Consider the following 71,643-nt stretch of genomic DNA (forward strand, 5'->3'; position numbering starts at 1 on the left):
TGTTCCTGCTGAGTCCAACATAAACATTTTGAAATCAAGTGATTCGGTAGGTTCAAAGATGACAAAATATTTCAGTCTTGAATTTGGCAGTCCAGATGGAGGAGTTTAGAGGTTTAACGAGAGTATTTCTATTGAGACACGATTTAAAAATAAGGTAAGTAACAGTTTCATCAGAATTTTATCTTCTTTGTAACAAGGACAGTACTAACAATCGAGTCAGCAGGCCACGTGAAGCAAGCGGGGCGACTTGCAAGAATGAAACAAAGGCCAAAGTTCACAGACCAGCACAAACCTTTCCAATTAAAACACTGCTAGAAGCATAAACCTCGCCATTTTACAGGGCTCCACTCTGTCCTGCTGTTAAAACTTCCATCGTTATCTTTATCAAAGCGCCATGTTGAGATTTACACTTGAGATGTTAAAGAAAGCTGCTACATTAGTGAAGGACACCAAGTTCCGGTTCAAAAGCAGAAACACATAGCCAAGTACTGAGGGAAAGACGACGTGTCTTCAGAAAATAAGATGTCTGCCTTCCTCCTGTAACGAGCCTGTGATCTGAAGAGTAATGAGAATAAAGTGTGCGTAATTCATCTTTAAACTGGTCTTTAAACTGTCTGGATGACACTACAAACGTCTTTCTCAAAAATTAAGAATTGTCAACAGGTATTAGCTGTATAACGTTTTTATTTTACTATATTGACATTTTATGCACAAATATTTTATCAGAGTAAAAATAGAAAATAATTGTTTCATGTAAAATTACCAAAAAAAAAGCAAAAAAACCCAAAAGAAATACATAATTATTAGCAGAGTAGAAGTGTCTTTATTTAAAAAGTATGCAAAAAACCCTCCGTTTTACAAAAAATTGGGAATATTCTATGTTTTCCTTCTGGCAGCAACAGAACAGCCTTTGACAATATATTCTACATCTTTTATTTTACTGAAGACATCAAGTTAGTCACAGATTTCTCCCTCAACTACAGGGAATGTGACAGTGATTTTACACCGATTGAAAGATTCCTCCTTTATTCCTTCTTTACTAATTAGGACACGGCGGAAAAGCAGGTGACCCCACAACAAAGAACCCAAAGGACTATCACGCCTACTGAAAAGCTGCAAAATAACCACCGGACCTATTTACAGAGCAAGTGTGGTACCAGAGGCCTCCCCTGGAGGGCTTACCACGTAACGAGAACATTCAGGGGACTAAAGTACTGATACTACATTTCCATTTTGCTGTTAGTTTATCCTCCCACAGCCCAGTTCGATCCAGAAAGCTGTTATTTCAAGCTTCTCCTCTTTTTATACGGTGTTTCAACTTAAAAGGCCTCTCACAAACTCTCTGAAACAGAACGAGTGACTTGAGTTGGGCTTCTGTTTAGCGACGGGGCACCGCTGCGTACGTAGGTGCTGCCACTGAAGAACTACCGGCTTCACCTTACTCTTAGTAAGCGAACATGCATCTATTTGCGTAAGTTACCTCAACCGTTTGCCAACCGGTGGCCTCAGACTACTGTCACAGCGATAAACGGATCGACGGTTGACCTCTCGTGACAGACGCATTTACATATTTTTGCTCAGGGCTTGAGACTTTTTTAAAAACCAAAACTAAACCAGCATGCTCAGCAGAGGGAGTGCTTTAAGAGCTCAAGAATGAAAACAGTACTAAGAGTGACTGAAAGAATCTGGCAAAAAAAAAAATAATTAATGACTGTGGTGATGACGAAAAAAAGCAGGCTGCAACTACACGCAAGATTTCTTGTTAAGCAAAAACTATCTGCAGATGGACATCCGTCTGCAAACAAAAAAAGCTCTGTCCTCAGTGCAACCTTACCACGAGTCTCCTGTGCTCTCTGCCTGCAGGCATGACCGCTCCTTTTTGAGCGAGAACAACAGACCAGCGCTCTCGCTACCCAGTACAAACACATTTTATGTTCAAAACCTCGCTGTACAAGCGCTTTTGATTTAAGAGTAGCTCGATCCCTCCCAGAAGTAAAGCTTTCCCTCTTGCATTTTCATTGTTAAGTGTTACCAGAGGGGGTTGCACCTACAGAGAGCTGGAAGAGATGCATGGTGACATAATTATTTATGCTGTTTAATAACATGAAGGGGCAAAAGTAAACCCCCAAATTGCACCCTCCTCAGCCGTCAAAAGAAATAGTCTGATAGGCAGAAGCTCAAAAGTTGCAACCTACTTTTCACTGCATGTGTACGTTTGCATGAAGTACTCCCCGTAGCCCAGAGTTCAGGATACGTTCCGAGTTATTTCTAGTCACCATCCAGGCTGCAAATCGCACCCAGCTCTGGAGCATGCACGTAGCTTATGAAGCTTCAAAAACGTCACTCGAAGTTCAGAATGAAATTAATTTTAAATAAAAAATACATCTTTGTATTTTAATATATGTCAGACTGTACAATAATTTGGAAATCAAACTTTCATTCTCTGCAAGACTATTTTCAGCTTGCATTTCATTTCTAAACGGAGACTGCTGACTGTGATTAACTTAAGTCTTCAGTTAGGAAGGTTGGCTACCGTGCAGATCAGAGCATTAAACCCCCCCACCAAAACAAACTACTCTTTGGGCGAGGGCTGTTTTTTCAAGTTTTCCAATCACCTGATGGGGGGTGGTTGTGGGGGAAGAAGCCTTGTCTTCTCTTTTTTGCTAAATGGCTAGCGTTAGCAATGTCTTTCAAAACAGGTAAGCACTTGCCCTCACATATGCATATTATGTACATGTTACAGTGAAACTCTCATAACTGGCTTTTCACCCAAGCCAGATCTAAACCTGGATCTCCTTCTTCAGCACTGATCTTCAGTTCGGTCTAGTCCTAGTTTCCTTTGCTTATCAACACAGAAGCTATTTTAAGAACCTGATGCTTTGTAATATTTAATGTGTCTTTCAGCTCTGCTCCATTAAATGAGAGTAACGAACATGTTTAACTTGGAAAGCATCGACCGCCGTTTGGTGGTTCAGCAGAGAACAAACGACTGGAAAGGACTGAGTTCAGACAACTGATCAGCCAGCCCCGCTTGCTGTAGGTACTTCATTGTTGTCAAAAGCGCTGCAAAAGTTACCTGTGCAGCTGTGGACACCCGAGCGCTGACCAGTTCAACCTTTCTCACCTATTTCAAACTGCATACCACGGAGGCCCTGACTCAAAGTTGCAGAAATTGTGGCTATCCCTTAACTTATATTGAAATAAATGCTGCTAAAAGATCCAAATTTATGCCAGTCCCAGTTCTTTATAGAAAATCATGCTCTATACTGTACTGTCAAGAAACAAAAGAAGTTTCCAATTCTGATAAAGGTAAGAGCAGCAACTGCTCTGGATATATAGGAAAGGCCTCAGGCTCCCGCTTTCAGGTCCTAGAGCTCAGTTATCTTTCTCTGTTTGCAGGGATGCAGTAGCTAGCGCCACTGCTGTAACTGGCTGGGCAATGCCATGGAGCTGTATCTTGGCCAGCTTCTTCTGCTCACATTCCGTGACCAACCGATTCAGCTCTGCTGCGCTGTATCCAATGAGAGTTTTCAAGTCGCAGACAAACTTGTACACAAACCTCTTGCCTTGCACTTTGCAAATCATGTCTCCATCATAGTAGTATCTATAAAAAAAAAAAAAGAAAAAAAAAAGAAAAACAGTCGTAAAAGCTGAGCATCTGTAACTTCCACACACATCGGTTTTTACTTAAAGTCACTTGGAGGCCAAAATACGAATCTTTTTCTCATCAAGATTCTCATATAACTTCACATACTAAGATACTGTTTAGGATTTCTGTCATATGAGAAAAGGGAAGAGGGTTGAAAATTGTCCTTGTGTCTTGATATGTTAAGGAGAAACAAAACAGCTGGAAGCACCAGTTCAGAAATGAAGGTCTCTAAAAACAGCTAGGTCGGGGGGGGGGGGAATATATGTCAGTTTCATACAGTGCTTAATAGATACCGCCTTAATAAGCAAATGCTGTCTCCCCTCCCATTACTGTCCCCTGCTTTTTTTACTCTTGTCTCTGCTTTTCTGAGGGGGAAAAAAAAAAAAAAAAATCACGTTGGAAAGTTTGAAAGTTAGCCCTGTAGTTTCTACGATACTAAAGCAGCCATTCTCTCCCTCTTGTTTTCAAAGATAGAAGTAAAACTGTAAAAGCAAGTTTGTTTGTTTTATAGCTCATACGCTGGCAAAAGTACATCCTTTTGCCTTTATTTACAACTAAAAGAGACTTCTATAACTCTGAATACTTTTCACACTGTGTCACAAAAGAATCATCAGACTGGGCAGCAATGCAGTACAGATAACAAAGTCTGCATGACCCACTGTACTCCGGAGACATTATAAAACTTCAGGTGATACCAATAAAACAGAACTTAGAATTTTACAGTTCTGTTGCTGTTCTTGTCTCACTGCAGGCACTAATAGAAGACATGTCACGTTTCTCATGAAGAAAACCTGAGTGGCGGGGATATAACTTGGACTTGATGAACATAACAAGCTTGTCATAAATTTGGAAAAAAACAAAATCAAAACCAACCAATCAAAATTACACAATTTAATTTCCTCAAAACCATCACCCAGAAGTAGTACAAATGAGCCCAGATTTCTTGACTGTCTAAAACTCATTGCTGTGAGAGATGCGCTTATAAAGCAACAATGATTCTCGTTCAACAGCAAAATTAAGTCAATTCTGTCTCCCAGCTCTAGTGGAAAAGAGGTCAGTTACTAAGAATCTAGCCAAATTTTTTCAGGCACCTCAAATTTTGAAAAAAAAAAAAAAAAAAAAAAAGGCCTTTTCATTTCTTACCTTTGAGGGCCAGGACCTAAGTAACAGGACAAAAGCAAAGACAGGATGAGAGATAAACTACGTAGAAAAAAATGCTGGCAAGCCTGCTGGTTACTGGTATCGTGCAAAAAGCCACAGAGGTCTGTTACAGAGCACAAGGACTGTCCGAAGAGCTTGCGGTTGCTCTGTGGGTGAAGGAAGTCTGGTCTTTGCCGAAGCTCTCCTTCGCCTTTCTCCAGAACAGCTTCCTCCTCAGTCCTTCTCACTCCAGCCCCCAAAACTACACCTGCGCCTCCCTCAACTCCCGTTGTCTTCCCTGCATCGTTACGCTTTAGAATAGAGTTAGAATTAGTTAGAATTGAGGCAATGGGGCGAGCGCATTTTTTCAGTATTATGTTGAATGCATTTCTGATTACAGGATTTGCTTATTCAAAAATACAGAAAGCTAAAAATAAACAAAAATAAATACCCATGCAAGTTTACAGAGCCTTAGTTACCGGAATGTTCTGAGTCACATGAAAACTGTGTTTCAGAATAATACAGGAGCTGAACTATTTTTCAAGTCTCACTTCCCTACTGGGTAACTAAACAGATGATGATTTTAGAAAATTTATCAACGTGTACGTAACAAATAAAAGGCACTCCTCTGTTTTTCACTCTGCCCTGGTTTCTGTACTGCCTGGTTTTCCTACTGCTGGGCAGAAGAGCTAGCGCGTTTCTCAATAATACCAACATCATTTTCCGTGTTAATCAGCAATTGACACAGTAACTTCAGTACATCAGTAAACAAAACATATCACCAGTTAATAAAACTTTAGCTCGGCAACAGTGTTTACCATGGGAGTAGCAAGAGGCATTAAACATCCCTTCAGACATTCAAGTGTTAGAAAACACGTCAATACTGCTGCAGCTGCCAAAACGGCAACATTGAGAAATGTGATTTCTGCAATTCTGTGACTAAAATACAAATGCAAAACTTCTCCAATAGTGATTTATGCAAATTACTGTGCAGACACCTGTTTAATATCCCAGTGACAAGAACGTTATTCTAAAAGTTCTTCAGCTGCTTTTGCGATCTTCTGCTAGCTTGGGGACAAACCCCAAATTGTCATCGTTTTTACGTTCCAGAAAGTTTTCACATACACCTTCAGTACACAAACGCCTAGATTCACAAAACCAGGTTGGAAGTATGGGAATGGTATGGCAACAGTGCAGGCTGGGAAGCAGCTCTACTGGCAACGCCCTGCATTGGGCCAGAGGTTGGGTCAGAGACCTCCTGAAGCCCTTCCCACCCAAGGGATTCCGTGATCCTAAGAAAAAAATAACATTCTAATTTAATATATAAATAATGCAAGAACAGCCATACAAGACCAGATTAAAGATCTCTCTAGAAGAGGATATAGACTCCAACAGACATCCAACAGAGGATGCCGAAAGAACAGCATGAAAGAGTCAGGATATATCAATACTCCTCCTTGCTTTCAATGATCTGGGGCTCAGGAACTTCTAGAAATTGCATCTTTCTGTACCTAATACCCTTCAAAATATTGTTTTTTCATCAATTCGTGCACTTTACACTCAAACTCGTAAAATAATTCTGGCATCCACAATGCCGTGCGTAAAGAAGTCACAAGACAAGCGAAAGGGTACAGTTAAGCTGCCTGTCTGGTGCCTGCCAGTTTCTTTGGATGCCTCCTGTCTGTGTACACGAGATACCGAGCAGCCCTTCTTTACTGACTCCGTGCCATTCACGGTCTTCTAGACTTCGAGCTCCCCTAACGAAAGAACTCATTCAGCATTACGCTGAATCCCTAAAAGACTAAAGAAAGCCAGAATATAGTAACTTCACCATAATTTCTCATAGAGGTATTTTTAAATAGAAGTTGATTTTTCTTTTCTTACAACAATGCTAGGTGTGTTTACGTCCTTTTAGAAAAATAATGTAGCCAAAAGTGGAAATGCTGAAAAGTAAACCAGACTTCAACCAACTTGCAACTTCACTCATATAAAAAGAGTTCCTAAAACTGCTTAGATAATTTGCAGGATTAGGCATTAAATACTGTTCTTGAAAACCAACCAAGAGAAATAGATTTAACCATACCAGAATAAGAAATTAAAAGTTCAATCCTAACGATTTCAGAGAATTTGGATGAATCTTCAAATTATTCCAGAGGCCCAAATAATCAGGGAATAGAAGTCATAAATTCAGATAATTGCATCGTTCCCCCTCCTCAAGCACATCACCTACAGCGATCTGGTAACACAAGTCCCTTTTACCATCATCAAACTACAAAACCACTATGGAATGAAGACAGCCTGAAACGCTTCCATTTCTTCAGATGATAGAAGTTCACCAAGTTGCAATCACAACAACTGCTGAAACTTACCTGTCAACTGTATTTTTCAGTTTAACTCCCCTAACATAAGAACAATGGAATGGATCAATGAACAGCTGAACTTAGAAACTAAGTTTTGTTACATACAGGGAAAAACTGTTACATACAGAAAATTACTAATGATTACATAACTGCAGGGCAGTATCCACTTTATACCGTAACAAGAGCAAGAGGAACATGAACAAGTAAACTGTAAAACACAAAAAGCACACTAATTCAGAGTATTCACATATTTCTGTATCTTTCACCAATAATCAATATTGTCTGGCACACTAATGAGAGAATAAATGCTGAAGATGCATCAAAAAGAAACAATTCCAAAGTGAGCTACCCAAACTAACTACCATGTCAGTGTTCAATAATCTTGAAAAAAGATGATAAGCTTTCAAGAAGTTATGGTACTAGTTTCTTTAAAAAAAAACTCCAACAAATACCTTGCCCCTAGGACAGGAAGGAGTAGCTTCAGAGGATCTGTTTATCCCTTTACTAAAAAAAGCAGCAAGTCTTGCATTACGATAGTTAAAAATAAAGTAGCCAAGTGGAAGCAAATCGCTTCATATCTCATCAGTTCCTAAAGTTTCTTACCTCAAAGCCCGACTAAGCTTCTCGTAGTTCATCGTGGGTTTGTTTTTGCGCTGTCCCCATTTTTGCGCAACCAGTTCAGGCTGATTCAATTTAAACTCTCCTTCATCACCAACCCAAGAAATACAGTCCCGAGCATCTTTGTCAGTGAGAAGTTCTAATAAAAACTGCCACAGCTGGATCTGGCCATTGTTTCCTGTTGAAATAGGAATAACAAGATCCACTTCAGTTAGCCCTGTCTATGGTTTCCTCGCAGCAAAAAATTTTCAACCACTATATTAAAGCAGACCAACAAAGAATATATGATGGAAGGAAAATTAATTAATTTCTTCTAATTATTCTTTTGTACATGTTTTCCTGCAAAGCGTTCAGTATTAATCTATTACAAGGAAACTGATGAATACAGAAAAAAAAAAAAAAAAAAATCAAAGAGTTCTCATAAACTTAAGGAAAAAAAAAAATTACATAACGTTACACATAGTCGTTTAGACACACATCTATCCCTAAAATAGAACAGATTTAGCAAGAGCTGCTTATTCCTCTTCAGGCATACACACTCACACATACACACGTATCAGAGAAGCTGTTTGTTTTGTTTTGTTTTTTGTTTTTTGTTTTTTTAAAAAAAAAAGCTTAGTCCCCAGTTTTTAACATGGAATGTTAGAAATACAAAATAAACACCCAAACTTCAGCTTAGGCCAATCTGACATCTTTCATGTCCAATCATTAAGATTTCTTTTTAACTCAAGTATCTGCATTTACATTTGTAATTTCTCAGTGAGATACAGACAGCAGACCTAATGTCTAAAGGGAGAAACACAGAGTATCCCCCACTGATGTCAGCTGATAAAATCTTGGCCTAGGAATCCTGAATGACATCATTATAGACCTTTGTGGAGAGCTTAAAACAAAGATTCAAGGGGAAGAAGAGGAAAGAATTTAAGAGAAAAAAATCACAATAGTGGAGACAATCAAAGCAAAAATGACAGCAAGAAAAAATAAGATAAAGACACTTAGATGAGCTATTAATTATCAAAGAGTATGTAGGAATAACAGTAATTCCAAAAATAACCTGAAGATTCAGCGTGCGGTTTTCCAGAAGATGCATTCATTTAACAAAACAAGAAATCTGAAACTTGATAAATTCTGAAGTCACAAAACCACAGGGGGCGGGTGGAGGGGACAAGCAGAGCAAGTATTAGTCAGGCCAGGATTCTACAACAGACAGTTTATTTTCTCCCCTTTCTGCAAATGGAAGGTGGAAAGAAGTTAAAAGCTTGAATAAATGCTACGCAGTGGTTTGAGAGGGCAGACCGTTAAGTGACAGAAACAATTTAATATGTTTTATTTACTGCAGGACTCAAAAGCTGCAGCACCACGTTAACATAGTGCCTGCGTGAGCCAACCAACCTGCCAGGCCTGCACGTGCTCGTGACACACTTTGCAGCTACAGTCCCCTCCGTACCACGTGGACTTCCGCAAACCTCACACTTAGAGTGACAAAGATGCGTTCTACAAAACTGTAATCCAAACTAATAAGTGTTTACCGTGCCTGCATTTGAAAATAATGGAGACAGTACCTGTTCGGTTCCCAGGGGAGCTTCTATCTTCCCCAGAGATCCTTGGAGCTCTCTGTACTTTAGCTGCCTTTGCACTGCTGTTTATTACTTTAATGGTGGTTGGGGTAGCAGGCTGTACAGATGCTGGAATAATCTGCACAGCTGTAAAGCAGAAAACATGGCAGAACATCAATTATAAATGGCTGGCACAGAAACAGGCATATATTATTTATTACCTGTATTATCATAACACCCTGGAGTTAGTTTTTTCCTTTGCTAAAGAGACACACCGTACAAGTCACAATGCTAAGAATAATTTAAAGACTTTTTACCTCTTACAGTGGAAAATGTGGTTTTTAGACTCGTAGTAGACATGCCGCATTACAGTTAAAACATCAGCTTTAGGTTATTATCATGTGTATTACATGTTTCCACAAAAAAACCCAACACCCTCTCACACCTTTGTTTTCATCTTTATGCTGCTCTCCTATGATCTACCCTAATGCACTTTCCTCTACAGTCACTGAACAACCCTCCCTACCTGCTATTCAAACAGCAATTAAATACCCTTCTATTGCAATGCCCCACTCCAGATGGCTTTAACTAGACACAAACCCAGGATAAATAGATAGACTGTGTATTGCATTAACACATAAGCTGCTTACAAGTCTTCTGAAAATTAATTCATTTTAATAATTGATGACACTGACTCAGTTGGAAGAATGAGTTTCATATAACTGGAAAATCTCTTTAATATATTTTTTTCTAGAATTGGTTTCTAAGCAAGTGCTCTGTTCCACACTTCCTTTCGGTTTCTGGAAATGCTTTCTTTTGAAATAATAACATTTTAATATACCTTTTCATTAATGCACTGCATAACCTAAAAAATCAGACCAACCGAAGACCTCAAACATGCATCCTAGACACCTTATTTCCAGAGAGCAGAAAACCTACCATCCAAAACGAAAGTTAGAAACTTTCATAGTTCAGGTCACACACCACTCTTCAGCCAGTAACAAAATATTGAGAAACCAAACACTTTGTTTTGAAGTTTAAAATACACCCTCCTCCCCTCACCAAGGAAAACTGCTCTCTTGAGTGAATTTCTAAATGTTGTAACATCATAGTGCTGAACCAAAATACAGTGTAAACAGTCAACTGTGCAAATTAACTGCTGGCAGAAGTACTTACGCTGATCAATAGTAACAGTTGCTATTTCTCCAGAGTGTTCTTGGCTAGCCAACACATCTGCAAATTAGAAAAAAAAACACAATAGTAAGCTTTTATTTAACCCAGAGATTTCAAGTCACCTGAAGATCAAAAACTTCCATATTTCACAGAGAAAAATGTCAAAATTTGGTATCAGTTTGCAAGAGACACGCATAGTTCATGGTCTTATGAGTACAGACACTTCAACTTTTAGAAGTAAGGATGTAGGCGGTGAATTTCAAGGTATCTTATGCATTCTCCATCCCCTGAAACCTTTAGCTATATCATGTAAATGAAGATGGAAATAGCTTTAAGTCTGCCAAGTTACATCCAAGCATGGTAAATCTGAAATGCACATATACATGATGGTATTATGCACACAGAACACATCACTTGTCAGTTGTGTGGTGTACAATCTAAGGAGTTCGTTGCCTATGCTTAATAATCTTCACTTCTATATGACAGTACATTATGAAGTACATTAAATAACTCACAATCAATATTTAATTATAAAACTATCAAATTCAGGAGATGCACAAACTAAGAATCTTTATTAAAAACAAAGCAGGAATCATCAGTCACTACTTCCTCCCTATTAGTTATGAAGTTTGATGAACGACGGGCAAACAGTGTTTATATGCAGACAAGTTTCATAACAGCAGACATTCCCACTAATACCTCCTGTTATCTCATATTGATGCCCTCATTTGCACTGCCAATACTAAGTAGAGGAAAAACAACTGCTCACAACAGGTTTCATCATTAAAGAAAGAAACAAACAAAAAAAAAAAAAAAAAAGAGAAGGGGGAGAGGGAGGAATAAGTAAAAGCAATTACAAAAAATCTCCCATACACTTTCGAAGAAGCTCCAAATGGCTCCAGAGGATCTCTCCCCGTGGGACGCGCTGGAAGAAGTCTTCTTGGCTGAGGCTGCAGAGCTCCCGCCCGGGAATGCCGAGCGCGTTGAGGTCGATGTCAGTCATGCTGAACTCCTTCATCACCCACACCACCCAGTGGAGCACCTGGTCTGTCGACCACTGCACTGGGTCTGGGAAAAGAGAGACAAAACTGCAAATCACCCCTCTGCACACTGCACACAGTATAGTCAGAGCTAGTCCTCCCTGTAACAGGCAACAAGAATGAAACACAAGGGGCTACTGACCCACAGCGCTCACACAAGTCTAAATGGAATTTTTTTTTTTTTTGTATGACCTTTTCTGAAGGCCTTTTAAAAAATTTTATTTAAGGAGTTCTTGATATCTTTTTTTTTTTTTTTAAAGGGTCTGCTTCTAGGCCAGTCAGTGCTGCTACTCAGTTGAAGTCCAACAATGGTACGTTTTCAATTATATAATAACTCCCATAAAAGAAAATACACAACATCAAGAAGTGTAGTTATCATGGCCAAATCTGACTGGATGGAAAGTTGACTCCTCTGAAAATGCCGATGGAGCGGTGTTGTTTGGCGGGGAGATGGAAAGGGCAACAAAGGGATTTTCTTTAGCTTTTACATCTGAACTACACCTGACAATTCTCAAACACAGAACATAATTATTTTTCTTTTTGCATAGGTCTTTACTTTCAAAAGAGAGTAGTCTCTCTAACACCAGGATGCTCTCCCTCAAATACGTTGAGCAGCACGTGATTACGATGAAATACTACAATCTAAACTCATTCACATTATCCCAGTTTCTAAACTATTTTAAATCACCATTGCACTGGGTGTGGCTGGGATGGAGTTAATTTTCTTTACAGCAGCCCATACGGTCCCATGTTTTAGGCTGGTGACCAAAACAGTGTAGGTAACACTCTGCTGTTTCAGCTACCGCTGAGCAGTGTTCGCACAGAGTCAAGGTGTGACTGACTAAGGCCCAAGGGCTAGAATGCAACTCCCCCACAGCAGAAGATGGCTCAGAGGAGATGGGCAAGGGTGAAGCGCCCACACAGCTCAGAGAATAATGCAAAGAAGCTGACTTCATCTCAACCAAAAGGTGGCCTTTCTTTTAGATAAACAGCTATCAACAGCTGAGTGGATCAATGGTGGTGTAAACATCTCCCTGAGTCAGCCAGACCAGTATGGGGGGAGTGAATACGTGGCTCAGCCCAACACAAACTGCACGAACTAGACAACCAGCAAAAGAATTTCGGAGAGCAACGGGCTTGGGCTGGTTTCAACCCACATATTCTTTCCCAGCAACTGGGGACACCTAACATCATGCCGGTGAGCATATTATGTAATATTATGTAGAGACCAGCAGTGGGAATCACACCGGTATTGCGACTGCACAGTGTGCTGCAATTAACTTACCTTTGTACTGCATTTTTAGTGTAACTTTTATCACCCTGCTAAATCAGAAATCCCATGTAATGCCAACCATCTTCAAGCATATTTGATACTAAGCATTACACATTCCACGCATGGAATATCTAAAAGAACCTGGTCAGAGAACTTTGGAGTCCTGACACAGCATCTTCTCTGTTTCTCACTCACCTCAGCAAGTAGGCTGGAGGTGCACAAGAAACTGGGAGGTGACGCAGCCAGGACAGCTTATCGAATTGTCTTTATCTTGACCCATGGGGGTTTTTTTAACTCACTTTGGCCCTTTTTGATTCTTTCCCCCATGCCTCTGAAGCAGTGAGCAAGTGACTGGGTGGAGGCTCACCTGCCAGCTGGGGTCAGCCCACCACACGGGTGGGCTAATAAACATGCACTATATACACAGATAAAAATAAAAACCAGGAAGTGTAATACACCTCATCTAGAAAGACTACACTAACCGAAGCATTAAACCAAGATTTGATACAATAAGACCCAACACACGCCCCTATTTGAATCAAACAAGCCACGGCATCAAGCTTTGGGGCACCTGTTTGACACTTCCACAGAACATAACAACATGCACATCACTTAACTGCCAGCACCAACTACACAATAGTACAGACAACTCACAGGGCAAAGGAACATATAGAAATGGTAATAAAAAAATCAACTCAAGACATGTGCAATACATGATTTGTTGACCCAAGGCATTTTAACAGAAAAAGTCTGTTGTTTCAAGCAGTACTAGTGTGAACAAGCTAGAAAGAGCATGGGTAAGTCTAAGCACCATCTTTGTTAAGATTGTATGCAATATATTAACACGTGTCAGTGAGCACAAACTGGAAATGGAAATTAAAGCAGGGATATTTACCTTCACTGTCTCAAGTGCAAAAAACAGGAGCAGAACAACTACATATTTTTAAATCACGATATCCCGAACAGATGTCACCTTGACAAGTTTTTATTTTAAGAATTAAAGAAAGCAAAGCTTTGTAGGCCTACAAAACATTATTGAAGAGCCACAAAGTCCACTTTGCTTAATAAAGGGCAGTAACATTGCATCACTTTTCACTGATGCTACCTAAACCCAAGCAACATAACCCTTTGGGAAAAGCCACACCAAAAGGGTTCTGGTCTTCAAAAGGTTATCAGCAGTGAATTTTCATCAAAATGCTGCTAATTTGTTCTCATTGACAGAACATAATCTGCAAGGTAACATGAATCATTACTTTCTCTAACTAGTTCCATGGTTTCCAAGCTTTCTGCTGCTCCTTTTTCTGGCTGTATTTCTCATACCAATTCGCATTTTCCTTCTTCCTAGGGACCTTTGCAATGGTATCAGTTTTTTGGGTTGTATTAGCAGAAACAGCTTTTAAAGCTAAGAATTTGTTATCTCTAGTAAAACTCACCAAAACATAACATAAAGAGAAAGTCACAACATTTTAAAGACCTGCTAAAAGCTAATTTTCCATTTGCAGTAAATTAGAGAAACCTGTAAGGATGAAGCTACTATATGACTACCTTTCTGAGTGATGATTATTTACTGACTGGACTTTACTTTCAATATTCACATATCCTGTCTTTTGAAAAGATTCAAGGAATCATTTCAGATGAGTAACTTCCAATAACTTCACAGAACCAAGTCTCGTAACTATTTGAAGGAAACTGGACTCTCTCTATTTTTTAAGATGTACATTTACAAATGTTAAAAAGAAAGGCTTTTTGGGGGGACTACGTAAGAACCTTAAGAATATTATTTATTCTCAGAAACTTGACCGTATCACAATGCAGAACTTAGTGGTGCCTTATTTCAACTCAAGTCCCTGCAACGTCAACTCAGATAACATTTAAAATTTTACTCATTCAAGGAAGGCAGTTTAGCACATTTTGCTGATATCAGGAGAACACTATTATTAATAGAGAGCTCTCTGCCACAATGAACTAGTATGATTTACCTGGAAAATCTGCACTCCCATGACACAAAAGACACTAAACTTCTAAAGTCACAGTTGTGGGTTACAGGGTTTTCTTAAAGCAGCAACGTTATTAAAAAGTCTATTAACAACATTATTCAACACAACGACACGGTTTTAAGTAATCTTCTTACATTAGTGGGAGAGCATGCTGAAAAATATCAGTCTGCTCCTGACAACGCCTCACATTTTTTTCCCCAGATGTTCTGTGTCAAATCCCTGATTACCAACAGACATAGCATGATAAAAACTATTTTGGAAGTGCTTGTCAATGAGAACAATAAAAAGGCAAGAAAAAGCTATTGCTTTAGTTATCAAAAATACATTCAAAATATTGGCAAGCTACGTGTCCTGCAAAGACCCGTGACTTCACTGGAATTCTTAAACACTTCCAAATATCCCACTTGCCAAATATATCCCAGTTTTGCAGGTCTGCTTAGATACTACAGCTTCATGTGCACTGAATATGCCTTGACAGTACCCTTCTGCAAGTCGCTACAAGCAACTCAGCTGGATAATCTCCTGAACGTGATGCGGGTCTAAAACCCCCAGTTCCAGTTCAATCCTAAGCAGGCATTCACAGATGCTTTTTCTAAGCTAACATTAAATTAGCAGCCTGCTAAGTAACAAGATTAATTCAAAAGAGATGATGATCTATCAGAATACTTGCATTCAGTTCTGAATCCTCTTTTTTCAGTATGTTGAAGTATGGCTTGCTGAAATCTGATTTAACACTACACTCGGCATCCTACAACCTATGATGTTTCAGTGTCTTCAGAGGCAACCCCCACCAAGTAAAGTCTACTTCAAATTCAGACATATATGAAAAAGAGCTTTATCACTAACATACACATTTTTAAGGAGGGAAGGAAGAAGAAAACAGCTTTCTAAAAACTGCAATGACAAGAAGGTTATGGAGCAAAAAGCACTATTTTAATAAAATCTTTACAAGCCTTGAATCTACTTCTCTTTAGCTTTCTCTTATGCAGATATTTGCACTGTACTTACCCATATCACAAGAAGCCTTTTCTGAGGTACTGCAGTACTTTAATTATATAACCAAAATTAATTTATCATTTATGAAAAAACACCAATCCCCGAAACGAACAACAGAACCCAGCCCCTGCCTGAACACACGTGCGCACACACACGCAGTCGAGCGTTATTACCATAGGGTATTCCAAGGCGCTCCTGCTCCTTTCGGTAGCCTTCCAACGCTGCAGCCCATCGTGTCACCTGCTCAGAGGTTTCATCTGAAATCGTTGTAATATGTTTTGTTCCATCCAAGGTTATCACTTGAGCTTCCTCAACCAGGTGAGCTTCAGCCTCTGCGTGATGAGCATCTGGATCAATCACTACCTCCACAGTCTCCACAGGCTTCACAATTTCAAGGATGTTTAACTTGGGGTCTATCCCTAAGTATAGAAAGAACAAACACAAAACTTAAAGACAGCAATGCAAATATGACAAAAATGTTGTTTTAAAGTTGATTAATAGGTGTTAGCATACTTAGGAAAGAAGAATGACACAAAAGCATCGTCAAATGTCCCAAATTAGAATGACATAGTCCATTATACAGTATATACTTTAGTAAGGTGAACACAAAGCTGTCCCTCTTTCCTCCCCCACTATTACAGCTTCCTGTTCTATTTAGGTGAACCATTTCACATATCTTGAACAGAACATTCAGCATGTGGGCATAAAGAACAAGTATTTTGGTCTGTAAGAAATATATCGAAGGGAAAAAAAAAACAAACCCTGAAAAAAACAGAACAAGCATCCACCTCTCTCCCCCAACCAAGAGGCATTTCTTTCAGCCTTTACAATATTTCTCTAGTATCTCTGGGGTCTACACACTGGAGTTAAGATTCTGTTACAGTATCCTGCAAGAGGCATTGTGTTCACCAGCAAGTTAAAAGAAAATTAGAAAAATCTTCATGTTTTAAGCTTCATCAGCTATTCATGTATTGGTTTTATGTCTGTCATTTAAGATATTAGACCACAGAGTTCGAAGATACACCCGTATCTATTCTGCAGCAATAAAGAACACATTCACTAATGCTCCTAACGCTCCATATCACCACCTTCTCTGTCATCTTCTGAGAAGGTATTTTGTCCAACTGGTGCCTCACCAAATTTCTGACACTGTATAGAAGATTTTCCTTGTCATAATATGCTAAACAGAAAAAAAAAAAAATCAATTTTTGTAACATATAATTTCCATTATAATAACAACCAACAACTGCACTTCTTTAAGAGATTTTTATCAAACATATTTGCACATTAAAAAAAAAAAAAATCTGTAAAATTCCATTTTATTGTGACTTGGAAAACCTTGACTAGGCTTACGCAGTTGACAGTAGGATTCACAGAACATCACGTGGCCAGAAAAACTTCATTATCTTGTGCCGTAAGGTATTACTTTGTGTCCCTCCCGTCTAACCTCTATTAAAAGCTCAATGGGAGACAGCAGGTTCTGTAGGCGACGGGTCTTCAAAGCTAAAGCCACAATCCAGCCACAGGTTATAAGCGAAAACAAATTCAGTACTTACCTGTACTGCAAGTAAGAACAAACCAAGTCTTTTTCAGACAAGTATTCCTCTAGACTTTAAAGGGAATTCAGCTTAAGAAAAATACTAAAAAGGGAACACTACAAAGACCGTAAGTACAATATGCAGCAATATGAAATTGCAGCAAAAAGAAAGTGAAAACAGATAGAGGCAACCAGTGAGTGGCTGATTAGATGAAGAAGCAAACATGAAGAAAAAGCGAAGAAGTACCGTACTAAGGAGAGTAAGTGTTCTATCTAGGCCACCCAAAATTAACGTGCAGCACAGGCTTGTTTCAAAGTCAGACAGAAATGGGTAAGGGAAAACACTAAGGGTTAAGGCTCTATTTTTGATCTTCAAAAAAAAAAGTAAATAAAAAAGATTCTAGAGAGGAATAGTTCACTACTGCCCAACAAAATAATTCACTATCAAATAACTACACGTCAAAAGACACAATGCAAACATGCAGATCAAAGCCATGAGTCTGTAGAAGAATCAACTTGTAAGTAAAAATGTTATTAAACATTCTGCCACCTAACCTACTGCAAAACTAGATCAACGTTACTTCACTGGGTTTGTCTGCATCTCTTCTCATAGTGATAAAGTCAAGTTTTCTACTTTTGTGTGAATTTTGGTTTTGCTAACATTTGAATTAGGGGTTGTGAAACTATGTGAAACTTTGGCTCCTGAAACTCTGCATAGCCTGTTTGCTGATGAAAGAGGAATGTACTGAAACTGCAGGAACCCAGGAACAGCAGGAGCTCCCTCAAAGCTACCAGATAGACATAAATGAGAAAAAGGTCCAGATTAAAGGAGTCATTAAGGAGACAAAGCTATCTGCACATGCCAGATGTTAAGGGGATGCCAAGGAGATGCCTAGCAAACCTCTACACAACTGATTGTTACCATTGCAGAACAAACAAGAGGCTGCATCAGAAAAGGGCCCTGGCTTGTGGTCAAGAATGAGGATTCAACTAGAGGACATTGTGAGGAAGGCTACGGACAACCACTAGAGATCCTCGAAAGACCACCGACCCCTTTAGTTCTGCTTGATAGAGCATGCGCAAGGGGGAAGGAACTTATGTAAAACATTTCTGGGAAATCATTGGAAAACCACCGCCTTTTTGGGGAAAGATAATGAATGTGTAATGAGGAAGGCCTACAAAGACTGTAACCGTGCGACCAAAAAGCGCGCTCGCCTTTGCGAAATGACTCGCGCGTGCACCCAGCGCTGCAATAAAGAATGCCTTGCTTGCTAATACCTACCCATTGGTCTTAGAGAGTTATTGATACGATACTTTGGTAACAATATCCCTTTACCTACTGCATGAGAAACCAGATGTCCTGTCTCCCTTGGACAGCGTAAGCTGTGGAACACAATGTGACAATGTCACGCAACTCAGAAGCATAAACTGGCACAGAAAGTACAAAACTTCAAGGACATCACTATCAAGACATGTCCAGATGTTGCCAGTACAAGACCCTCAACTGCTAATTGTCTGAAGCTAGAGAATACACAAGGGTTAAAACTGACCTGCAGGCAACCTGTTTTTTTTTTTTTCCTTGAAATGACTAGTATTAACCACAGCCAGAGACAGGACATTAGTCAAACTGCAGCGCCTTTAATCTAAATCAGTATGTTTCATTACACTTATGAATCATTCCTTTACATACTAAAAATATTAAAGGACTAGTTACTGCAAAAAACAGTTTAGAAACCACAGTCAAATGAGGAGTTACTCACACTTAAAACAGGACTTGGACTTCAGCTACCTAAATCCAAAGAACCTTTCCTGCTTAATCACCACTTAGACCCAAAATCTAAGTATCTGTAGTATGGCTACATAAACACGCTCAGAAATTCTCAAAGTAGCTGGACACTAACCTCTTATGTCAGTCAAGTGTTTAAAAAGTAGGTGGAATAGCTTTTGCTTGAGAAATTGTTAATCTTGCAGGTGTGCTTTGGGTATGCAGAACAGAGCTCAACAAAATCAGCAGCTACACACACGTTCACTCACAAACATGGTCCTGACTCATTTTAAGTTTATGTGGTATGTGAACAACTTGAATGGCAGGTTACCTGGAGTACCTGTTCATGTACTTTGCACACAACAAGAAATAGAAAGCAAAACTACATTGTCCACCTCCATAATACAAGTTTCTCTCCTCCTATTGCTTCAACCGATGACTGTCAGAGGTCACCGCCCTCACTCTAGCCCCTTCACTCTAGTGTCTCTGTCTCCCACAGTTCATCTGTATAAAGTGTGGCAAGTCCTTCCATTCAAGCTTGCCTCTACCGTGTCAAGGAAGTAGAAAAAAGCAAGAAAAGATTCCTTCAGGTGAAAGACTGCCAGCCAGATCCTCCACCTCTGAAGTTTTCCCAAAAAAGATTCCCATCTATGCACTGGAATTTACAACCTGAAAAGTTTATCTTCCTTCCCCCCTAGTCCATTTCTTTTGTTAAAAAAAGAAAAAGAAAAAAGAGTAAGCAACTAAAGAAACTAAAGATAGGGTCAGAATCCATTCTATCGTATCTCAAAAAAAAAACCCTTCATCAACCTTAACAGCTTAAGGACAGCAAAACGTTAAACTGATGTTAGCTCTAGTCAGACAGGCAGGAGAAACCCTTGATCAGATACAACTTGTGTCTGGATTGAAAAAAAAAAAACCAAAATATTTGCTATGAAGGTCTTCAAAATTAAAGCTTTTTTCAAATTCTTTGACACACGATGCAACACAGTTGCTCAGATCTCCACAGACTTGCAGGAGGCTTTGTTCAGAGCAGTACAGAGCAGGGCTGCACTCAAAATCGCTCTTCTCAGAATGGCAGGAAAACCATATTCGCCTCCATTCTTCAAACCAGAAGGAGCTATGGCAAGGTGGAGTGACAGAATGGTCTTTCTAGTCAAAAGAACAAACAAGACTGATATTTTACCTGCTGTAATGTCTATTAAGATACTTTTGTATGAAACGCTATAAAAGAACTACAATGGACTATACCTCAGCTGGTGTTTATTTGAATTTACAGATGGCTAATCAAAATTTGATAAAGCACTTGAACTGACGTAACAGCTTTTCTCTTCAGAAATAAGAGAGAGCAATCCATCACAAGGATTAGCATCATTGATTACTGCCAGCTGAATTATATATATTATACAAGTTGGGGAAAAATAAGAATAAGTAAACCAAGAATCTTTCAATACCTCATGCACACATGAAAAATATGCAGATGGCAAGAAGAAGCTGTTTTCCCCCCCCGGCTCAAAGGGACACTGCAGTCAGAGTAACAAGTGCACTTCCCCATTAGTGCTCCAAATATCTTCCATTCTGTTTGTCTTCTGATACTGTGTCCTGCCATATTTTACTTGCCTTTAATAGAAAGATTTCTTATAACTTGCTTAAGTGTCAAGTATCATGGTTTAAAAACTGACACTGCGGATCGTTCCAAAGTTATACAGCAGTACTTAATACTCAGGTGTTTCTTTTAAGGAGAGAGGAGGAGAGAAGAAAAAAAAAAAAAGGCAAAAACCCACCCCAGGCCAGCAGCTCCTTGTGCTATGCAGTTACGCACCTCAGTTATACATTTAAAAAGAAAAAATCCAAGCCACAGGGAGAAAATGTTAATAGTGAAGACATTTATCACCTGCACCCTTTCGAAAATGGAAGCCTGAGCACTGCATACGACAAGTTACTGGGCACAAATTAAGAGCAGTTATTCTAGCTCCCTAAAAGAGTTTTCTACTATTTTTAAAACCAGAAAGGGAGTTCAATCCCCATTACATACAGGGAACTGAGGATTCAATCTAGCACTAGTCACCTGACACTCAGCATTAAATGCAAATTGTCAGTCTTACTTAATCCTGTCAATACACACCAGAAAGGCTTTCTCCTGCGGCTTCACTGTAGATTAGACAAGGAAAAAAACCTGTGCTCCCCAAATTTTGCTAATCTGCTTTACTGGCATAACTCAAAACAGATCAAAGATACCCTACTCCAGCAGGAAATTGTTGTCACTGTTTGTTTGAAAACACAGCAACAAACATCTGTAGCTGTTCCCAGAGCCCAACATGAACGTTGCCTTCAGTGAGTGCTGGCAATCCTTCCACTCCAGACATATAAAGGGGGCACAGAAGAAGAACAGGACAAAAAGCAAAACAATGAACCTACCAATTCCTGAGGATGTGACAAGGGGAAATCCTGTCATAGCAGAAAATACAAACAAAAACTATGCATCAACAAATCCCTACCCACCTGGTTAACGCTCCTCTGTCACAATGGTTTACTCTGACTTCTCATCCAAAGAAAACAGACAACAGATAGTGATCCCAGCTCTTCCTACCAGTTTTCAGTTAGCTACATATACTGTCATCATCTAATCGCTCACGAAGCACAAAGCTCACTCACCGCACAAAGATGAAATTGCCACCTACCTAGACAAAAACCTTTTGCCTGCTTAGATACTCGGTCTGGTACGAGTAACTACTCACCCTTAATGAACACCTCATACTGTAACTGTCACTATTTGACCCAGGTTTGTTTGGGTTTTGTTTTGGGGTGGGGGGGCGGGGCGGCACAGTTTTGTGTGGGTTTTTTTTTTTTTCTCCATTTAGAAATTGATATGAACTTACTATAAAACCGATTTCAAATAGCATCAGTCCATATAATTTATTTTAATTACTACTACTTATAACCACAGTATGCAAAGAAAGACACATTCTGAAGCTATGTGACCATTCACTGATTTTCTCAATTTCTAGCTAAAAATAGTAGGGGATTAGTTTGTTAACAATCACTTCTACAATACTAATTCATCTGTACAACAGACAAATATAACTGCTTACCTTGCCTAGATATTACTTGCACACTGAGTTGCACTGTTCCATCTGTTTTTACTCCTTGATCAAAAAGGCTTCGATCTGGGTCCAGCTTGATAAAAGCAAAAAAAATTAAAAATATGTATTAGTTCCACAGTTAAGAAACTTACTCTCCTTTAAACTTTAGAAACACTTAATGTCTGCAGCAAATTTTCTGAAGAATCATGCAAATATTTTTAGTACTATACAGACATTATACACAACAAAGAATTTGATCGGAATTTGAAACTTGACACTCTGTTCTGTTTAAGGTAGTTTCACCTACAGAGACATTTTTTAACCTAAAAAAAAAAAAAAAAGCAATGCAATACCTGGAAGTATCTTCGCTTTGTGAAAAATACCTACAGTTCCTTTTCTCGGTTTTTAACACCTTCACAAAAATTATTGTCTTTAATGCAGTATTCTCCCTGTTGTTTCTGGAGAAGCCACGGATGTTCGATTAGAAATACAAATAAAACATGCAGCTAAACACAATGTAAAACAGTTACACCAAATGTGGTGATGCCTGCAGAAATAGTGGGGGAGGGATGTCTTGAGTGCTATCTATGCACCTGAACAGTATAAAACCTTCCTATTTTATTCAGATTCAAACCAAGATTTGATTCACGGAAGTTCAGGCAGCAATAAATGATGTAGGCTACCTCAAGAGTATTGTCATTGCCCTCATTCTTCTTTCACTTGCAAGGTGGACATTTTTTGCTTTCTTACCCTCACCTCAGGAACCCTAAAAGTACGTTGTTTTTATTCACACTGAATTCTTGTGTACATATTAAGTGTTCCGATGATAATGAACGTGATGTAAAATTAAACTCTTAATTGTAATTAACATACTAAATGAAGCATGAATTCCACAAACAATGGAAGAAAGGGACAAAGTATGCAAAATGCTTCTCCATTAACAGGTTACGCCTTTCATAGCCTTTCAATTTACCTGGATATCTTGCAAGCAAATTTCATGTGCATCCAAGGAACACTGCAGTCTGGGTTCCAGCAACTTCTTAAGATTGCCAATTGGTTCATTGATGTCAATAGCTTGACTTACAAATTCTGCTGTGGTGTAGGTTTGCTCAACGATGCTTAAATACCAAATAAATACAACAAATCATTACTTGCTTGTTAATACAATAGGTACAGGAAAGCTTAAGTACTACTGACTCTGAAATCTTAATACCATGCAAAAAACTCTTAGCTTGAGTAGAGAGTGAATTACTAAATTTGGTCCCTTTGATTTTACAGTTGTGTAACTTTTCTTTTACCCTCTCGCCACTAAAAAGTTAAGTTTTATATATCAAGACTATTTTCAGATCACCGTTTTCCCGAGATTAAGTCATGATCAACATATTGTAATTAACTTGCATGTAGAGTAAACTAATTCTATTTGCCTTGCCTAGCCTGTATTTAAAAGATATTCAAGTCAAAACCACAGAAACTTAACAGATAAGGGAAAACAAAGGAAAAAACATCCACTGTCATTCAGAGCAATTGTCACCGTCTTCTCACCACAAAGGTAATGCACACAAGAGACAACCAGAAGGAACTGTCATGGTTGTCCTGCAGTAAAATGATGACAGTATTGGCGTAGGCATTCAGAAACAACACTGTTACGGGACTAGTGCCTTAACAATGACCTTAGACAGTTGGTCTCTCTACATTTACACAGAAGGAAATCAGAAACTACATAGACGTAGTCAGTTTGTAAGCAGAAAAAATATACAAGGAGCTCAGAATAAGAAATTAATTAGTGGGTTTGAATCAGTTCTCAAAACAGGTTCTTAACGAGCAGGTCACCTACCAGCCTCAGCTATTTGTATCCAACACATGTAACTGCCTCTCGGTGCTTTCAAAGACAGTTGTAAAAGTTAGAGGAGGGAAGCATTAAGGAAAAAAACCAAACAGGTTGAGGTAATGAAGTCAAAGGACAGGAGACCTTTGCATGCAGGGATGCAACAAGGAAGGCTAAGGCACACTTGGAATTTCAGCTGGCAAGGGATGTCAAGGACAACAAGAAGGGTTTCTTCAAGCACATCAGCAGCAAAAGGAAGGCTAGGGAAAATGTGGGCCTGCTGCTGAATGATTTGGGTGCCCTGGTGATGGAGGATACGGAGAAGGCAGAGTTACTGAATGCTTTCTTTGCCTCAGTCTTTACTGCTGAGGCTGGTCCTCAGGAATCCCAGACCCTGGAGGTAAGAGAAGAAGTCTGGAGAAAGGAAGACCTTCCCTTGGTTGAGGAGAAACAGGTTAGAGATCATTTAGGCAAACTGGACACCCACAAATCCATGGCCCCCGACCTGGACAGGGTGGAGAGCTGGGCAGAGAGGAACCTAATGAGGTTTGACAAGGGCAAGTGTGGGGTTCTGCATCTGGGGAGGAATAACCCCACGCACCAGCACAGGTCAGAGGTCAACTTGCTGGAGAGCAGCTCTGTGGAGAAGGACCTGGGAGTCCTGGTGGACATCAAGTTGGCCATGTACCCTTGTGGCCAAGAAGGCCAATGGTGTCCTGGGGTGCATTTAGAAGAGTGTGGCCAGCAGGTCGAGGGAGGTTCTCCTCCTCCTCTACTCTGCCCTGGCAAGGCCACATCTGGAGTCCTGTGTCCAGTTCTGGGCCCCCCAGTTCAAGAGAGACAAGGAGCTACTGGAGAGTCCAGAAAAAGGCTGCAAAGATGATGAGGGGACTGGAGCATCTCTCTTATGAGGAAAGGCTGAGAGACCTGGGGCTCTTTAGCCTGGAGAAGAGAAGACTGAGAGGGGACCTTATCAACACTTATAAATATCCAAAGAGTGGGTGTCAAGAGGATGGGGCCAGGCTCTCCTCAGTGGTGCTCAGTGACAGGACACAAACTGGACCTCAGGAATTTCCACCTGAACATGAGGAAAAACTTCTTTGCTCTCAGGGTGACAGAGCACTGGAACAGGCTGCCCAGGGAGGTTGGGGAGTCTCCTTCCCTGGAGATACTCAAAACCCACCTGGATGCAGTCCTGAGGGACCTGCTCTGGGTGAACCTGCTGTAGCAGGTGGGTTGGACTAGACGATCTCCAGAGGTCCCTTCCAACCCCCACTGTTCTGTGATATCAGACTTCGGTATCTATGGTTTGAGTGGCTCTAACAACAATATAACAAGTACAGAACATCATTTCTGCTCTGTTAAAAAAAAATGACCCTGTATAACCATAAAGCAATGGATTGGAGAAACTGAGAAGTTCACAATTACAGAAGGATACACAGAAGCTGAAAGGTTTGCAGCATGTACGTGTAGATATATTCATACAGATATGAAAGTAGGGGAAGAGAACTACTAAGACTGTAGAGCAAGAGATAAAACAAAATGATTTGGGATTTGAGCAATTATGATTGAAGAACATGATAGCATGATACTGGCTTTCCATAGTGGCTATAGTTCCACTTCAAGAAAACCATCATTTAATTAGATAAGAAACAGAAAAACTGAAAAGACCACAAGCAAAACTAAGAACTTCATATCCAGCAAGAAAGCTGAAAGACTGTGGAAAAAAACAACTGCAGGATTATGGAGATCATACTGAGCCAGCTACTTCTGCCAGTTTAAAGTTACTTCCTTTGCCTAGCTAGAAAATGCTTGTACTTATTTCATAACCATGGCCATCTCTGAAGCATTACACAATACCCAATAATAAATCTGAAGAACCAAGCTTGGTGTGTGCAGCCACAAATCTGAAATCAATTAAAGAAAACAAATAAATGAATGAATTGCAGCCTAAGGACCCCAAAAAGCAAAGAAGTACATACCTTTCTTCAGTGCATTCCTGTTTCTCAGTTCCATCAATTTCTATTTCTATCAGCTCCTCTGCCTCTCTCTTCGTCATGGCTAAAATGTCTTAAGAACAGAGCTATGAACAGAAAAAAAAATTTTTTGTAAGTCACAGACCAACAAAACTATAAATGATGGGCTGTGTCCTAGCAAACTTTTTTTAATTTAAAATACCAGGATAGCTTTTTAAAGAGAAGAATTCACCTGAAAAATAAAGCCAAAAGCTAATACAGATTTTACAAAAGAGATTGCAGATTACAATACTCACTCCTCAAACAAACGTTCTAGGGGCAAATCCAGGACTATAAATGGACATTAGCACAGGGCCCAAAGCCTGATTTTCTTAGAGGCATCCAAATTTAGTGAACATTTTTGTTATCAGCCAGCTACAGCTTTTGGTGGCTGGTTGCAAAGAACTTCTGAAAGTTTGAAATATATAACTTTGAAAGTTATGCATATTTTGCCATCTGAATTCAGCTATATACTACCTTCCTAGCAAGGCTGAAAGATGCCGCTTATAAATTTAAGCAGCATTTTATATGAAATCCTGCAATAGAAAGCTAGACAGAGGAGCCACGATTTCCTCATAGGTAAATGAGGAAAATAGGTAAAACCCTTCTCACAGGCGATCACTTGACAGTATGCGCATAATGAACGCATCTTGTTAAGTTCCAAACTAATGCAGTATGTTAGCAATTAAAAGGAAAGCTATTCCATGACGATATTCTCATTGACACTGCAGATCTTCACACCCTGTAGAACACTGGAGTCTGTTGGAATGTAAGTGGGAAAGAAAGAATTACAGCATTTGGTCTGTAAAGACATAGTTTGTATAATATTCTCATGTTTCACTAACCATCCTACACATCATAAGTATGAAATACATACGATAAAGAACTGGGCCAAATTATATTAACAGTTTACAACAAATAACACCACCAACTCATAGCAAAAGGAGCAGGATGTAGGAGTACTGGGGAAAAAAAATCACAGCAGAAAAAGCAAAACATGCTACTATTTAAATACCCACAAGACAAGAGATTAGCAAGGAATCCTTCCTTCCCAGGGACTACTCTATCCCAAACCCAACTGTTAGTAAGAGAATTTAGTAAAGGCAAGTTAATAATGGAACTTATTAAACTTTAAGACTTCTCAAAAGGAACAGTAACAACTAAGTTCTACAGTTGTTACAGAAAACGTTTAAAGAAATTCAAATTACTGATCTTATTATCTCCCTCAAAAACTATCGTGTAAAATTAATCTTGAAGAAATCAAGTGCTGCATGTGATATCAACCTGGAAGAAGCTACCAGGGCTAGACAGGAAGCAAACAGCACCCCGTTAATATCTCACCACTGGAAGCAAAACCAGACTCTGTTCTGCTCAGACCTGACCCCATGAAAATCCCCTAACTGCCAGGGTAGTGCCCACTAAACAGAGTCCAATTTCCGCATCCCTTAATCATGTATACCATCTTCGTGATAAACGGGGAAGAACAAAACACCACTTCTGAAGTCCCTATGGGTTGGACTCCAGATTGGCAGCTGGACTAGTAACTGTTCACTCACTCTTCAAAGGCGGCCTGCAGTTGCATCTCGCAGGCTCTACTACATTTCTGGTTACCCTGGGGAGACAGGAGAGGGGAGCACAGGCCCGGAAAGCAGGCACAAAAAGAGGAAGAAAGATGGTTCCATTGAGCACAGGTGCAAGAAAGGGAGACAACAGGCACAAAGAGGAAGACTAACATTATGGAAACATGCAAAGTTGTCAACAGTTCAGAAAAACCTGATGGGGAAAATTATTCACTCTTTCCTATGCCAGAATAGAAAGACTCCTGATGAGATAAAACATTTCACACAAAGTCTAGCAAAATATGTTGCTCTAGCATGATGCAGAGACTGAAAGCATACACAGGTTCAGACGGGACTAAGCTTCCTGAGCCTTCCCTGATGGCTACTGAGAAACAAGAGAACTCAAACAGCCCAGTTTGCTAGGGGGATCAATGTGGCAGGAATACCACAACAGCTGCATTTGTTTGGAGGAACATACAAAACTGCGCTTGATTTGTGGAAGTTACAGCCTACTGATTTCTGTTTGGTTTTATTTCTCCTTCAGCCTAAAAAGCCCTAAGATTTACCTGTTATCCAAGAAGGAATCTGACCACAATGCCCGACACAGACCTCCACTAACCTAAGAGAAGGCACCTGCTAACAGTGCCTTTTTACCCCTGCACAACAGCCCAGTGCTATGCCAGCATCTTTTACAGTCTGGCATTTGCAGTCAGGGGAGAAAGCTCGTTGTTAAGATCTATCTTTTCTTTTCCTTGCAATACAAAGAATTAAGCAAGTAACAAGCCCATCGTGATAGGGGTACCAACTCTACTACTAGAATTACCGTTTGCTATCCTACCAAGTAACTGTGAAGTGGGAGCAACTACTGGAGATAATATGCATTATCAAGTGATACCGAAACCAAATCACTGGAAATATTTATGCTCCTGAGATGCTCTGGTGGTTCAGTTGTTCGTGGAACATTTGGTACTACCCATCCTTCTTCTCATCCAAATTGGTAAACACCAACACAAACAGACAACCTGTTCTTCACAGATCAGCTTTTACAAGTTATCAGCCAGAGGGGATTTAAGACAAAGACAGTGGACCACTAAACGCAGGGGAGTCACGCCAGATCTCAACTGTTCTCCTTCCTCATGATCACCCAGAAGTTGGAAAATAAATCCGAACTGGGAGAAGCGATTGTGCAGCGCACGTACCTGGCCGACCACCAGGAAGCGAACTATGCAAGATGCCAAATTCCCTCTCCTCTTTTCAGCCAAACTAAGTTTGACGAGTGAAGTTTTCGCGCCCCGGCGAGAACTCACGGACTTGGGGCCCCACGGGCTGCTCGGCTGCATGGACCCGCAGCGGCAGGACTTCACCCCCCCTCCCGCCCCGTCGCCCCGGCTCCGCCGCGCCGCCCGAGGGGCCATTCCCTTCCCCGCGCCCCGCCGCCTCCATTTCCCGCCGGCGGGCGGCGACCTGACCCGGAGGCGCCGAGGCCCCTCGGGACGCGACGCCCCGGCCCGCTCCTCCGGCAGCGGGGCCGCCGCCACAGGCCCTCCCGCGGGCTGCCGGGCGGCGCCGCAGCCAGGCCGGCGGACGAGGCCTCTCTTCCCCGCAGGCCCCAGTTCTCCCCCCCGCCACCCCGCCCGCTTCCCCCCATCCTCCTCCCCGCGGCGCCTCGTCGTTGTTTGAACCCGAAACGGAAATGAGACTCGCGCCGCCGGGGAGAAACGGAAACAAAACACGGGCCGGGCCGCCCGGCCGCGCCGCCCGCCCGCCCGCCCTCGCTCACTCGCTCGTTCGCTCACCCACCGCCGCCGTCCGCCGCGCCGGCCCCGAGCGGAGCGGCCGCCCGACACCCGCCGCCGGCCGCGGCCCTCGCAGCCCCAGCGGGTCCCGCCGCCGCCACCCGGAGGAGACCGTCGCGTGCTCGGGATTGGGCAGCGCGGGACCGGGCGGGGAGGGCGCCGACACCGCCACCCCCCACGCAGGTGCGGGAACTACAGCTCCCGGCGGCCCCCGCGCGCCGCCAATCCGCGGGTGGGGGCGGGGCTGGCGGCGCCCGTCACTCCGAGGCTGTTTCCCGCCTCCCCCCCCTCACCCGGAAGCGTATCGCCTCCTTCCGGCGGTAACGGCGGGCGGTAGGCTTTGTCCGTGTCCTCGCTCTCGACCGGCGGCTGAGCAGGGCCGTGCGGTGGGGCGGGGGGGCGGGCGCCGCCCCGGGGACCCCGTGTGCGCGGCCGCTGGGCTTGGAGCTGAAGCGGCACCAGGCCGCGCGGAGGGAGCGGCTTCCCAGCCTGCATTGCGCGGGGGGCGGGGCGGTGGCGGCGGCTGTCCCAAGGTGACCGGAGCTGGGCCGGGGCGGCCCCGCGGCGCCCCTGCACCCTTCCCCCCGCGGCGCCGGTGGGTGCTCGGGGCGTCCCTTCCTCCGCCGGTCTGCGCTTGGGGCCTGCGGGCTCTGGGGCTGACGGCGGCTCCCGGCCCCGCCGCCCGAGGGGGGTTCTCGGGGCGAGCGGCGGGGGCGGCGGGGCCGGCGGCCGCTGCTGGCTTTGGCTGGGTTAAAACCGTGACTGACAAAGCCCCGGGTTGTCTCGGTGGTGTGGGCGAAGCCGGTCGCGGCGCGCAGTTAGGCGGGAGGTGCAGCAGCGCACCCGGTGGCCCGGCGCTCCTCGGGCTCGGCGGCCGCTCTCGCCCCCGGTTGCCTGATGGTTTCAGTGTTCCCTCGGGGTTAAAGCTCGTCGCTGAACTGAATTTTTTGCTTCTTTATGCAGTTCAGTTGCGGAAAGCGCGAACTAATTCTGTGTTCTTATTTTGGGTTTGTTTGGGTTTTAGCTAAAACGTTAGCGGCACCATGATTCTGCATCGGATACTGCGGCTTTCTTCCATTTTTCGCTCGGCTGTTTCCGTCCACCTGCGCAGAAACATAGGGCTTTCTGCTGTTGCCTTCAATAAGGCAAAAGAGCTCGACCCAGTACAGAAGCTCTTCTTGGACAAGATCAGAGAATACAACACAAAGAGCAAGTAAGTAAAGGAAATTGTTTGAAGGCTGATGGCAAAAGGGGGGAAAATGTTGGTTTTCATAAATGCTAAAATGTGCTAGCTTTGTTGGTTGGTCTCTGAATACTTAAGGTGTGCTTTCCTGCAGCGCATATTGATAGTGTCACAAGTGAGAAGGCTTGTTCTTGCATGCCTGACAGAAAATGTCCATTTTTTTCTCTCTTAAAAAGAAAAGTAAAGCTCACGTCATTCTTATTGGGGAGTTAAGGCACTCAGTTAAGTTTCTTTGCACAGTGTGAACATACCAGTTACTTTTTACCCATCTATGTGCTCTGTGGAGGAAAAGAAAGTAGCCCCCCCCCCCTTTTTTTTTTTGTATGGGGAAAGTGGCTGTTCCTCAGTCGTGTTTCCAGAAGCCGAATGGCAAAGGCTTCCAAAAGCAATTGAGAATTAGTGGAACTCTGAGGCGGATTTCTTAAACATCTTTTGAGTTAATAAGCAGTTCATTCAAATGGAATCTTAGTTTCTTGTAATTGTTTGAATGAACTACTTTATAGGAAACTAAAACTGTAGCAATTCTGTGTAATTTATTCTTGGGAATTATTGTAGAGAAGGAAATAAGCCCCTTCTCAGTTCTACTGGAGGGGAGATGTGCGTTTCCACACCTACAAACTAGCCTGTGTAGGGGGGGGCATATTTTTGGTGGCTTTACCAATCGTAAGTGATACCTGTGTTTGTACAACTGAGCACTGGTAATCTAAAAAGCTATTATTTTAATTATTTTATATTTATATCCAAAGAAATTCCTGTCTGAATCTATGTGAATGCAAGGTGCGCTGTCTCTTGGGGTTTTTTGCTTGTTTGGTATTCAAAACTTGTTCTCTTTGCGAGCAAAGTTGAGTTTTTCTAACCAAGATCACTAATTCAGAAATAGCAGAGGTACAAATCACAGTTTTGTTATGAAATCACACCTGGAACAAGCGAAACTAAGAGCCCTGAAAGCCTGGATACTCAGTGTGGTTTTATGTCTCAAAAGGCTACTATTGTAGCTTGGATTTTCATCACTGTCAGTAGAAAGCCTGTACTTTACCCCAAGAACCTTGTTTATGTGTAAGGTAAGGAGGCCCTAAGGTGTGTCATGTCTTGACTTTTGGAAACATGTTAGATGGCTTGCTTTAGTTGGTTGTCAGAAAAGTTTTTAATTCATAAATGGCCATGAAAATACAGAACTTCCACTGAAATTTCAGAACTGAACTGTTAATCAGAACTTTTAATGTTTTTAGGCAAGCTGGAGGGCCTGTTGATGCAGGCCCTGAATTCCAGAAGGACATGGATGAATCTCTTGCTAGACTTCAACGGGCATATGGTGAGGGAGATCTAACCAAGTTTCCAGAATTTAAATTTGAGGGTAAGTTTGCAGTCTTACTGAATTTCTAATGGCAAGCAAGGGCACGTTCACTGACCAGTTTTCTTAATTAATTCCCACCTAGTTTTTATTTGGACCATTAATTTCACCTAAGATGCCTTCAGTGAATCTCACTTACTTTTGCACAGTTCACATCTGATTCCGTCTGACGCCTTTCTTTCATTATTTGCCTTTTCCAGTAGAGGTGGGGTCTGCCTTGCACTGACGCTTAACACAACTTGCAGTCAGATCAGGCTGTCTTAATTACCCTTCACAGACCTCAAGTAGCAGCCCAGAGCCTATTGTTACTTTTTTTTTTTTCTCATCCTCCCAAAGAGGTCAGCAGACTGTTGTCTCTGTCATCCAAACCGCAACTTGTACATTTTGTAAGCTCATCTGGAAAGTCGGTGATTTCAGAAAGTGAACCTAGAGCTTTGTTACTTAGGATGACTTTGTGACTAAATTATATTAAACCTTTTTCTTGAGTTACTTGGATATGATTTCTGTTTAACAGCTCTGAGTTTGTGTTAGCATGTTTTCATATTACCCAGATTGATTATGACAAGAAGAATGCTTGTGACAGTTGGTTTATCAAGAATGCAAAGAAACTGCACAGACTCTGCCTACCTTAGGATATAAAGGCAGCTTAATTTTTTTGTGGACAGGCTCGTTTCTGTAGTTCCCTGTTTCTTTTGCTTGGTTATGTAAGTATAGCTCAAAGTCTTCATTGCTCGCAAGCAGTTCTAGCTAAAGTCAGGTTTTGTGGGGGTTGAGCTGTTTTATAGGCTGTAAGCAGCTGGTCGCTGGAATTCAGCAATCTTTTGAACGTGCTGTTGTATTTGAGGGCGGGGGGTGGGCTGCAGGGGTGGCCTCTATCAGAAGAGGCCGGGGGGTGTTCACACGTTGGACAGTGCCAATACTATCTGGCTCCAAAATGGACCCACTGCAGGACACAGCTGAGCCAGTCACCGATGCTGGTGGCACTTCTGCGACAACGTATTTTAGAAAGGGTGAAAAACGCTGTCTCTGTTCTCAGCCCTCCCATGGAGGGAGGGAAAGAGCGAGAGTGTGAGGCTTGGTGGGCACCCGGCAGACAGCCAAGGTCAAGCCCCCATAGTCAGTGGCTTGTAATTCTTATCAGACTAACTGGAAATTCTAATTTAGGGTAGGAACACGCCTAAAAATGTCTTGGGTTTTGGTGGTATTTCAGTTGGATTAAGGAAGAATTTGGTGCAAGATTGTTACTGGTGCAAATAAAACGGAGCGGTGTCTTGTCCCCCCGCCCAGTTTTAGGGATGTGGTTTCTTTATATTCCGTTTTATTTTTATGTAATGTGTGAAACAATACATATTAAAGTTTAGAATTTTTTTTTGTAATGAAACAAAATTGGTGTGACCATAGGAACAAAACAAAGTGGGGGGACACCATGTTCTTTTAGCACTGTTGTCTATCCTTAATCTAATTTTAACAAATTTTCAAAACTAAGTGGGTAGGATGGGTAGAAACGTAATATTTTTTTGTCTTAGTGCAGATTACTGTAAGCTGAGCCTCGCCTCTCAGACTCTTTGTAGCAAGGAGAGCAGGCATTAATAGCCCACCTGTCAAAAGCCCTAACCCTTGTGAGTTTTTAGCTTTGACATCAAGAACTCCTTCCTCAGTGTTTGTGTGTGGAGAACGTCTTTTGCCGAGTGGAGTTGAAACTGTGCACTCCATTCTGTTAATCAAGAGGAAAGAAGAGCTTGGTTACTTGTTCTTGTATCAGAGCTATGCTGGAAATAGCGTCGTGTCCAGTAACGTTCTGGTTGACTTCTTCAGTTTCTCTGCTGCCTTCTTCCCTGCCCCGGGTGTTGCTAAAAGCTGTTTGTCAGAATGGGACTAAGGTGCATGTCTGTCTGAAACCTCCTGCATAACTCCTCTAAGGTGGAAAAACCCTGTCTCCAGCATAGTTTATTATTCTTCAGCGCTGCCCACATCCGGTCATACCCTGTCACAAAAAAAGGGGTGGTGCGGGCTGCGATGCGTGAGAGCTTACTTGAGCTTGCCAACTTCATGTTTGGTTTTCTTTGAGTAACAGATGAATTGTGGTGGTTGAGGCTGGAATAAAAAGAGACTAATACAACTTTTCTCTCGCTCTCTCTCCTTCCTCCTTTAGAGCCCAAGTTTGAGGAGACTCCAAAGTGATCTCTGCAGGCTGTACACCAAACGGCAGTGTACCTCAATGGAGTTGCTGAATGTGGCATCAGTTGTAACTTAATAAATGCAGTGTTTCAGTTTGATTTCAGAAGTGTGAGTTCTTGACTGTATGGCAAGTGTGGTTAGCAGTGATCATCAGCTCTAAGCGACTGATATATCTGAGTAGTGTTTCTCAACGTTAACTGCAAAACTCCTTTGCCAAGCTACATTTCAGTGCTGAGAAGTTAAAAAACACTGACAATGATACACCAAGAAGGAAGGTGTATTTCCAAACTCCTACACCGAGTGTACCTCAAAGATTCTCACGGAATGCTTGTTTGACCTGTTCTGAAATGGAAGGAGAGTCTTTCCATGCCTAGACAGTCTATTTGATGTTGTATTACCCCTAGAGACGGGAATGTAAGTGGTTTGGTTTTGTGGGGGTTTTTTAACTTTTTCTCCTCTTACAGGGAGAAATCATAATTTTTTCAACAACTTTTTAGATATTGAACTATTAATGATACAAATTTGTGCAGATATTAACACAAGACTCTGTGTCCACTGCAAGATCAAGTAAGAATAGGCAGACTATGAAAAAGCTTCTGCAGAAAAAAAGACCCATGAACCCTAAATCTGGCAAAGCCCTGTGGTACTGAGGGACCTGCACAGCCAAAAGCAGAGGCACAAATGTACTAATTTTACACTGCATCAGTGAACACACCAGTGATTGAAGTGTTACTCTTACAGAAGCAACTGAAAACCTGTTAATGAAGTTGTAAGATTTAAATTTGAGTAACTGAACTGTTGACACAAACACTTCAGGTCCTGAGGATCTCTTTATTTGTGACACTTCAACAGTTAGGGTCCAGATACTATAGCTTGAGTTGTATTGGCATGATTTTGCTTCAGAATGAAATTACATATGGAGAATACAGAGAGACAGAGATACCGTTCCTTGTGGAAGAGAAGCTGTAGGCATTTGATATTGGACAATAAAACACTGCTTGAGCCTCAATTACAGGAAGCTTTATTCTGTCAGGATTGTGAGTTTAAGTCTGCACGACTACTTGCACACTTACAGATGGCTTTGGCAAGTCTGATACAATGTCACGGTACTAGTATGTCAGAACTGCAGGAGAGTTTGAGCCCTTGATGGTGGTGGAGCTGTAAGTAGTAGAAGTGGTAGCGAGGTCATCTGTGAAAGTTATTTGAGTAGATTGTTCCAAGCTGTAGGAGTGGATCCTGCATTGCTGCATGTGTATGTAGGATCATAGAATACCAGTCTGGAAGGAACCTCAAGGATTGTCTGGTCCAACCTTTTTTAGCAAAAGCACGGTCTAGACAAGGCGGCCCAGCTCCCTGCCCAGTTGAATCTTAAAAGTAACTAGTGTTGGGGAATCCACCACTTCCTTGGGGAGATTATTCCATCAGCTGATCTCACTGTGAAACGTTTTCCTCTTGTGTCCAATCGATATGTCCCCAGGAACAACCTGTACCCACTACCCTTCTTCTTTCCATGTGACTCCTTGTAAAAAGGGAGTCTCCATCTTCTTAGTAGCCACCTTTAAGTACTGGCACATGGTGGTAAGGTCTCCCCTAAGCCTTCTTTTCTCAAGGCTGAACAAACCCCGTTCTCTCACCCTTTCCTGCTATGGCTGGCTTCCCATGGATCACCTTTGTGGCTCTTCTGTGGTCACATTCCAGCCTGTGCACATGTTTTTTGTGTAGCAGGGACCAAAACTGAACACAGCATTCCAGGTGTGGCCTGACAAGCTCTGAGCAGAGTGGGATAAGGACTTCTTTATCTCTGCTGGTGATGCCCTTGTTGATGCCACCCAGCATCCTGTTGGCTTTCTTTGCTGCAGCAGCAGTACACTGTTCACTCATATTGAGCTTGTTGTCCGACAGGACAACATGAACAAAACACAAAGTCTTCACACAAATTGACTTGTATATTCAGTTTAGTTCTATCTTTAAGGTTTTTTTGAGGTTTTGGTTTTTTAAAAAGCAATCACAGACAGGTTAACTAGATCTAAGCACTGGCAGTGTCTATCTTCGGCATGTAGTACATGGAAACAGTATTTACAGGTAGATCCCTTTGATGTTTTTGTATAACAATTAGTCATTTGATGTCCCTCACAGAGGCTGAAATCTTCTAAATAACAAAGGACTTGGTATGCTTGAAATCCTAAAGAAGCAAACAAGGTTACATAAGTAATAGTTTAAAGATTTTAACCAGATTAACATTTACTGTACATTTCAGAAGAAGCAAAGGCATCAAGATCGAAAAGAAGCGTGCCTGAAGCACTGTCAGCTAACGTTTACCCTTTTCTGGAAAGGGAAGTCTACTGAACACACCGCTACACAGACTAGAAGCAATAACCTATTTAAAAATACAAGTATCAAACAGCTCTGTTAAGCATCTCATTCATAAGTGCATTCATACTGATCAACAGATACCGCAGCTCTTCTAAGTTTGCTCCTTCCCACCCAGAGCAACCAGGTAGTTGGCCTCAGTAAGTTTCTTACCTGCATACCAGGTGAAGGAATAAGCTTATGCTATGCAGTACATTCTGCTCTGATTAAAGAAATGGGTGACATTCAGCGAGCTCTTAAGGCTACTAATGCAGCCTTAAACGATAGATAGTGAATTTGGACTTAATGTTAGCCCCCAGGAGGAGAGGAATTGTGGTTAAAGGGGCTGAAGGTGTTGGGAACTTGGATACAAAGGTGTCCGAGGGTGTGCTAGCTTTGTGGTGAAATACCCCTAGCACCTGGGCCCGAATAAAGCAGTATCTCCTCTCTAAACTCTGATAGTTTCGAAGAGTCCTTATTTCAGGTAACAGTTTCGGTGACCCAGATGGGACACTGATACTTTTGACTTCGTCTGTTTCTTCTCGCCGCTGGGACTCACGATGGGAACTCCAGCGCGCACTGGATAATTTTCTGGGGACTTTCCAGAGTTTTTTCCTAGTGGGCGGTGAGTAATTTGCTGAAGCTGCAAGTAGAGATATCACTCAAGATATTGAAATAATTGGAAATAAATCCCCAAATACGTTGTGATTTTTGGAGCACACACAGGTGGATTAAGGATTGGTTTTGGTGTTGCAGCTGCTGGGTATTACTTGCGTTTGTACTGTGACAACCAGAGCAGGTAATTTGGTGCAGTTTGGTATAACAGGTAATGTTACTTCTTCCACAGAAGGGGAGATAACAAAGGCTTCCCCCTTGGGATGTATATCGCCACACTGGAATAAGTTTGGGGGAAATCCGTTAACTCAAAAGAAACTAATTGAATATTGTGATCAGTGGTGGCCAGTGTATGTGTTGAAAGATGAGGAAAAGTGGCCAAAGAATGAGACCATGAATTAGAATACTATTTTGTAATCGATGTGATGCTGTAGGCGGGAAGGAAAACGAAATGAAATACCATATATTGATTTGGTTTTTGCTTTGAGAAATGATTGTAAGGCATGAAGGGATTGTGGACTGGTAACTAAAGATGCTAACGTGTTGTCATTAGAAAAGGAGGATGCAAGATATAGCCGTTTAAAGTGATGCTGTTCTGCATGTAGTACTGGGAAACGGTGCAATAACTATAAGGAGGAAGAAGGTGTTGGAATTTTTGGTTGCTCCCCATAGACCAGAGGACAGACCTGGTAATGCTGATGAAAGACAGGATTTAGAGAATGAACCTTACAGCCCAATTGCAGGAAGGACAAGGCAGTGGGGGCTGCGCTGCAGGCTCTTCTCAGATAACCTGTAGGACCAGTGAGGGAGCTGGTATGGGTTAAAGTTCCTTTTTCTGTGGCTGATTTGCAAGCTTGGAAGGAAATGTGTGGGACCTGTAGAGAGGACCCAGAGAAAGCTGTGCAAACTTTGGAAACTCCCTGCTCCTTGAGAGAGAGATCAATGTGTAATGTGTAAACAACAGGGACACTGGAAATAAGAATGTCCACAAAATCGTTTTCAGAGACCTCTTCCTAGGAGGCAGGAAAATCCTAGGGTTGCTGAATTACTTTGGGACAAGATTCAGATTGAAGGGGACCAGAGGAGGACTCGAAAGCATCCCTAACGGAACCCCTGGTCACCTTGAGGTTGGAAAATGAAACTGTGGAATTTTTTAGTAGACACAGGAGCAACTTGTTCAGTTTTAAATACATGTAAGGGCAAATTAAGTGATCAGAAGTTTTCAATTATTGGTGCCACCGGAGGAAGGGAAGCAAGGCCCTTCTTCCATCCCATTAAATGTGGATTCGGCTCTCAAACTTATATGCGCAAATTTTTATACGCACCAAATTGTCCTATGCCACTGTTGGGAAGGGATTTATTAAGTAAATTAAATGACAATATTGGATGGTATTCATGTGCAAATACCAGAAGAAAAAGCGCTGGACGTGCAAGTTTGTTAGAGCAAGGAGGCAGAGCAGATGTCTCAGAGATTCCCGAAGAGGTGTTGAATGCTGTTAACCCCCTCGTGGGGGCGTCTGGAGTGCCTGGGAGGTCAAAAGCCATGGAACCGGTAAACACTGAAATGAAACATGGATCAAAGCCAGTAAGATGAAAACAATACCCTATAAAATTGGAGGCGAGAAAAGGGTTGGAACCTCTAATACAAAATTTGTGGGAATGTCAATCAGAACGTAATACTCCCTTTCCCTCTGTAAAGAAACCCCATGCGAATGAATATCGCCTGGTACAAGATCTGAGCGCTATTAACCAAATAACTCAGGATGTACACCCTACTGCTGCAAACCCGAATACACTGTTAATGACTATTAGAGATACTGATGAGTGGTTTACAGTGCTGGATTTAAAAGATGCCTTCTTTTGCATTCCTCTGGAAAAGAAGCATCAGGAATTACTGCTTTTGAATGGGAAAACCCCACAACTGGAAGAAAGACTCAATTATGCTGGACTGTACTCCCTCTGGGTTTTAAAAATAGCCCAACTCTTTTTGGAAATCAGCTTGTGAAAGGACTAGAGGGGTGGAAGGAAAACAATGCATCTGTGACTTTATTGCAATATGTGGCGAAATACACTTTTGGTGTAGTCCACGCTCATGGAGCAATATGGAAAGAAAGAGGTTTACGAACAGCCCAAGGAACCCCAGTCAAATATGGGCAATTGATTGGAAGACTATTAGAGGCTGTACAGTTACCAAAGCAAGTGGCTATAACGCATTGTAAAGCCCACCAATTTGGAAACATAGACATAGTCACAAAACAGGTGGCGGAAGAAAAGGTGCTGAGTTTGTGGCCAGAAAAATGTAAGAAATTACAACAGGATGATCAGCTGGCAAAGGTGACACAAGCTGGAAAGAATGGGAAAGTGTGGTGAATAACTTCTGACCAAAGAATAATACTTCCAGAAGCAGTAAGGAGAGAATTATTGAGAAACCCCATGCAGAAACACATTGGGGAATAGAAGCATTGACAAAACTTTCGCTATCTATGTAGGAATGACTGTCAGAACTTCCCAGGCAGGATGGATACTGGTACCTTTTGGTATTAATTTGGTATTATAAATAGATACTTTTTCAGGTTGGCCAGAAGCCTTCCCCTGTCGCACCAATCCAGCCAGAGAGGTAGTGAGGATTTTACTGAAAGAAATATGTCAATTTGGAATACCAATGGAAGTCATCAGATAGGGGTCCTCATTTTGTGGCTAACGTAATACAATCATTAGCTAATGCAATGGGGATTAAATGAGATTTACATACCCCATGGAGACCTCGTCAAGTGGGCAAGTAGAAAGAATGAATCAAACTATAAAAAGGCAAATGAGTAAAATTTGTCAAGAAACTCAACTAAAATGGCCAGATGCACTACCTTTGGCTCTGTTAAGAATAACTGTTAGATCTGGGGATAAGATTAGCCCCTTTGAAATACTGTATGGCAGGCCTTACCAAACTCCGCAATCTCAAGGAATGGGAAATGAACACATTTTAGGGAGACACGCTGCAAAAGAATACATGATGTCTTTGGGAAAAGTTCTTCTCTCCCTTAACAGGTACCTTCATCAGAGAATACCAGTGGGAATAGCCAGTCCATCCCTTTCAGCCAGGAAAACCTGGAGTGATGAACCATTGAAGGCTTTAACCTATCTGACAACTCTAAAATAACTGAAGGGTAGACTGGTCCTGGCTGACTAGCTGGTTACCAAATCTTTCATGGGTGAAGCAACTGGTTGTGATTGGAATTTTTACAATCTTTGTAATAATTACTATGTGTTTGATCACTCAAATATTACAACTGTTATGATCTTGTAAAAAAAAGCGAGTATTCATCCTCATAACCATTGGGAATGAGACTTACGAGAACTTATGGGTTCTAATAAGTCTCAAAGGGGGTAAATGATGAAGTGAAGTTTTCTACTTTTGTATGAATTTTAGTTTTGCTAACATTTGAATTAGGGGTTGTGAAACTGAAACTTTGGCTCATGAAACTCTGCGTAGTCTGTTTGCTGATGAAAGAGGAATGTACTGAAACTGCAGGAACCCAGAAACAGCAGGAGCTCCCTCAAAGCTACCTGTACATACCAGATAGACATCAAGGAGACAAAGCTCCAAATTCAAGGAGACATCAAGGAGACAAAGCTCCAGATTCAAGGAGTCATTAAGGAGACAAAGCTATCTGCACATGCCAGATGTTACGGGGATGCCAAGGAGATGCCTAGCAAACCTCAGAACAAACAAGAGCTTGCATCAGAAAAGGGGCCCTGGCTTGTGCTCAAGAAAGGAATTCAACAAAATTAAGTTGTTCCTAGTTGAAGCTTTAGTTGAACCTCCATTGGTTTTGCACCAATCTGAAAAACTGGAGCAATGTACATTCAGTTAAAGCCCTTGAGCCCTCTCAATGAGGAAGGGGCAAAAAGTAGTAAGTTTAGCTCCCATATTTAGTTAAGCCTTTTGACCCGTGTTTATCTTTGAGGAATTAAGGCCCAATCTTTCTTTCACTGCTGCCTTGGACTGTGTCTGAGTTAGCTTCCTTGATTAACTGAGATGTACAGGCACGACAGAGTGGAAGTCTTCACAAGAAATGGCATCATTAAATAGACAGTATAGAGATGATATTGCCAAATAGTGTAAGGGTGTTACCTCTTTATTTATCTGATAGAGGGAAAATAATCATGAAAATGGGAAAGAAAAAGAATGAAAGAAGCTAATAGAGCAGTGAAGTGAGGAAGAAGTAGGTAAAAGACAACCAGGTAAAAATCTGGTTAGTGTGGTAAAGAAAAAGACGGCAAAGTATGGAGCAAGGTGCTGTAGTTGTGTGGTACTGGAGACTGAGTAATGGGAAGCTATAAATGCAAACCGAGATAAGGAGATAAGGCATTGTTACCAAATTATCATATCAATAACTCTCTGGTTTTACGTAAGTTCCTTCCCCCTTGCGCATGCTCTATCAAGCAGAACTAAAGGGGGTCGGCGGTCTTTGAGGATCTCTAGTGGTTGTCTGTAGCCTTCCTCACAATGTCCTCTAGTTGAATCCTCCTTCTTGAGCACAAGCCAGGGCCCCTTTTCTGATGCAGCCTCCTGTAACAATCAGTCGTTCAGATGTTTGCTAGGCATCTCCTCGATGTCTCCTTAATGTCTGGTATATACAGGTAGCTTTGAGGGAGCTCCTGATGTTCCTGGGTTCCTGCAGTTTCTGTACATTCCTCTTTCATCAGCAAAGAGGCTATGCAGAGGTTTGTGACCCAAAGTCTCACATAGTTTCACGACCCCTAATTCAAATGTTAGCAAAACCAAAATTCTTACAAAAGTAGAAAACTTCACTTTATCAGCATCTCCAGGTATTGGTGGCATGTGTGGTTTGGCAGGTGTATGTGTGTGTGGGGGGGGTGTGTATGTGGGCAAAACCACCACAGATTTAAGCAATTTTAAAGACATCTAGAACTTTTTAAACACACAACTGAATGCAAAATACTTGCCTTTTCACTCGTAGATTGATAGTTGGTCATCTTTCTGTTAAGAGAACAGGAAAGGAACATAGGTTAAATAGTGACTTTTCTGGTCTTAATTTTAACCCTTTGAGAACCTTATTTATGAATGAATTTTTCCAGACTTCCAGCAATCCTTAGGGTTTTTTCCTCTCTTAGAAAAAAGTTACAATAACAAATCCATTGAATGCTTTTAGATAGCTGTCATTATATCATGAACCACTGTCAAATTGCATTCCCTAGCTTGTCTTTTCAAGTCTTCCAGTTACGCTTTTTGTCTAGTTCATGGCCGGTATAAATCACACAGTATTTTAAAGTAACATTTGTATTTTTCTTTTCTACCTGTTATTACCTAGAAGTGCTAAGATCAACTTTTAAAAGAAAAAAATTAATTGGAGGTGAGCCTCCAATGAAGCACACAATTTTAGCCTTGTGTGGGAGCACTAAAATAGCGTGAGGAATTCTGACTTGCTACTAAGAAATTTAAGTGCATGAAACAAATCCTTACCAAAGGAGTAGACCAGACATATTTTTACAAAACATTTCCTGAAATAATCTGTATCTGACATGGATATGAGGACAGTTCAATTTGGCTCTGCTCATCTTTTGTCTGGTTTGAAGAAGAGACAAATGCATGACTGTAGCTGAGTAAGGCATGCAAACCGTAACTATGTAAAAAGGCACATCTCTGCACATTTATCACAGTAGTAACGCTTAATTCGTTTTCTGACCAGCAAACTGGTTCTAATTAAGGGAACCAGCTGGTGTGTAGGATCAGTATTTTTTCCAGTGTTCAAAAAAGCCACAGTACAAGAAACACATAAGAAAAGCCTTAAACAATCATCACAGTTACTAAATCATCAGAAGTGTAAATGAAGTTTGCAGTGATTTGCATACCACTTGCATCAAGATACTTACTGGGAAGAGCTTTCCTCTGAAAAAGAAAAAAAGAAAAAAAATTAGCACAAGAACAGTTTCGTCAGCTGATTTTAAGTTGTTTGAAATGGTTATTCATAGCTTATTCAGCTCTTCAGTTTCAGGAGTTGCTGAGCCAAACGTCTCTTTTCTTTAAACAGAAAGAGATTAGGCTGCTTTCAAAGGTCAATGAACTTCCAAGTGAACGTGAACTCTAACAGCAGCTCCGTTAACCCGTTCCTGTCGGTGACCGGACCTTCTCAGACCCCGACATTCGGCATCCCTTCTTCTGTGCTGAGCTCTACAGGCGCTAATGGAAACGCTACGGGGAGGGTTGCTTGGCGTCGAGCTTTTTGCAGCCATCCTTACAAGCAAACTTTCTCCCCGCGCACTTTCGCCACGACCCAGAAGAGGGAGCCAGTTGATTTAGTTTCCAAACTTCAGCGCTCAGACCTTTAGGCTAAAAGTGAACTTGCAGGGCTTGTTTTTATGGTGCCTTTCTTTGCCGTTCCCTCTCAAAACTAGAGCAGAGAGGCTCCAGGAACCAGGGTTCGGCTCATTGCTCTCCCTAGATCGCTGTCTGGTAGCCTTATCAACTACACAAACGTCTCCGTGTCATTCTTGAAGTATCTTTTGCAGTACAAGTTGGCAGAATGAAAATGTCTGCACAAAAAAGCTGCTGTTGTAATGCTCTCTAGCTTTAGCACCATGGAGTTAGAGCCTTCATGAAAAGGAGGACATGCTACTGTCAGCAGAAGTACAAACATTTATTTTTTTGACACAAGAAAGGAGTAATTTTATTTTACTTACTTGAAAAGTAGCCCTTTTTCTGGGCATAAAATACTCCAAGGCCACACAGTGACATTACCAGAGCCACAAGCACTACAGCCGCGATGATACCGCTTACATTAAGGTCATCTGTAATTATAAAACATGAGCCCAATGTTGTAAGTTGTAGAAATTTCCATTGGCTGGATTTTTTTTTCCCTTAATTACTACAGGCACCTTTTCTATCTGTAAGTGGTCTTTGGCCCAAGCTGCATAAGTTAATTAGGAACACTTCGATGTAGACAAGCAGTCCAAAAGCACTACTGTATCACAGCCACAGTATCAGCAGTGCTTGATACACTTCAACTGCTTAGTTTGGGTCAAAAGTAAGGAAAGAGTAAGAGGGGTCAAGGGATACATACTCCTCATTACACCTCTCCCCAATAAGTATTATGCAGGTCATAAGTCTCTAAGGGAAAATACCTTGAAATCTTTAAAAGTCTTAAACCAGTTTTTTATTTTTAAACATCGAGGCTTTTAAAATTCAACACAATAAAGGCCAAAAAATATTTTAGCCCAGAAGTCTGACGTTAAACTCTACACTGGGCTACAGAAACATCTAGCCATTTTTCTTTTGAAGGTAATGATTCACGCCCACTTCCTGATAAAATCACTAAAAGCTTCAGCAATCATCCATTTTAGGGAAAACAAAAACATCAACAAGCAGAAACATTTTCATAGGGTTTTGTTATATATCCAATTACTTATTTGGATCCTGACTTCAAACATACATTAATGTATGGTTGGGAATTTTACCCCCAAGCCTATCAATTTTTGTGCATTGGTTGACAGCAATTTAGAACTTTGGTGAGTATTTCTACAATAGAGGGATTCTGCCTTGGTAATTTGTGGAACACTTGCTTATAATCAACCTGGAAAGCATTAAAAGCTGTAATACAGTGATTTTCAGCTAACTTCTAAGAAAGCACCAGACAATTACTTTATGGAATACTTGGACATGGACTTCTGTGCAGTGTTTGTTAGGATTTGTTACCATTGGCTTTCCTATCACATCTGCAAGACCTAGTTTTGTATTTTGCAAAAAGATTCATACATTTTGGGTTATTATAGACTCCGCCCCTTCAGCCTTTGCTAAATTCTTTATTAGCTAACCGATGTTACACTTCACATATGCTGCGCAACTAAAAAGAGGAAACAGACAGCAGGATTTTTTTTGTTGCTTTTTTAAGATACACCGATTTCTTCAGTGTTCCTTTGGCAGGTATAAATGAGGCATTCAGTTAAATTTCTGATCTGTTACATTAAGATCTCACATGAATGCATCTCAAAAGGGAGGCTTTTCATAAAGAAAAGAACCCAGTGGACTGGCATACTATCCTGTACACCTTCCACAAAAGCATTCTGAAGGCCCTCATATGGATACTGCTGTTCTGTGAAGTTCAGTGCGTAGTAACCTAAAGGCTGGCTACTGCAATAATTTTGAGGTACTAAAGTAGCTGCTTTTCTGTGAAACACAGTGAGAGATGTTCGTGCTGTAGGAAAGGAATGCTTTAAGTAGCCACAGCAACTACATATAAGGAACTCATTATTATTCCTCCCCCAAAGAGCCATAATCAAACAAAAAGATAGGATTCAGCCTGGTCTTAGCTTCTCACTGGCATCACGCAATAAAATAACTCCTATTGCAAGACTGTTTTCCACCCTTATTTTCTTTGACACATACCGACTTGCATTCGCTTCACTGAGCATTTCTGAGATAATCCAACCCCATTGGAGGCTTCACAGAAATACTCTCCAGTGTCATTCTTTGTAACTGTGTTAAATAGCTGTTAAAGAGAGTCCAAAACAGTTATCAGAATGGAAAAAAACCCCAACAAAACAAAAAAAAAAAACCCAAACAATTTCCTGTGGGACAGAAATTTTAACATGTCAACAGGTTTTTTTTTTAAAACAAAAAAAAACCTGAAAGAAAGTGAGAAATACTGGTCCAGTCTGGCCTCATAATTCACTTCCCTAGTCTCATTCCCTGGTCCTTCAGCTTCTGGTCTAAGAGGGTCTTTTAGATGAACACGTTAACTAGATGGAGTGTATCTACAAGGATTGGTACTTTCCAATGAAAGGCACTTTCTTACACATGCTCTAATTTCAGAATACCTGAAATCAGAACAATTTGTTCATTTTACCAAAAATCCACCACCACCAAAATTTAAAAACCCCAATCATGTACTACAAAAAATATTTCCCACAGAAAGTTTGTGGGTTCCTCCCTGCAGAAATGGCACTTTCTCTTTTCTTCCAATAGAGAAATGCTAAACTATTTATCAAATACCAGTACTGTAAAAATGAAAATGAGGAAGCAAGAGATGGACAGAGACTGACCTTGATTCCAGTGTTTCTCTGTATTTATTTTTTTAATCATTAGACTTGTTAACATTTTTCCCTTTAATATATCCCATGCTTTAAAACTAAGATTTTCAGAAGTGGTTAGCAATTTAGAGTAGTCCACCTAATTTCCATGGTGTGCTGAAAGATCCACAGCACCTCTGAATGCTTAGTCACGTTTCAATTTCCATGTTTGATCACGCACAAGGGTAGGGTGTTCCTGGAACAACTCTTTACTTCTGAAAGATCTCAGCTGACAATGCATCTTAGTATATATCAATTTTTTTAGAAGGATCAGCTAACGGGGGAGGGATGAGAAAGAGACGGCCAGTTCTAAGGGGGGAAAAAGACCCACAAAACAAACTAGGACTAAAAAAAGAACCCACTAAGCTTACTTACAGCCCCAACTCATTCCCACTGACTTCACAAGGAACTGGAACTTGTAAATGCCATTGGATTGCCCAGATGTTGGACTGCCCTTAGTGCTACACTCCCACCGGAGTGTGTGAAGTTGCTATTGCAGACTTTAAGGTACTATCAAACTCTGTTGACATACAGAGAGATCACTCTCACCTGGCACCAGCTAACTGACAAGGTGTAATTTGTCATGTATTTTCTAGCTTCTGCTCATTTACCATTACTGCAGCCTTGCAGCTCACCCCATTTGTCTGTTGTATCACTCAACATCTATGGCTTGTCATTGGTCTGAGGCAGAAACCACCCTCTACATTTGTTAGCACGTATTTCAGCATGACATTGATCTCAGACAAAGACCTTAGGCGTTTTTGGATTAAGACCCCTGTGCATCACTGTACTAAAGAGTAAATTTGGTCTTCCTGATAGCTGGTTATAACAGAGTTGGTTATAACACTTACCAGAGTGCCAGACTTCTTATTCATGGTGTAAGTTATGTTTGCTGCTCTGGCACTGCCTGTGCCTGTCTTTTCCAGTAAGGCAACACCGTTCTTGTACCACTGGTACTCAGATGGAGGAGACCCCTCAGTCTCCTTACAGCTCAGTTCCACTACTGTTCCCGTCATTGCGGAGCTGGGTACCTCACACACCGGAGTAGTCGGAGCAACTGGACAACGGAATTGCACTTGTTACACAGTCTTATCAGTATTGTCTACGTGGCAATAGATTGACAGTCACTGGTGAGGAGATGAACACTTGTGTATGTGCTCAGAAACTACCACATTAATGAAATGAGGTGCTGGAGAAGGGGTTGAAGGCAGGGTCCTGCTACTGGAGAACACAGTAAAATTCGTGAGTTGCTAAAAATGGAAGCAAGAGGCTTGCTCCTAGTCTCCCCCACCACATGCTGGGTCATCCTGTCTCCAATCTATACACTCTCATCTAACCCCAGACAGTTTGTTTCACCTTGTTTCTTGTATGTGGCCTCCTGCTCACAGATAGAGGAGGGATAACTCAGGGAATCTGTAGTCCGGCCACGCCCCCCTTCCCTGCCCCAGCATTTAAAAACAGAAATGAGGAAGAGGAAAAGATTTTTTGTATTAAGTCAACTGGTTTTTGAAAAATGATTGTGAGAAAGAATTACCAAGACTGGCCATCATCACAGCCATTGTGTAAGTCCCAGGCTGAGGACTAAAAGCAATTGGCTACTAAATTTCAGTTTAAATTAAAACCAAACATTCCCACACACAGATGCAGGAGAACTGATTGTTCCTTCTGCCATGAAGATGAACATCTGTTTTCCAATTTTTATTACATGAACAGAAAAGAAACCTGTTTTGTTTTTTTTTGTTTTTTTTTTGTTTTTTTTTGTAACTTGAACCTGTGTAGAGGAAAATGAAGGGTGAAGAGGCATGCATGGAACATTAAAAGCACAAGTGACACCTTAACAAGTATTCATAGATTTTTCTTGGCTGATTTTAAAATAAAAAGCAAAAAATAAAGAAAACCCAGTGAAATACTAATTCACATTAACTTTCAGAAAGGTTTGTGAGCAAGCCACAAACACACACTCCTTTGGGCTCTAAGGTTTCAACTTTAAATTAAGAAGCCACATCTAAAAGAGGAAAGCTGTTGAGAGAGTGGAAGAGAGAAGGAATAAGTGGGGTTACCTCATTGCTGGAGCTAATCAGAAGTGCATGAATTAATCATCCTTTATGAAGGACTTTGAGACTTTATTTATGATTTTAAAAGGTCAATTATTTTTGTATAGAAATTACAAAAGCAAACATTTTCTTTTCTCCCTATATGGAGAAAAGAAGAAAACTACCAACCTCTACCACTCATCCACTGGGAAAAATACAGGGAAAAGTAAGAAGAATGTGCTCAGTATTCACTTTTCCCTCCTTTCCCCAAATGGGAAAGAAAACGAACAAAAAACCACAAAGAACAACCACCCCCCAAAGCCAACACCATCTCTCCTGTAAATAAAGTCCACAGATAGCTAGCTCTCTGGCTGGCATTGCACAGACACTGCAGCAGTTTCTCCTTCCAAAAACAGGAGGAGACTGTAGCATATTGGAATGAACTGCTGCTTAGGAGTATTTGATAAATGTTGACAGATGCTGACTTTCCAGTGCCAAACACCATGATCAGCTTATCCAGACTCTCAGCCACTGAGTGACTCCAGTTTTAGTAGAAATGGAAGTTTCACCATTATATAAATCAGCATTCTTGCTAAGTTTTGAGAACTGAAACACACATTTATATCAACAAAACCCTAGTTATATTCCCTTCTAATGCAAGTGTGCATTTTGAAAAGCCCTTTTGTGAAGTATGTTGTAGAATGTGCATGTGCACGTCTGTTTATAAACCCAGCCCAAAGAAGACCCAAAACCCCAGCAGCCGCACACAATACGGACAACCCTACCTTCAACACCCCTTGCAATCATACAATTTCTCTACAGAAGCCAAAGTAATTAAGTTTGTACCCAATACTGTGAGAGTAATAGTAGCCTCTCCCAGGCGTTGCCCCTCTTCGCTCTTTGCACTGATTTCACAGCGGTAGGTCCCAGAATCCTTTCTAGTCACATTTCTAATACGAATTCCTGTATTCAGCATCTCTGCTCGGCCTCGAAGATCACCTTTAAAGGAGAACAGACAGAGAGGTTTCTGCTCTTTGCTTATACCAAATGTCTACGTCTCCTTGGCTTGTTCTGAAATCACATACGATTTATGAACTATTGCTCATTTGTTCGATGTTAGTCATCTGTCACCAAGGACCAATATGTAATCCTCCTCCCGAGACAGTAAAAAACTTCCACAACTTGTGCATTTATCCCAAAAAACCCCTCAGTTCAAAAAAACCTACACCTGTCATACATTTTCTAGCTGGATGATGGAATGCTTTTTTTTCTGCAGATATTTCAGGAAAACATGTATAGCAGTAGTCAGGTGACAAAAAAGACATCATTTTCCACTAGAGGGATGGCAATCACTAACTTAATTACCTTACAGAAAGAATTGTGAGCGAGACCACAGCAAAGTATTTGACATTTTAACTTACCAAGAAAAACTTGATGGATTTAGCAAAGATATTGCCATCACACTTTTTACAAGAAGGGTTTTTTTCATTCTACAGCTTGTTACGAAATTGAAGTTACATGCACACACAGAACCATGGGTTCCAGTGTTTCTCTAAATTAAATCTATGCAGAAAAAAACAAGTTCATCAACAACACCAGCACATCTTGCAAGGTCTACAAACTAACAAAATAGCTGTGCTTTTATTTTACTTCTCAACCTTCTTTTATTGTGTACAAGGTACCAGAGTCCCGTATTTTCTTCAACACATAAAGCTGAGGTAAGTTCTTTTCAGAACATATAAACAGAAATTCCACTTCTGAAAAGAATACGAATAATTTAAAATATACAGCTGAGTTTATATTTTATGTATACAGAAATCACTGCATTATTCATATCTAAGCCTCCAGCTCTACAGGAGGCCTCAGAAACCTCTTTATAGAAGTGCAAAGCTTGCCGTAGTTCTGGTGAGTTTGTATCTGAATGTAATTTAATTTTTGAAAAATGTCAAGGAATGTGCAGTGCCATTTTTCTTAGCCCTGACTTTTATTATATTTATCTTCATTTAAAAGGTAACTAATCATTGACAATTTTATTAAGAAATGCTTTTTTTCCCCCGGGGAAGAATTCTTTTCCTCAAAAGGACAGCTGTTCAGTATGGAGAGTCAAGAGCATTCTCTTTCCGTCATTTTCCTAACGTTATTCCCCAAGAAAGAGTTGATATCTATGCTAAAGAATGACATGTTAAACCATCAGTCTAAGTTTGTAGTACTGTACCTGTAAATTCACCATTGTAGTAGACAAATGAGACTCCTTGAGATTGGATTTTCTTCCATTCTATTCTTAAACTCATCCCTTTTGAAAATTTGTGCTTGCAACTAAGAATAGCCTCTAGACGAAAAAAAAATGCAAAAGGGAAAATAAGAGACTTTAGCATTGTGCTTGGTACACATTCAGGCTCCATGAAATTAATATTCCCCCTTCAAAAGAACTTGAGCAGTCAGCAAGTGCCAGATGTACTTCTCAAAGTGATTCCATCAGACCTTCTCCAGATTTACACACACACAATGGGGAAACAGAAGCTAGTAATTTTCCCATACTTCAGTGGCCTTTGGATCAAACTTCAGATGTTGCAGCTAGATATTCCCATGTTAGATGGGCAAAGATCCTGTATTACTACACTCATTTTAGGTTTAAATATTTTTGTCAGTGAGCAGACCACCATTAAACACTCTGACCCTGTCATCAACAGTATTTTGTGAATTACCATTCTGAATTCAGTATCAGTAGTTTAACTGTTTAAATTTATAACCTAATGCAGATGGAAAACATACCAGTAAGATGGTTAAATAGTCTCCTAAGTAACTTATGTATTTAATTACAATTTCACACTGGCTATTGTAAGGGTTTGTGTAAGGTGAGAGTCTGCTTTGTTAAGGCTTCCCAATCAAGTACCTTTTCAGTGCAAAGATGATAATATGTAAAGGGGCAGCAACAAACAAAACCAGAGAGATACAAACATGACAGACAGGGACTAACAGAGATGATGACAAAGGCCATCAGTCTCCAAACAAACTGATGGGACTGCGGTGTGGGCAACTGGAGCAAGTGAGGGTCTCTGCATCAGTAGTTGGAGGGGCCAGAGATGTTGGGACTGTGTGTTGGTGAGTAGATCGGGACAGAGAGGGGTCGCTTGCGTAAATTTAGAGCCAGCAGCTGGGGTCACATGGGGGTGTAGGCACCCCTGGGCTAGTGGTGCTGGCTTCTGGGAGTGCAGGTGTGTGATGTGTGTGCAATGTTTGTATCTTCCCTAAACTTAGCGTGCCTGGGGGGTGTGTGTGTAATTCATTAGCAAACCTCAAGCTGAGCGAGCTGGTGAGTAGGGCAGGGGTAGTGGATGGGCAGAGGGGCTGTGCTGGTACTGAGGGGAACCAAGAACATGCATGTGCTTGTGAATCTAGAGTGTTGTGTGAGGGCTTTCACCACCGAACTCCGATCTCCGCCAGCCAGGGAGGAGGAAGGAGGCTCAGTTGTCTATACTTAATGCTTTATGTGAGCCCAGGCAGTGTTATACGTGGGCACTGTTGAAGGCAGTACCTTGTCTGTGGCAGCCTGTATGGTGCGTATGTGTGGGTGTGCACACACACGCGTGGATCCCTGGGACATGCACACAACTTTGCTACTGGTTGAACCTGCAAACAGGAAAGCAGCAGCTGTGTCCATCAGCCTGCGACAAAGACCCGCAGGTCTCCAGGTGCACTGGGCTGGGCTCCACTGGCCAGGAGAAGGAACTCTCAGGCCCCTGGCACTAGTGGTGGCAGATGCTGCTCATAACACCCCTTGGCAATTACCTCTTATTCTAATTGAGTTCTCAAGAAAAAACAGTTCATACAATTATTCACTTTTCTGTCTGTCTACTCAAGTTTCCCTGACTTATGTATAGTGGGCAACACCAATCAAATTTCACAGAGAAGCTGAGACTTCAAGAGTTACTGATTATTGCTAAAGTTGCCATAACTGGGTAGGAAACAAACAAAAATTGATGCTCCTAATGAGGAACAGGTCATACTGGGAGCTAAACTGTTCTTTTTTCCTTCCTCACAGCAGCGCATCAGCATATATCATCACGAATACATAGCTTGCATCACAGTAATTGTGGTCTATGGTCAAGCCTATAGTTATTATGGGGGAACTAAAGAGAGAGAGAAGACATGACAAACTGCATAGGCGAGTTATTGGGACAAACTCAGTGTTTCAGTACTTCCATTCTCTGTGGAACAGCATGCCGAAACATACATAATTTTTTTTCCCCAGTAAATATCTCCTAAGTCAAGGTATTAATAAGAATTGTTGGTAGACAACATCAGAGGAAAGAATCCAACCACACATCTGACTGGCTCCAAATCTATTAATAAAGTACAATTTAGTATCTGTTAGAAACTTCTGTAAAAGAAACAAATACAATATTGATCTTCCCACCTTTAGGTTGCTCATTTTCCAATACAGGCCAGAGTATCAAGGATCAAAAGCCTTTATAGTTTCAGCAATGCCTGTCTAGCTTTCAGGAGACAAACATCCACTGCTCAAACATACCGTCAATCTGCATTAACTGGTAGCCTCACTTCCAGTCTCAGCAAACAAGGCTGAAGGGCAATAAAGAGCTACTGAGAGATCTGCCCACTCACCCTTTACAGTCTGATTTCCAAGGTCTGGTCTGTAGAGAAAGAAAAAGCTTCCAAGGGGCCAGACTGGTAGCCTTGGTTATCTCTCATAGGGAAAAAAATGCCCAGACTTTAAAGAAAAATTGAGGCAGCATTCTTTTCCAGAAACATGTTACACGCACTGGCCACTTTGGAAAACATGCTGTGCACTCAGGAAGCCCGAGGTTCCTGACTTCAGGTTGAGTGGATGGGTGGAGACTTCCTGAATCTTAAGATTTGTTAAAGTTTCCTTTCCATTTTGTTTTTGTATCCTTCTAACAAAGAAAAACCATCATTCAAGCTCAGCTTTCTTTTGCTACTGACCTTGTGATAGTTGGCTGGTCTCATGAGCTGGTCTGTATTAGTTGACACAGAGACAGCTCAGCTGAAGTGTTCTCAGCTGAACAAGTCACCTCCATCTTGAATAAGCCAACCCTTACTTGTATGCCACATTTTTTTGTTTCAGAAAAAGCTAGCATTGATGCCCTCCCACTGATCTTATTCAGAGAAAGGGAGCGGAACGGAGGAAAGGGAGTGCACACAGAGCAGGGACAGCATAATAAAACCCTCCTTAGTTATAGTTCCCCTCTACCGCTTTTTCCAATACTAATGGAGTAAGTGAGAGGTATTTTCCAGAACAGGCCTACTTGACTTCCATTAAAGTAGGCCCACGGGATGCTGTGCATCAGCACAGGCTCTGCCAGGCCTGGAAAAAACCTTCTGGGATCTTGGAGAGGTCCAGACAATGTTTAATTTGGATTTACATCTGGTCTGGAGGCTACAATTTCATTATAGAATCACAGAATATCTCAAGTCGGAAGGGACCTATAAGGATTATCGAGTCCAACTCCCTGCTCCTCTCAGGACTGCCTAAAACTAAACCGTATGACTAAGAGTGTCGTCCAGACGCTCCTTGAACTCTGACAGGCTTGGTACCTTGATCACTTCCCTGGGGAGTCTGTTCCAGTGACTGAACACCCTCCTCTACAGTAGTAGGAGTTGGAGGAGAAAAGAAAAATGCATTTCAGATCAGCTGCATTCAGTTGAATAGCTACGTCTATCAGCCCCTGCCGTTCCCTTAGTACTGCTACACAAAAAGGAACTCAGCACAGCATCTGAGCTATGTTAAACTAATCTCACTCTATCATACAAATAACAAAAGAACAAAATGTAAGCCATATACCATATAAAAAGATAGAACCTAATCAAACTTTAATATTACCTGAAGAGCTTCTCTCTCCTCTTGCTTGTCCTGAGCTCTAAATGTACTAATTTTTCCTTCCCCAAAAGTGACAAGAATACTTGGCAGCCCAGCTGACAGCTTTAGAGACCTCCAAAATACGTATCACCTCAGATTAATACATCCTAAAGCTCAGCAAATAGTTCTTTCAGTTCCTGAATTCCCATCTCTCTCCATTCTAATCAAATGCAAAAACCAACAAAACAAACAAACAAAAAAAAACCCCACATAACCCACAAATCCCACATAGACACTACTAGGATCCCTTTGTTGTCTTCCCAGCAAACATCAGGTTTTCCTCCCTGCCTCCTTAACTTATCTAGCACGTTATTGGAAGTCATTTACCATTTTACATATGACATACACATATATAAATACATAAATAGCCATTACAGTTACTGACAATTAGAAGTAGCCATTAAATTTACTGACAATTAGCTGACTTACACTTGTTCTCTCTCTAGTTCCTCACTTCTCTGTCTTGTAAGATAATTAATGCATTCCTTTCTGTCAGTTCCCATCGTTTTGTGTGGAAGGAAACTAGGCAGCAGTTATAGAGTGAGCTACCAGGACTGACCAATAAGTCACAGAATCACAGAACAGGTGAGGTTGTAAAGGACCTCTAGGGAGTGTCTAGTCCAACCCCACATCAAGTAAGAGAAAATGCAGTCAAGACCAAGATTACACCAGGAGTCAATGTAGACAATAGGAGCAGGAACCCTCAGGAAACAGAAAGACAATCTTAACAGCTGCAGAGCTTCTGCATACAGTTTGCATGCATTGTGTATATATTAAAAATAATCACAGCAATGCCCATACTGTACCTTTAAACTCCTCTGCTTTTACGTTTTTGTTATCTGTTTCAATGGAAATTCCAGACACTTTACGATCTGCAGGGAGACAGGAAAAAAAAAAAGACAATTCAGTAATAAACACTTGTAATTCCACATGTGCTTCAGCAGCTACAAGCAGTATTTTCAAGACCTCCTTACAGTGGACCGATTAGATGCTGTCTACTAGAGAGAGAACGGGACTAAGAGCTAGACCAGGGCTGGTCATGTGGGTGGCCTTGAACAATTAATCTTTTCCTTTCCATGCCCTGGCACCTGTAAAAATTAGTAATATTTCTCTTTTACAATAGCATGATAATATTTACACGTGACAAATTCTATATAAACAGTAGGCATATACTAGGGTAATGTCTCAGTCTGTTTCTAATTGAGGAGACTTGTATTAATCCGTAAGTATTTTCCGTTGTATTCCTATTACAAGGCAGGCATGATTACTGAAGAATACCATGTACAGCTTCTACAGTGTAAAAAAAATGTGTGCAGTAATGGGCAGTTACCTCAAATTCTAGTTGAATGAGAAGCAAAACATTAGTCAACATTTCTATAGTCTTCTATCAAAGAGAGAAAAGTAAACCCCATACATTCTTGGATATCTCTTCTATTGAGAATACTGAAATTCCAGTGAGAACAGGTGAAATAATCACTGCCCCTACATCAACCCCCACCCAGCTACCTCCTCCCCCATTGCACCTCACTATACATCCTCTTTTAAGAGCTGCTCTCCTCCCAGGAAAGGACTCCACCATGTTCCCTCACAATTCAGAAGTGTTCCTGCAAGGCCCAAGAGTTGGTCACAGTTATTCTGATTACTCCATGGCAGGCCACGAGTCTCCCAAGTGCTTAAGTACAGCTAAATACACTTCTTCACACAGGTTTACATTAACTTTTTTTTTTTTCCCCAAAAAGCATCTCAAGTTACCTTGGGTTTAGGACCAGTTTTGAAGACAGCATAGACGCTCCTAATGCAGTCCATTTCCTCCATCCACATCAGCCAATTGAACAATTGCTACAGAGGGTATGAATTGAGCCCCTCTCCCCATCAACAATATTTAGCAATACAGCTTGTTGAAGAGCATAATGTTCTTTGGACTGACAGAAACTAGTTTTGGTTTACTCCTTTTAGTCTAATCTTGCTATTTGCCTCTCTCATGCACACAGACCTCCTTTGTTCATCCCCAAAGACTTAATTTCCCTTTTCCCTGACTAATGGAAGAAGAGTTGCACACAGTCTAGCAGGTGGATGTCCAGTCTTGATCTAAAGACATGAACAGATTAATACTGTTTTCTGCTGACAATTGATAACTTCTGTTGAAGTGTGCGCTGCATTTCTCACTTGAATGAGTCCATTTGGGCTTTCAGCTATGGGTTCTCACAGCTCTGAGTTAGAATGCCATTTTCTTTGTATGAAGGTACCATCATAGAATCGTTTGGGTTGGAAGGTTTAAAGGTCATCTAGTCCAACCCACCCTGCAATGGTTAGTGACATTTTTAGGTAGATCAGGTTGCTCAGAGCCCCGTCCAACCTGACCTTGAATGTTTCCAGCGATGGGGCTTCCACTACCTCTCTGGGCAACCTGTTCCAGTGTTTCACCACCCTCATTGTGAAAAAAAAAAAACTCTTCCTTTTATCTAGTCTAAATCTATCCTATTTTAGATTAAAACCATTACTCCTTGTCCTATCGCAACAGGTCCTACTAAAAAGATTGCCCCCATCTTTCTTAGAAGTCCTCTTTAAGTAGTAAAAGGCCACAATAAGGTCTCCTTGGAGCCTTCTCTAGGCCGAACAACCCCAACTTTTTCAGCCTGTCCTCACAGGAAAGGTGTTCCACCCCTCTGATCATTTTTGTGGCCTTCCTCTGGACTTGCTCCAATAGGTCCATGTCTTTCTTGTGCTAAGGGCTCCAGAGCTGAATGCAGGTGGCATCTTACCAGAGCAGAGTAGAGGGGGAGAATCACCTCCCTTGACCTGCTGTCCACAATTCCTTTGATGCAGTATAGGATTCAGTTGACCTTCTGGGCTGTGAGTGCACATTGCTGGCTCATGTCCAGCTTTTCATCCACCAGGACACCCAACTCCTTCTCTGCAGGGCTGCTCTCAATCCCCTCATCCCCCAGCCTGTATTGATACTGAGGACTGACCAGACCTAGGTGCAGGATTTTGCACTTGGCCTTGTTGAATCTAATGAGGTTCACACAGGCCCACTTCTCAAGCTTGTCTGAGTCCCTCTGGATGGCATCCCATCCCTCAGGCATGTCAACTCAGCTTGGTGTCATCTGCAAACTTGCTGAAGGTGCACTCAATCCTGCTGTCTATGTCATTGGTGAAGATATTAAACAGCACTGGGCCCATACACCATCATGATTTTCTTCTCAATTAAAGATCATTCCTTACTGTTCAAGTCTGGCACTACAGAGCAAATTCTCCGTCCAAACTGTTCCTACAGCCCTTTGCTTCTATAATTTTCTAGGTTTTTTCAGCATCCTTTAAAAATACAGATTGCATTTTTTTCAGTATTTATAACCATTTTACGGCAGGTGCACCTGCCCCAATAAAGGCAAAGCTTCTCAACCACTGAAAGGAAAGAATTAAAACTCAAAGCCATGGTTTAGAGGTTGAGCTGCCAGCCTCATGGTGACTGTGGTCACCTACACACCTTGGTGGAGTGATAGGAAAGGCCAGGCCCTTCAGTAATAGACAAGGCCCTCAGACAGTGAAATACCTTGGTTAAAAGAAGTTTCTAGACTGCTGACCATATATGGCCATAGATCAGACTCAACTAGTGTATAAATGGAGCCCTGCTGGAGAGCAAATGGAGTCAGACCTCCTCGGAGCAGTGAGTCTACAGTGAGAGACTCTCCCCTTAGGTTGGGATGCCTCCTAAGGAAACTACCTGGGGTTGAATGCCCAGTCATCTTTTAGGCGAGTGATATGCACATTTTGGGTCATCGTTCTAAAACTTAGGAATTCTTAAGTTGGTTGTGTAGTATTAGTTTTGTTTGACCAACATCCAAATCTGCAGTTTACTAATGTTTGTTGGAGTGCTAAACTATTTCGGTTAGAATGAATCTAATTTCAAGTACCTGCCTCACCTATTTTAAGAGACTCTGCCACACATTGCCTCTGAGTCATGGAGCGACAGTCAGAACAAGTACCTGAGTCCCCAGCACTGTAGCAAAAGTTCTGTTACTCATTCTCTGTATCCTGTTATGGTGGGTTGACCTAGGCCAGCTGCCAGATGCCACCCAGCCACTCTCTCACTTCCACTCCTCAACACAGTGGAGGAGAAAATAAAAATAAAACCTCATGGGTCAAAAGAAAGGCAGGGACATCACTCAGCAATTACCACCACAGGCAAAACAGACTCAACTTAGGGAAAGTTAATTAAGTTTATTGAAAATTAAAAATAGAGTAAGTGCAGGGGTTGTGGGGAATGAGGGTTGTGGTCAACCCATAACAGCTCCTTTCTGCTGCTCCTTCCTCCCCACGCTTTTCCCCTGCTCCAGAGTAGGCTCCTCTCTACAGGCCGCAGTTACTGTCAGGAGCCTGCTCCAGCATGGATCCTCCACTCCCTTCAGCTTCCTTCAAATCTTATCCACTTGCTCCGGTGTGGGATCCTCCACAGGTTGCAGTGTGGAAATCCACTCCAGTGTGGTCCTCCATGGGCTGCAGGGCAACACCCGCTCCACCACAGTTTCTCCATGGGACTGCAGGGGATTCCCTCCCCCCCTCTCCCCGCGGGGCTCACAGCGCTTTTCCTCACCCTTGCCCCTCATCCCATACTGCCGGGCAGCGCTTTGCCCTCCCTCCCTCCCCCCGGAGAGGCGCCACCATCGCCATCATGGCTGCAGGGCTCAGCCATGCCCTGTGGGGGGTCGGTCGGAGATGGCTGGAACTGCCCCAGAGTCCCCTACCAGCATCTGGACACCTGCACCCCGTACCCCTGTATTACTTTCCAGAGTTGCTGCTTTCTAGGCATCTCACCATCCCCTTCCCCCCTTCCAAACATATGTCTGACATTCGTTGTTTCTAAGAGAATACAGCTTCACACCTGGCAACATAAAGTGAATAAAAATGTGCCCATTACCAAAAGATCCAAGTTTGTGTGTGACTGTCCTGTCCTTAATGTTTTAATTTCATCATCACCTTTGTGTTACCCCAAAATAGCTACAGCAGAAGTTTATAATACAAAAATAAATAAGAAGACAATTCCAGCAATGCCATTTATGTACCCTTAGAATACTGAAATAGTAAAAAAATATTTGCATTACAAATAGCACTTGGAAATTTTTTCCACCCCATCAAGAAAGGAAACTTTCCTGTTGGACTTTAAAAAAAAAGAAAGAAAAAATCCCACCAAAATTAACCTCCCTACACGCCCTATTGAAACCACAGGAGGGAACTGCTTCTCCAGCGCCTCCCAAAGTAACCATTACTCCTGCATATCCACACAGAGCCCAACTCCTTGGTTTTGTCCAAGCTTGGTCTAGAATAAAGCCTTAAAGGTCATTAAGTAATTTTCCTTTTAATCTATTAAGCTCTATTTAGATATATGGAAAGAAAATTAGCTTTTGACTTTTACCCAAGCCATGTTGTTTCTAGAACAATGCCCCTCATATCCTATACGCCAATAGATAACAAATCATGTACTGAAACAACATTTTCCTTCATGTGTTCATGATGGGCAGGAGCATGTTGTTCTGAGGCTTTGACAGCAGCTAACAGTTGCCAGCACTTAGGTAGGAAGTATTTTTAGGACTCCAGTGTGTGGGTAAAGACATTTATAAATTATTGGCACATCAACCTTCCCTGTCTGGACACAAAACAGCTCAAATACAGTGGTGAATTGCATGTATTACATTCACTGTTTCATGGACCTGGAGTTTCCCTCCTCTTCTTGAATACAGATGTCACCCAGATCACCGTCACGGTGTAAGTATTCAGAAGCTAGGAGCTAGAAGTTTCCTGTACCACTAAACTTCTTGTTCATCAAACACTTTTATACAGATTGAAAAAAACCTGTGCTCTTACGTGTCAGTAACTTCATTTGTTTAGAAGCAAACCCCCAAAAATACACACTTTACATTTGATAATCACTCACACAGATGTAAACTGATACTACTAGCTGGAGGAATCATTAAGGAAAAGGGTATTAGTCAAACCAAATCAAAGGAAACAGTGTGCCTAGAGGAAATTACATGAAAACAGAATCAAAACAAAGTTAAAAGTACAAGAGAAAAAGCAATCTTGTGGTATTTGTTTTGCCAAGTTCTAAATAGCAGGTGGTCTAGAGCAAAGCTTAACAAAGGATATCAGAGGATACTGTAAGTTTAGGAAGTCCGATGACCCAAGAATAAAGTGATATCAAAGCCAGTTCTCTTACGGAAATCCCTGAGAGAGAATAGGAAACCAGACATCTGTTTGGTGTTAGCCTCAGGATAAACCGTTGGCGACATGCTTAGATGCTGATGCAGACTTCTCAGCTACGTAACTACCTACCATGAGTTACTCAAATGGTACCTAGGGTTTTGACACAGTCACATCATTTAAACACTTATGTCTGTTTTGGTTCTCCTGTTGCCGTATTTTTTCCTAAGAGAAGTAGTCCATAGATTACATAGTCCATAAATGGGGAAGAAAATAAATGGTCCATAAATGGAGGAGAAGCTAGCTACCTTTGGACAGAATTCGTTGTGAATCACTCAAAAAAAAAAAAAAAAAAAAAAAAAAAAAAGAAAAGGCTAACTCCCATTCTTAGCAGCCTAAGATGCAGTTGCTGTAACTGTAAGGCTACCAGCCCTGCTCACGGTGGCATTGGCAGGCTAGACTACACTACTAACTCTGACAGCTAACAACAGGCAGCCAGGGCTCAGACCCACCACTCTTCCCAGCCACATTGCTGTCAGTGGTCAGAGTTTAAGCAGCCTTCATCTTCCATCAGTTGTGCTTGGTGAATGCTAACCTCCAGGAAGCACGCTGGAAAGAGATTGGGAGTATTCCAAGACTCTGCAGGAGTCTCTTGTGTTGGCCGAGTCCTTAACTGATCTCTGAAATTGGCTATTTAGGCACCAAAGTGTAGCTTGAAATAACAGGAGTAAACCAAACTTCATTAAGTAAATGTAACATAAACATGGCATTAAGTCTTCAAATTTTGGACAAGTGCTAGAAGAAATTATCCCACATCACAGGGGAAAAAAAAAAAGGGAAAAAGAAGCTTCAGTCTTTCAGTAATCTTGAATTACAGAATTTCTTGAATCTTAAAGAATAATAACAGAACAAGATTTACTTTGGGCAGAGTTTATCCAATTCACAAAAAATCAACCCTGCATATCTTCAGCCACAGAAAACAAATAAGGGAGTAGTCTGAAGGGGGGGTCTGCAGGGTAGGAGTAATAAGCCCATATGTGGAGAGCAAGTTTGTATCTTAATAGGCATGGTGTGACTGCATAAAGGATGGTAACCTAAGAGAGAAAGCACATTTTCTGGCTGACCAGCTAAAGGGGTCTAAAACACAAAAGGAACTTAAAAGACCTCAGCAACCCCTTCATTTATGTGGTAGCTGTCAGCAGCGCTTTGCTTCTGTTGTATTTTGGAAACTGCTAGACTTAAACACAGCAAGTTTTAGTCATTCAGACCTTGGAGCTGCTGCAGCTCTCTGAGACCTGGTGGTAACACATACAGCTCTTGTGAGTAGCTTAACTTACTGTGAAATACGTGGCAAGATTTTCAACACTCTACTGGCTAATTAGGACATAGACCTTGCAGATGTTTTTAATCAAGGAAGAAAACCTAGGGCTCCTGCACTATGTACACATGTGCTATCCCTACATCAGTAGCAAATGAGAAAAGCTTTTCTAGCAGCTTGAAGAAACTGCTTTTAACAAAGAAGTTAAGATTTTAATCCTTACAACTATAAGGAAAACTGTTCCTCAATACAAGCAGATGCCGCGCTGGTTTCCTGCACTGCAAAGAAGTTGTTCTAGTGTAATTGCACTGGTAGTGTTTCAAGCCTCAGGAAAAAAATATGGCTAGTTATGTTCATTCCTTAGCACTAGAAATGCAGCATCTTGGTCTTGACTCTTGAGAACGACAGAGAGCAGAAGCAGCAGGCTTTCAGATATTCAGAAGGATCAAAGAACGGGAGGTTGTAGGGAATAGAAGCTCACTGTCAGAGTAACAGCTTAACTTCCATGTTGTAGGCAGTGCCTCTTCCATAAGGAGATTTATTAATAACCTCATGAAAAGCCTTTTAATGAACTGCAATTTGTGCACATAGATACCTGCTAGCTGTGCCTCTCCTCCTTTTGTACAAACTCTCTCCTAACTCCTGACAAATTTTTTTATTCATGAAGAAATGGACTAGGTTTTTGGATCAAGGGAAGAGCTGAGGTGGTGGGGGCAGGCGGAAGAAAACAGCTAAAGCCAATATTTGGTTTGGCTTCTCTTTTGGAAGAGCAGCTATTACAAAACTAAAATTCCATCTCTACAGCTGAGTATCTGATACACACAAAATTGACCTTCCGCCCATCCCCAGCAAAACCAAAAAAATTTTGCCCAAACCCAAAGGCATTTTCCCCCTTTCCAGACCAAGCTCAGAGCCACGCACAACAGAGTAATGCTCCACTCTGTCTGCTCTCCTGAGCAGAGCTATACATTTGAAGCTGATAATAAAGCCAGCATCCAGATAGTATGTTGGTTAGATATCTAACACACACATTGTCTTGCTGGGAAGTCAGCAAATAATCTCACCTTTTTTCATTAAGAGATCTCAAATTAAGAGCAAAAGCAGTCAAATTAAAAAAAAATATCCACAGATACTCAAGTAAGACAAAGCTGTCAAGTTTCAATGTATCCTGCTTTCAGGCCCTCTATTGCAAAGCAAGGCATCACCCTAAAGTGTACTTTAGGGTGATTCATCCAAACAGAAAAACCTGAGAAATGGTAGATTGTTTCAAAAAAAAAAAAAAAAACAACCACAAAACAAACAAAAAAAACCCACCAAACAAACAACTCACAACTATCCAAAACTTTGGCTAAAGTGACAGAGTTTAAATGGCCAAGCTGCTCACGTTCAAATAGTTTTTCTTGGATTTACTGCTTATCACATACTCAGAGAATCTAACAAAAAAAACACCCCACAATTTTATTTAGATGTAGCATAAAAATAAAAACAGTCCTTTACACTCGTCAGTTACAGAAAGTAGGTTTTAATCTGCTTCAGTAACTGCCTTCATAATGGAAATCACATGAGAAACAGAATGCAGACTGTACTTTCATCCAACCAGGAGTTATTTAAACAGGGGAAGAGAAGCTTTGCCAGAAAGTGACGAAGAGCAGGATTTCTACCTGTATTAAACACTGGTATTAGATGTTCTGAGGAGCTCTCGGTCTCATAGCGGAAAGCAGTTCTTGTGTTAAATGCCTCAACTACAGAGCCGCTTAGCAATGGAGTTTTCATTCATAATGCCACCCAAAGACTGAGTTAATCCTTGGCTTTGTGTGTACTGTTCCGTGCACTCTGGAAGGCTGGCACATCAGCTGATAGTGCCTTTACTCTTAACTTTCAAGTTAAGCAAAAAAAAAAAATCTTGAAATTACAAAGAGACTGAATTTTTCAGAGCCAATTATCTAAAGTTATCGGTAGTAGTCCTAAGAGTTTAAGTTCATGTTAATGATTCATTTCAGAGCAAAGCCCCAAGGACAGTTGGCCTTGAAAACACAAAACTGGAAATGCTTGTGGAGAAGAAAGTAGGGAATAAAACTCAAGTGGCACGCGACAAGAAAGGAAGAGATTATTTAGGTCAGCCTTTCTGAAGAAACTGAACACTAAAGCACAAAAATTTCAGATAAACCGAACAGCCTCCTAAATGCTTTCAGCAGCCCCAACATTGAAAGATTACTGCATGAGATGGTGTAGGAAATTCTGGGAAAAAATACATTTATCATTAATTTTTATATAATTAATAACCAAAATGTAAAATTAAATTCCCTTCAAAGTTGGTTGGGGGTTTTTTTTGTCTCCTCTTTTTCTACTCACACAGAAGAAAGGAACGGTTTGAATCCACAGTTTGCAAAGGTTCAATGCAGCATGGACTTCATTCCAACAGGGAGACAATCCAAAAAGCATATGCTATTAACCAAATAAATATTTATAGCTCTCACTTTTACAAGACTCAAAACTCTGCTACTCTTCTTGTCTCCATGGCAATTCAGAGGGAGCTTCTGAAAACGGGGGATGGGATTTTAAACTAGTCAGGCTCTCACAAAAAAAGACTATTTTCCAGCCCTCTCGCAGTCCAGCTCAACACTGGTTTCCACGGCAACTCAGCAGCTGCTCAGAGACTGCTTGTAAATGCGGTGCAAGCCTATAGCTGCTTCAGCTGTTGCTTATTTTAAGTTGCATCAGGATGCTGACGACTTGTGTCTAGTACCATCGTGTTTCAAAAGACCATGGGAATAGGCTACGGGAGTGGAAGCCCCCTGCCACTGCTGTCCCGCCCACCTCATATCACACTCTATAGCAGTGACATAAAGAAAGAGACTTCCAGTTGCATTACTAGGTGTAACAATTCAGCACAACACTTGTGCAAATAATTATTCTATAACAATTTCTCTAGTAATTAAACTTACAAAACAAAGCTAGGTACCCAGTGCAACCTGGCATGGTCCTCTGAAGCCAATAGTACTAGGCTGATTTACATCAACCGTAAAATCAGCCCTGAAACACAAAAAAGCTGGGAAACTAGAAGAAACAAGTAACTCCCCCCAAAACCCACACAACCACTCTGGCCCACAATTCGAGATAAAGATCTCTAAAATGTCCTGCAACGGTTTTAAGTGATTTTTGCTGGAATTGCTAAGCAATTTGAAAAAGATAAACACTTTGAAGAATTGCCTCATTTATATACCCACAAATACACACATCACTTATCTAAAAAAGCCTGAAAACAAATTTAGTTTACTTTGCAACTGTACCAACCAGCAGTAGTTACAATTCTAGTAAACACCACATGAAACTGGAGTCCCTGATCATTCAGAACCAGTGAAGTCACTCAAGCTCCCTCACTGCAGGATTATGTTTCCAGATGCCAAGAAGAGCACCAAGACACTACAATTTTAATTGGTGTAAGTAAATACGTTGCTATAGTAAGGAATGTCTCTTCCCATAGTTAGTCTTACTCATTTAAGCTGGAACCAAATTTCCTGTGCATCCCCAGACCCTTCCCAAGTTCATAGCAGTTTTTCCCCCATAGGTCTTCTCAACACCTTTGTGATTAATCTAAGCATTTCTGCAAAACAGAAAAAAACTGCAGAGAATGAGGATGTATGAAGTATGCATTAAGTTCTGGCTTCTAAAGGTACAGAAGTAGTTAAGTAACCAGAACTGTGCATTGCAAACAGATCCTAAGTAGCAGGTAGGATAGCTAACTTGATCAACTAAGCCCAAATGTCTCATTTTCAGCAAAGTGTAATGATCAAAGCCAAGTCAGCATTGTCACCTTATGTCCCCCACTAAAGGGGGCGATAAATCCAAAATACATTAATTTTTTTAAAAAATAAATTGTTCTCTCTGAAGCAAATATTGACCTAGAATATCCTTCTGTACTATTACGCAACACATATAAGAATAACTCCTTGTGGCGAGTTTTTAAAAAGGGCTTTACACAAGCTTTCTCCCATTCAACTTTTGCTGACTGTGGGACATGCTGTGACTTCATGCTAGCTAGCATGTCCGTTAAAAAAAAACTAAACAAACAAAAAGTCAGAGTCTTTCCAAACCCAGTAGGATGCTCTTTAAATACAAATACTCAGCAAGAGCCTTGTCCAATGCTTTGTGAAGTTGGGATTTCTGAGGAGATGGTTCCAATAACTGGGGGTGGTGGCAGTGTTTTCACTTGAGCAAATTTCACACAAACCATGAATTTTAGGACCGTATCCTATTAGTGACAAGCAGCATTGAACTTCGCTTGTTAACTTTTTTCCTCCAGACTACTGACCAGATTCTTTGCTAGTATGAGCTGGGAACATGATGACCACTTCTCTCCTGGCCAAAACAATTTGATGAGCCCTTCCTAATAATCCAAATACAATTGCCAAAATTAGCTCATCCCATTTTCATTCACACATGATCTCTTACACTGCCAAGTTTGCTCAATAGTCTCTTTCTGCCAGAAGCAGCTAACAGTCATGTTTGATGACTATTAATTTCAATCAACATTGTAATTTACAGTACAAATGCATATCTTTAGCCCTAATTCTACAAGCCTTTAATAGGAAATTAGTTCTTTAATATCAAATTTTATAGAAGCACCTTCCAGCACATTTGAACAAGACTGAAGCCACTCTTTTCAATTCAATTAAGGCTGATACGTGTCAAGACGAGCTATAACAAGCAGAAGATGTTTTGCACGCTTAAAAGAGAATGGTGATTAGAAGAAATCCTCCGGAAGGTAGAGCTAGGAACAATAGGTCACAGTAGAATAGGTGCCAAGTTTTCCTTAAAAAGGATGAAGAGGGTAAAAAAAGCAAAGCAACAAACCACTACAGTCTGCATCACATTAAAAGCTACACAAGCAAAACAACACATGGGTATTCAGATTAGAAAACAGAAAAACAACACTGGAAAGTTACACAGGAAACAGGAATAAACATAAAAGTAACTCTGTGCTTTGTTTATTTTTAAATAGAGCATAAATGTTAACTTGGTGATCATCACAGCTTTTCAACAGAAGAGATGTGTTAGGAGCCACATATTTGTGGGTAAAGTTCGCTAATGAAACACTCTGCTGCTTTGCATCAGAAGGGAAAGCTCAGTATGTGAGCCCATACTCACAATCCACTGGTTTGCTGCTTCATGTAATAGGATTTGGTGATCTTGTCTGAAGGTACTTAAACTAAGAAAGTACCAGCTGTTTCACAAAAATGAAACAAAAAAAAGATGTCAGAAATTTTTTTATGCTGTAATACTACGACAAAAAATAATCCAGGAGGCAGAATGATTTGTATGGAAGACAAATCTTGTCAGAATTAAATAGTTAATCTAGTCAGTTCAGAGACATAAATAGTACCAGCAACATGTAGAGCTGGGAATTTTTTAATTATTTTTTTTTAATCCATTAGATTTTTTAAAATTCTTCTTATTATTTTTAATAAGAATAAGCCATATCTGATTAAGGATTCAGCCCCCTGGGTCACTACCTTCTCAAGCACAACTTAGTGCTTAAAAGTCTGGTGGTTAAAGTGGCTATGTCTGGAATACTCTACAGCACACCTAAGAGATAATATTAAAACCCACAGGTTACATGTCTAGAATACTTGTTAGAGTAAATAGATCAACACATTTCATGAAAGCACAACTCCCAGATAGGCATATATGCTGCTTTAAACAACTATTTTGCCATCTTCTTTGCCTACTTCTGCCCATATTCCCTTTATAACCAACTGCTCATGAGATATTGATGCTCTAGAAACTTGTGTGACACTACTACTGCTGAAACTGAAGTTTCTTTTAGAAATAAGAGTAAATAATATCACTTTGAAAGTGCTAGTGCTCCTTCAACTGAGGTCAACTAATTTCAGTTTAAGGATCTCTTTTTGAGAAAGGTGACTGAAGAACAGGCCAAGGACTATGCTGGCAAACAGATTATACAGGCAGATGCAAATCAGCATAAGTACTGTGATCATATGGAACCCAAACACAAAATAAAATGTTCAGCTCTGAATTCACAGAACCATATAATTTAGTAAGAGGATCTGGGCACATTTACGTATTTATTCCTACTGTTGTTGCAAGGCTGCGCTGCTTGCAGCGAGCCTGGATGGTACAGAGCCAACATAAGCAGAGATACAAGTAGGCAAGAAATCAATAAAGGGAACAAGACGGCTTGTTGAACAATAGGTTGCTACCAGCATTTGTCTTCTAGAAGAAGAACTCATCACCAACTAAGTAAAAGTTCAACAATTCTGCTAAAAGTGTCTCTGTAAAATAAGCCCATAAGCTTTTATGGTTTATGTTATGAGTGCCAGGTATTGTTTTAGGGCAGATTAGGAAAGGGTTCCTTACGAGAAAAAAAATTAATTACTCTTCACAGGAAAGCGTATCCACTTCAGAGCTTACACATATGCAACTCTTCATAGCTAAATCTACACATACCTTCTACTTAAACAGCCTGATTTCTTAACCAAGCCCTTTGTCTCACTTAGCCATAGGAGGTTCCCATCTGTCCACCCAGCACGTTTCCCATCCCAAGGCAGAGGCCGCTAAAGAACATGGACTACCTACCCTTCAGTCACCACAACTGACAGTCTAAAATAATCGGGTATCATACCACATTTTTATGTACAAGATTTCAGCAGGGCTCCATAAAGTTATAAGGCACTCAGATGTAGCATATAGGTGCAGGATTGCAGCCTTAACAGCAACATGACACAGTAGATAATTTTTCTAGTTTTCAGATGATCAGTCCCACCCCAAAACTGAAGGCATTTAAGTTACTAACAAATCTGTATCGGGCATACTATTTTAAATAGTATGCCTGTAAACAGGGTCACTAGGACTCTAGTCAACTTTTTTATGTACATATTGGACACTCAAGCTACATCGTCAGTTGAACTGATATCCTCTCTAGTTACAATTTGTTCCTCTCCTCTTTGTATTCATCCAACGTGAGCTAATTCAGCTTCAAAAGAAGAGAAAATTCCTCCTTACACCCTCCCAATATTTTGTTAACTGCTTGTAACTTCTGATTTCTGCTGGAAGCCATAGGTACAGCATCGCTTCAGTAACAAACAGCAGCCCTTTTCCTTGCCCATCCTGTTCTACCTCCAAGCTGCTCTTTTGCTTTGGGGGGTGGGGGAGCATACACTAATGTATACAATCAATTGCTAAAGATGCTAATAAGATCCAAGTTCAGCTTTGCCCCCCCCCCCAAATTAGATGAAGTTAAAACCAGTTGTGTTCGAAGTTTATCAAAGGCTAGGCTGATGCTAAATACTGATTTATTCCCAGCTTTCCAAAGTGAAGCGTAAAACAGTCTTTCAGGTTTAGTAGATTTTGTTATATAGATAATCTATTCTTTTAGGCTCTATTATTTTACTAGAAGACAAAGTATGTCTTCAAGTTTTATGACATTCTCATAAGAAAATACAAGTTTTCTGTGACTTTTTTGTTGGACTGAAGGCTAGCTTAAAAAGGTAAGAAAAAACCCTTCGGCACAGTTTTGGCGTTCTGTAGAAGACATTAAGTTTGCTTCAACTCAAGAAAAATGTTCTGCACCTGAAAAGTCTGTTCATATAAGAAGCAGCCATCCCCCTCCTCTTTCTCTGTTTACATACCTTTCAAAAGCTTTGAATAAACTTTAAATAAGTTTAAATACTTATAAAGAGACATCACTTCATTCTTCTTTTACAAAAACCAGTACATTCCTCCAACATCTATTTATGTTAGAAAGCTACTGCACTCTTTGGCAACTGGGCAGAACCTTTGTCTCACTATTTTCCACCCCTTCTCCCTGCTAAAAAGGGAGGCTAAGAATTTGAACACAGTTAGAAAACGAACAGCAACTGTGTGTGGATTGTTACAGTCTTGAGGACTCAGCTAGAGATACAACTGGAACATGAATGAAACAAGAGACAGAGTACGCAGTGACAGCGGAAAAGTAGAGCTGAAAACAATTTTTTAGTTAGCGTACATATGGTGCTGATTGCCTGTTGATAAATAGCTTCACCAGTCAACTTTCACCCCCTAGAACATTACTTACTGAAAGGCTCCGAAGGTGAGTGCTGCAAGTACATTAATTTCTGGAAGTACCCCCCAGCCATCATTTCAACAACACTTAAACTGAACAGGTAGAAAGAGAAGAATCACATTTACTTTTTATTTCTAATACATTTCAGAAGATTTCACTGGATTCAAACAGCACTAGTTGATGTCCAGGATGTAGGTCTTATTTAGAAATGGAAAGAATAAAAAAATAAAGCAATTGACTTAGAAATAACGCCTCTTAGGCTGTATGGCAACTAGCAACGCAGACTGTATGGCTAACATAGCCCAAAGAGTCACTTCTTGATGTCTAAGCACACTTCCACTATGGATACATCTGCTTACTTCTGTCTCCTCTCCCAGGCACCAGCTTTGATATTACCAGTGAATTTGGAGTGTCTGAATTTGTTTGCTTTACTAGTCACTCCAATACTACAACAGCATCATCTTAAAAATCTCATGAGCCCTTACTACTACCAGCTGACCCAACCCTCCCTCTCTTTTACATTTTCAGATGCTGTGTTGCTCTATTCCAAAACTGAAATACTGATTTTCCTTTCAGGAGCCTCTCAAATGATTATAACCTTCTTGTGTATCAGTGAATCGCATTACAGCTGATAGGACCATTACGTTGGTGAACAGAAGGCAACAGCAGCATTCATTGCAAGATACAAAGAATACCCAAATATTGACTAAAAAGAAAACATTTACCTTTCACATAAAAATATTTACTGACATTTAAATGGAAAGCTACTAAGTCTTCTTGAAAGATAAAGACATTTTCTGCATAGACTCTTCCAACATCTAAGCACTGCTATTAATGATCTTCTGATTGGATTTTATGTGGACATTAGAGGAGAAAGAAAGAAAAAAAAAAAAAAAAGAAGAAAAAAGACGACACACCCCTTCCAAGGAGAACCCTGTGATACATGTTTGTTCTTTAAAGAAAAGCAGGGGAGATGGACAGAGACACAAAAAAAAACCCCAACAAACCAACAACACACAACACAAGAACTCAACCCAACAACATTTATTGCGTATTTTTGTTTCTGAACAGTGCTAAGCTAAGACCAGTGATGTCTTCCTTTGATATTCTACTTCTTCAGTTTTAGGGATAATCCTCCTCTATTTAATTATTCCTAATGTTAGGAGTTGCAAACATCTGAAACAAGCTGGAGTTCTTTATGTGCAGTATAAGCCACTGATTAGTTATAATCTTCTAAGTATAAAACAATGAAATATATGCAATAATCTGTTAGAAGTTATTAAAATTTATACCCTTTTCAAAATCTTGACATATAACATCTTCATTGGCAAGACACCACGTTACAATTTGTTTAATTCAGCAGCAGCATTCAAAGAGTCTTCAGACATGTGACATTTACTTCAAAAAACATCTATCTCTGGTTAGAATTAACCTGCTCAACTTTAGAGTTAATTAAGGCACACACCTTTCATATAGCAAAGGTCAGCTACTAAGTGCTTTATTCTCATCAGTGTCTGACTGTCCCCCAGTCTACATTTTAAAAACATTCAGGCTCTCAAGCAAGCTCAACACTTCAACATACCAGTCAACCAGACCCAGCAAAGCTCTGTAGCATGGAAGAGCAGCTCAGAGTGCCCCAGCCAATGCCTCTAAGCAACGCCTCAAGCCAGAGCTGCAGGGGCTCCCAGCCAGCCGCCCTCCACGGGTCTTGGCACACCAAAGCCCATACTTCTCATGCCCAGCCACTGTGCCCTCTCAGACTTTTCTGTATTTAGGCAGAAAAGTAGCCTCCCCAAACACAGCGCATAGCCCTTCGTTATTAAATAAATACCTGGGACAGCTTGCTTGAATCCCAGTTTCAGAAGAGCTCACCAGAACCAGTTTGAACAGTGTTAAAGCTGTGTCAAAGCGCTGTTACACTCCCCAAAATCACA

General features: G+C 41.1%; 3 protein-coding genes across 4 annotated transcripts; 1 reads left to right on the forward strand and 2 right to left on the reverse strand.

Annotated features, from left to right (window-relative positions):
* Positions 1–800: 800 nt before the first annotated feature.
* On the reverse strand, positions 801–26,071 carry GABPA (GA binding protein transcription factor subunit alpha). Its single transcript, XM_009950998.2, has 9 exons — positions 25,995–26,071; positions 23,161–23,305; positions 22,197–22,281; positions 15,976–16,221; positions 11,370–11,564; positions 10,500–10,556; positions 9,330–9,470; positions 7,753–7,945; positions 801–3,604 (listed from the first exon to the last, which is right to left on the reverse strand). The coding sequence occupies exons 1-9, from the start codon at positions 26,069–26,071 to the stop codon at positions 3,376–3,378; spliced, it is 1,368 nt and encodes a 455-aa protein (XP_009949300.2). The 3' UTR covers positions 801–3,375.
* A 3,793-nt stretch (positions 26,072–29,864) lies between these two features.
* On the forward strand, positions 29,865–34,252 carry ATP5PF (ATP synthase peripheral stalk subunit F6). Of its 2 annotated transcripts, none has more exons than XM_086462786.1 (4): positions 29,865–29,915; positions 30,407–30,595; positions 31,855–31,979; positions 34,129–34,252. In XM_086462786.1, exons 2-4 carry the CDS (start codon positions 30,426–30,428, stop codon positions 34,155–34,157), a joined length of 324 nt encoding a protein of 107 aa, XP_086318912.1. In that variant the 5' UTR covers positions 29,865–29,915; positions 30,407–30,425; the 3' UTR covers positions 34,158–34,252. The 2 variants fall into 2 exon arrangements, with proteins under 2 accessions (XP_086318912.1, XP_086318902.1); XM_086462776.1 differs by lacking the exon at positions 29,865–29,915 and adding an exon at positions 29,927–29,977.
* Positions 34,253–36,303: 2,051 nt separating this feature from the next.
* On the reverse strand, positions 36,304–58,824 carry JAM2 (junctional adhesion molecule 2). The gene is made up of 10 exons (XM_009947595.2): positions 58,746–58,824; positions 54,938–55,003; positions 50,451–50,564; positions 49,082–49,234; positions 47,054–47,259; positions 45,520–45,622; positions 43,818–43,925; positions 43,011–43,026; positions 42,084–42,117; positions 36,304–36,336 (listed from the first exon to the last, which is right to left on the reverse strand). The coding sequence occupies exons 1-10, from the start codon at positions 58,822–58,824 to the stop codon at positions 36,304–36,306; spliced, it is 912 nt and encodes a 303-aa protein (XP_009945897.2).
* Positions 58,825–71,643: the final 12,819 nt, after the last annotated feature.

This window comes from Leptosomus discolor, chromosome 1 (genome assembly GCF_034619465.1).
Source record: "Leptosomus discolor isolate bLepDis1 chromosome 1, bLepDis1.hap2, whole genome shotgun sequence".
Lineage (NCBI taxonomy): Eukaryota > Metazoa > Chordata > Aves > Leptosomiformes > Leptosomidae > Leptosomus > Leptosomus discolor.

Excerpts from the sequence above, each read along its gene's own strand:
- ATP5PF (XM_086462786.1), top strand. The coding sequence starts at position 30,426 with ATGATTCTGCATCGGATACTGCGGCTTTCTTCCATTTTTCGCTCGGCT. Across the intron at positions 30,596-31,854 it reads GAATACAACACAAAGAGCAA|GCAAGCTGGAGGGCCTGTTG; the intron begins GTAAGTAAAGGA and ends TAATGTTTTTAG. Across the intron at positions 31,980-34,128 it reads TCCAGAATTTAAATTTGAGG|AGCCCAAGTTTGAGGAGACT; the intron begins GTAAGTTTGCAG and ends TTCCTCCTTTAG.
- JAM2 (XM_009947595.2), bottom strand. The coding sequence starts at position 58,824 with ATGGCTGAGCCCTGCAGCCATGATGGCGATGGTGGCGCCTCTCCGGGG. Across the intron at positions 55,004-58,745 it reads GGGCAAAGCGCTGCCCGGCA|ATCGTAAAGTGTCTGGAATT; the intron begins GTATGGGATGAG and ends GTCTCCCTGCAG. Across the intron at positions 45,623-47,053 it reads ATAAGAAGTCTGGCACTCTG|CTATTTAACACAGTTACAAA; the intron begins GTAAGTGTTATA and ends TCTCTTTAACAG.
- GABPA (XM_009950998.2), bottom strand. The coding sequence starts at position 26,071 with ATGACGAAGAGAGAGGCAGAGGAGCTGATAGAAATAGAAATTGATGGA. Across the intron at positions 16,222-22,196 it reads GCAAGTAATATCTAGGCAAG|GGATAGACCCCAAGTTAAAC; the intron begins GTAAGCAGTTAT and ends TTCTATACTTAG. Across the intron at positions 11,565-15,975 it reads GCGCCTTGGAATACCCTATG|ACCCAGTGCAGTGGTCGACA; the intron begins GTAATAACGCTC and ends CTCTTTTCCCAG.